Consider the following 60,948-nt stretch of genomic DNA (forward strand, 5'->3'; position numbering starts at 1 on the left):
AATGAAATGCCACTATACATAGCCTTCACTGACTTCGAAAAAGCCTTTGATTCTGTCAGCCACATTGCAATCATACAAGCACTGGCCGAGCAAGGGGTGGAAACAAAATATATAAACATATTGTGCAACATTTATGACACGTCTGTAGAATCTATGAACATAGGAAAAAACAAATTCGAATTTCCCATTGGAAAAGAAGTACAGCAGGGCGAACCTATATCCCCGAAGTTATTTACAGCAGTTCTCAAGACGGTTGTGTCCAAAATTATTTGGAACAACAGATGAATAAGGATAAATGGTAAAAGGCTCACCAACCTGAGATTTGCTGACAATATAGTGCTCCTAGCTAACAGTAAGATGGAAATACAGTCCTCTATAAAAGACTTAACAGATCGTTGTCAGGAAGTTGGACGTAAAATAAATCACTCTAAAACTAAGGCTATGCGTAATAAGTGGATAACAGTGTTTCATTCTGACAGTGTGTTAATTCTGTAAATATTAGCTGTCCCAGTTTACTGCATTGTATTAGCTTATTTTCGACTATCTCCTGACAAATGATCAGGGTAGTAAGTATTATATTCAAATGTTTTATGTTTTTATGTCATATTTTCTGACATGTTCCACACCCATGAGAATCATCTCATTTTTTGAGTCTATGGAACGAAAACTGAATGTAATCTAATCTCATCTAATCTAGCTGCAGGACAAGTAACACTGAACAGCAACATCCTAAACAATGTTACAGAATACATTTATCTGGAGCAATTAATTGACGATTATGTAATGAATGGATCTTTCAACGTGTCCAAGTAGGGGAAGTCCACGACTTGTTAGCTTCTTCACCACTGCAAACACCCTTTTCAACACACTGCTCCAGTACATCTTTTCTACCTCAACATATGAGTCGAAATGGTTATCTGTTGTCCAAAGAGACTTTTTCTTGTTAAGAATGATAACTCAGAATTTTTGTGTTCAAGTGAATTCTCATGATGAGATAAAATAGTAGAAATATTTTTCCAATCTGCAATACCATTACTAATAATCGCAACCTTACCTCTGAATAATTTACATGGTGCACAAAAAACAGCATCGATGCTACAGGAGTATACTAGAAAATCACTCAGAGTTGATTCATCATTTAAAAGTTCATAGTAAAATACATTTTTATTCAAATATCTGGTTTTATCGCCCATTGATCTTCTTGAATTAGAAAAATCACCGTTACAATTTTGATTAATGCCACGTTGTAAGAGAATGTCGATTGTTGATTTATTGACACGCCATTCTGCAGGATCATCACTAACGAGGTTATTTCTTTTTGTAAAGTCTGACTCGACACTTAGTTTTTCGTGAAACTCAAAATCAGGAACAATTTGCTTTTCTTCATTTTTAGCTTTTGTTTCGTCTGTCTTTATTTCTTTTACAACAGCTGCAGTGCCAGAAATATCATCCGTACCACGTGAACTCGAAGTCGAACCAGCAACATTTTTTACGATGAATTTATCTACTCTTCGAAGCGTTTTTAGAACATTGGCTTCTCGTTCTCGCCGTTCCTTCGATCATTTCAGAAATTCCGCCCTATTTAATTTTGTACGTTTGATTTTTTCGCTGCTATTCATGTTAAGTCACTTACAAAATTGTCAACCAACAGTCAAAACAAAAGAAAAAAATTTGTAAAAGGAAAGAAAGAAAGACTATATCCAGTTCCAATCGTACTACATCACACATGAGCACAGAGCTTTTTACTTTAAACAAGCCACACGAACGCAAGGATTTTTCCTTTAAACACGGAGCGAGGAACTGCCCAACTCGGATTACTCGACATATCTGCACTCTGACAATGCAGAATAATTTAATTTCATTGTCACCTGTTTCTCTGTTGTCAGTGAACAGCAGAAGCACACCTGCCAGCTGGAATTCGTCTCATAAAGAAAGCAGGCTTCTGTTTTCCGCGTCGCCGAAATTTTAGCTGGGACGCAAATATGTTCTGAATATTCTTGACACTGTCTTTGTAATTTAAAAAGCAAATAATTTTTCCAATTTCTTGTTGTGAGGTGTGCTGGATCGACTCTTATCCCACTTATTCTTATAATGTTTTAGCGGTTTCTGTGGGCAGAGAAGACAGACTACAAAGTTTAAGTAGTCATGTTGGCAGTTGTGAGGTGTTTTCATTTGTGTGAACACTGCTGTTATGTCTACACACAAATGCACCTTTTGTTCCAACGTAAAATAAAAATAACCTTTCCTCGAAGAAAAAAAGCTTAGTTAAGAAGTTTAAGTTAAGAAGTTTAATATAAAATTTGCAATAGCACCTACAATTCGATTGCACAGAGTGGGAACTTTGATATCGTGCAGGCTGCAGCACAATAAATGAGACAAACGAAAGTTGGTTTCTTCTTCTTTTTTCACAAAAAAAGTACCTATCTAAATAAATAAATAAACTTTTTAAACTGTTGTGAAGTGTATTTCACCTATTGTTAGATATTCTGCTTATGTTCTTTTCGTATAAACATGTGTTTAAAAATGTAAAACATTCCCAGTATCAACATGTTTTGTTAAATGGGTGTCATTAAATCAAAGCTCAGATACTGAAGACCACAGAGCTTTCACATTAATCACAGTAATGGAGTGTTGACTTGACACTTCCCCAAAATGTCTGCAAGAAATTTAAGTAAATTCAGATTTTAAATACTGAGGCCCACATATGTAGTAGTGTTTAAGAAACTGCTCATTAGTTTGACACAGCTTTTTAGGGGTCTTGGTAATTTCACTGGGAAAATATGGTACGGTTAAGTAGAAGCCGACACCATTCCCGGAATAATAATGTTATAAACAGTGTATTGTAGATTGCCATACTAACAGCTTACTTCAAAATATTTCGAACAGTCATGAAGATGATACCAGACAGAAATCCAACATTAAATTTCCATTCAGTCACCAAGTAAACTATGTATATTACCAAGCTTGTATTGTCGAATTTCGTTCTTAAGGCTTATTTAAACTAGCAAGTTGTTTAACAATATTAAAAGTTTTTGTCGTTTGTAAGCGCAGTTATTTTAAAACGTAAAAGTTTCAAATGAGTACAGAGCAAAAAATGCCACCCCCCTTAAGATGCCTCCCATAGGCCCATGCCTGTTGGGCCTGTATGTAAATCTGTCACTGCTCCTGGGTTCCACTGTGCACTACCGGTTATGAATTTTGGCATGATGATTGAACAGAAAGTCTAGCACTAAGATTGCACAGTACCCTTCACCCACATTATGTACAACTTCCACACATTCATTAAATTGCTCAGCTCCAACCTGAAAACTCAATACTGCTGAGCCTAGTGATCTCACATCACTATCCCCTACTCCTCGAAACGTCTAGCTTGGTGAGTTTAATTGTTTCCTACCTATGAGCTCCAGATTTGCCACCATCACATGTTCCCAATGGATAACAAAAATTCTGTTTCTTACCCCTTACAACTTCCTACCACATCACACTCCATATGTCTTTGTAGCACTGAAATTTACTCAGAACACCACCTGCTGGATTTGAAGTTCATGTTTGCGTTTAACGTCCGAGTATTTTGCGTTGTCCATTCTGTCACTTACTTCTACAATCAGTCTGACAGTGCCCAACCACAACATTCTTCTCACATTGTAGTTGGTGACACTGCTCCTGTAAGTGACCCAAACATCCACACTGACATCCTGTATGGCCTTTAATATTGACTACACTGTAATGGTAGTAAAAGATCAACTTGAAGTTGCTAATATATTCAATGAATATTTTTCTCCAGTAGGGGAAGCTATCAATGACAAACATGATAACCTGCAGTATAATTTTAAAGGCAATCCATCTTAGCATAGCATGCATCTAGCCCTCACAAATTGCAAAGGAATAATGAACATCATTAACTCTCTCAAATCTTCCAGTTCTGCAGGGATGATGGCCTCAGTATTGATGTATTAAAAGTGTGCAGACAAAATTGTACCTCTGTCTGTAGCAGTAAAAAATATAATAGAATCAGGCACCTTTCCAGATAAACTAAAAATAGCGCAGGTAAGCCCAACCTTTAAAAAAGGAGACAAACTCAAAATTCGAAACTACAGACTAGTCTGAGTATTTCCTGTCTATTCCAAAATAGTTGAAAAAGTCATATACAACAGAATTATAAACATTCTCCAGATGCACAACCTACAGTTTGAAAATCAAAATGGATTCTTAAAATGTAAATCAACTAGTACAGCAGCTGTTCAGTTAATTGAAGAGATAATAAGTGGCATTGAGAACAAGCAACATGTTGCAGATATATACCTAAACCTTGAGAAAGCTTTTGACTGTGTGAACGCCACAATCCTATTAGAAAAGCTATGGAAAATTAGCATCAGAGCCGGCCACTGTAGCCAAGCAGTTCTAGGCGATTCAGTCTGGAACCGCGCTGCTGCTACGGTGGCAGGTTCGAATCCTGCCTCGGGCATGGATGTGTCTGATGTCCTTAGGTTAGTTAGGTTTAAGTAGTTCTTAGCTGTAGGGGACTGATGACCTCAGATGTTAAGTCCCATAGTGCTCAGAGCCATTAGCATCAGAGGCACTGCTCCTTACCTAATAAAATCTTGCATGAGTAACCAAAAACAGTTTGTACTGCTTACAACTGAAAGTGGTATTCATAAAACCAAAATCAGTAACATAAAATATGGAGTGCTGCAGGACTCAGTACTGGAGCCTCTTCTGTTTTTGATTTATGCAAATGGCATGATATATTCCACTCAGAGTTCCAAAATAAATGTGTCTGAAGATGATACATTCATTGTCTGCAAAAAGGGATCATTTAACGAACTAGAGACCCACTGTAAAAACGTGAAAAATGAAATTGTCCAGTACTTTAATGAAAGCCACTTAAATGTAAGCAGTAGTAAACATGCCTCATGGACTTTAAAAACAATAGTTTTAATGATGAAATTAAACTTACTTAGGTGATGAATAGGTAAAAAAAGAGTTTATTCTAAAATTCCTCGGTTTAACAATTCAAAGCAATCTAAAATGGGACACACATGTTAACACTCTAGGAAGTAAGTGGTCTAAGAATATATTTGCAGTTAATATGATTAGCAAGTTCTGCAAAGACATTGTTGTCCTAAAGACTGCATATCATGCTCTATTTTCCTCTCACCTGAATTATGCAATACAAATTTGGGTAGCAACAACCAAAGCAAATCTAAATAAGCTATTGCTACTTCAAAAAAGTGCTATAAAAATCATCTGTGGAGCAAAATATAAGGAATCATGCTGTGGCTTGTTTCCAAAAACTAGTGTATTAACTGTAGCAGACATGTACATTCTAAATGACACATTACTTGTTAAAAGACTGCAGCCCAACGTTTGTTGCAATTTTTGTCAGTACAATACCAGAAATAAACAAAAATTTTACATTAGCAACCACAGAACACTACTCTATGAAAAGGGTCCACAATATGCAGTTTTAAATTTAACCAATGCACTGCCCAGTAAAGTTATGACCCTACCCACAATGAAGCTTCAATTTCATCTAAAGAAATTCCTGTTACAAAATCCATTTTACACATTAGAAGAATATCATACTTACATGCAGAACAGGAAATGCTTCGAAAAACTATGTAAATAGTGCTAAGCAAACCATTTATTTTATGGTACTCGTGTAAACCTGTTGAATTTTCACTCACTCCTTCCCCAATGTTCGCAATTTCACTCTAAAAAGTTATCAGCTGATTTTGTGCGTAAGTTGGGCCAATATCCCTTTTTTGTTGCTGGTTATACAAAATATCCACATGGATCATGATTTTATGAGAAAATGAAAGCCAAAAAATGAACTTTTCATCCTTCAAAATTGTTACTAAGCCACAGGCTTGCAGGAACGTGCTCTCATTACACAGTTTTTCCCCCTGGCTCATATTACTCATGCACGTGATAATATCTTCCCTATATTCGAAAACGGTATTCACGCTCCTTGACTGAAAATTCCAATGAGTAGGCACTCAACGTGGAAGTCGTTTTCGTACTGTTTCATCGAGAACTGCTGTTCTTTGAGGAGATGCTGAAAAGAAGCTGCAACGTCCCTGAGGTTTAGTGAAGAATATTCGCACATTTTTATTGATAGAAGCAGCTTTAAGGATAATGAGATTCAACTGGTGGGCATAACAATGAACGTATGAAGCATTGGGAAACTTTTCCTTAACAAGAGCCAACACCCCACGTGACGAACCACTCGTGACTGCTGCACCATCATATGTTTGTGCTATTAGCTTATGTGGACAATTCCCCAAATGATTATTTATCTGTTTGATGATGGACATTGCCAAAAACTGGGCATCATGCTCTTCTGGTGCTGTGAAGTCCCAAAACCTTTCAACTGGTATTCCGTTAATGATGTTCCTGTATACTATAACCATCTGGAAACCACAGGCTACATCACAGCTTTCATCAGCTGTTATGGCCAAAAACTCAGCACCCTTAAATTCCTTTCTAATTTCCTCTTGGCAGACTTGAAGCATGCACTGGAGGAGTTCATTCTGGATGGTTTTTGAGGTTCCTTTGAAAACTGTCGCTTTCTCTAAATGCGATTTTAATACAGAGTCTAATTCTGCACTAAATCTAATCAAGGAACAAAGAACATCACGATTGGAAGGTGATTCCGTCTCATCAGTCCTGTAAGGGCAAGTTCCAACGCACCACAGAAACGAATACAGTTAATAATTAGATTCAATATGTACCTATTATCGGTAACTTTTTGGTTGTGTAATGCCACCGACCTTCTGTACCCACTGTCTAATTGGGTAGCTATATTTACATTGCCTAGAATTGCCATATTCAAAACGTTATTTACATGGACTGAAGAAAGTTCGTGTTTTCTAATTTTGTTATGGAGGTGTTGAATGTCACAGACTCCGTGTTTAGACTATATAAGATCTCTGCCAAATAATAAACAAGGAAAACAAAATAAGACATTTTTCATGTCACAACCACACAGCCATTCATGCTTCTTGAACAATTCAGAGTTAAATTTCCTGTTGAATTGGCGACTTTTCGTTTAAACGGTCTGCAAAATTGTTAAAGCAGGAGTCGGCCTACCTAGCCTCTTGATTTCTAATTTTTCTTCAAACTTCCGTGAACTGAAGGGTTCAGAGAGCAATCAGATTACTTGATTCATTATTTTTCGTATTCCCTTGTCACTTGAGCCTCAACATATACTGTAGCAAACGCTAAAATAACTAACGCAACGCACGGGAAATGTTCTCTCGCAGCTACACCTGAACTGGCAAGGTGGCGCGAGAATCCCGCTTTGTTGGAGGATCCGACAGTTCCGTTCCCCTTCCAAAGAGTTCAGGCCCTCTTCCTGAGGCTGTCAGGGTGCCCCAGGCGAAGTGTTTATACACACAAGGCCCACATGCGAGTACAATGTTGCCAAGCGTTGCCCCTGCACCCCGCAAACCCCCTTAGACACCCAGGTCCGCGTTTGCAGCCGCAGTGCAACCCCCTGCCTCTGTCAGCACGTTGCATCCAACTCTGCTGCGTTCGGCATTTGGAGCCTGGACATTTCAAAAGAGATAAACGGCGCGCTACTTCTCCACTAGTATAGAACGCTCAGAAGGCAAACACAGTTGCACAAAATTATTCCTTGGGGGTAGCACAAACCTGCAAACCTATAGAGGAGCTGCCCCTGATTTTTAGACATCTGTAATCCCTTTCACCTGTTTAATTTGCTGCATTTTCATATTTTGTCTTCTCATTAGTTAAATTCAGCATCTCCTAAGTCAACCAAGAATTTCCAGTAGGTCTTGTTTTTTTGTTATGTGACCTTCTGCTGCCTTCCCTATTTCATCTCTCAAAGCCTCCTATTCTTCTTTTACTGTATTCCTTTCCTGTGTCTCAGTCCAACATTGTTTAATACTCCCTCTGAAATTCTCAACAACCTCTGGTTGCTTCAGTTTATCCAGGTCTCATTTCTTTAATTTCCTACCTTTATTTACAAATTTCTTCGGTTTTAGTCTGCATAACCAATAAATTATTGTCAGAGTCCAGACCTGCCACTGGAAATGTCTGACAGGTGAAAATCTGTTGCGAAATCTCTGACTTACCGTTATATACTCAATATGAAATCTTTCAGTGTCCCCAAGTCGCTTCCACATATACAGTCGTCTTTCATAATACTTAAACCAAGTGTTAGTGAGGATCAAATTACACTCTGTATCAAATTCTACCGGCTGCCTTCCTTTCATTTCTTTCCCACAGCCAGTGTACTCCTTCATCCATGTTCTTCCTTCCCTTCCTCTTCTTGTTATCGTATTCCAGTCACCCATCACAATTAAATTTTCGTCTGCTTTAACTGTCCAAAAAATTTCCTTTATCTTGTTACACATTCTTTCAGTCTCTTCATCATCTACAGAACTAGTTGGCATATGAACTTGTACTACTATGTTGGGTGGGGCTTCATGTCTATCTGGGCTATGATAATGCTTTCACTATACTGTTCACAGTAGAGTCCCCACATTCCTTTTTTCTTATTGATTGCACCTGACATGTTATACCATATTACACTAAATATTATACTTTATATTATACCTTTCCACTATATTTAAACTTTTAATAAGTGTGACAACAAGATGAGTGATTTTCAGACCACAGTGTAGTGATAATGAATCTCTGGAAGAAAAGAAAAGTGTGATTGACTTATTTCACAGTATTCAAATTATGTAATTAGTAGCAAGGTCATGAATAAGGATGCATTAAAACTTACGTTGTCTGCTACTCAGTGGCAGTTAGTAAAACAAAAAATCATCAACTACTTGTTACACACTCTCAGAACCAAAAAGGATTAGAATTACCAGCCAACAAGGAAGGAAAACTGTATATGTAAGTCAACAGACAAACAAACTATCATCAAAGAACTGAGTGTATAAAAAAAATTGAACCTTTTTGCGGATGTTGAATAATCATGTTTAAACAGTAAGAGATACTGGCGCCAAGTATTGCTTTACTTCAGTTATCTAGTCAGTCCTCAGCTTAGATTTTATAAATGAAAGTTTTGATGGTCGTTATGTTGTTTTGGGACAAAATAAGACAAAACAAAACCGAAAATACTAAATTTGAAACATTGATGTGGTTCACCAAAATCTTAGGACATGTTCAAAGTGAATACTACTTATGTTACAAAATAACTGAAGTATTTCCAATACTCAGAAAACGCAATATTAAAACGTACAAATTATGAAAATATTGCCACTGGAATGTTAATGTGTAGGACGTTGCCAAATGCAGACCCAGTACTGCAATATATAGCTGTGTTTTCGTGATCGTTACTTATTCACTAGAGTATGGTATATTGGCATATTAGAGCATATTCTAAAGACATTCTAGTCCGAAATTACTAAAAAGCAAACGGCCATTACTTTTACTTCTTGAAGCCATGCTGGCAGCACGATAACCAACTATCTTCAAGCAGACACTGCCACCTACTGGGAATATGCAGAAACAAAAAGAAGTGATTCACAGAAAGCATATGGCGCTACATGTATGCTACAATCAGGCACAGTGAGCTTAATTTAAGCCTAAGTTCGACAAAAATAAAAGCCGCATATAGCATATATGCTACCTAAGACTTAGGGTGGTTACTCACATACCAATCTCTTTTGAAGAATGGACATGGAAGAAAAACGTAAAAAGCATTAGATTATCATTTGTTATCAGTCATGGAAAATTGCTAATCAACGTATGAAAAGTTCATAGTCATTATGCTTTTAAAAGTTTTCATAAGGATTTTACGAAGGAATTACTTTTAATTTTGACATGGGAGTAGAGAGCACAATAGTTACAACACATCAGGTGGAACTGAAAGACTGTGTACTGTGATAGCTTACCAATATTTGTGTGGTTCTGGAAAGCTGCTTAGAACTCTCTGTGCTGTACTAGAGAATATAATTTATGAAATTACTGTAGCATAAATTCAGTACTGAAGTAAATAATTCTCTTCTAATGATTTCAATACATCTTAAATTAGGGCTTACATTACCTGTCTGTATGAGAGGTGAACCAGAGGAAGTCTTCAGCTACAGGCTTGTCTTTGTAATTAACTTATGATGAATTAACAGGTTGCTTTATAGACAACAGTCTGTTTTATAGTGTGCAACTTGGTTGTAGTAAGAGAAATTCCTTCAAATCTGCGTACTTTCCACAAAAAAATATAAGTAAGACTACAGAGGCAAAATAATTTAATCTCACATTGTGTCTTGCATGGCAAATTAAATCCTTGTGCTTCTGAGAAAATTGCCATGAGTAATTTCAAATTCTATGCCTTTCTAGATAGTATATTATGTCAGCACAAAGGCCATCTCATGTAAACAGAAGTTGCAACATCTATCTACACTAACCCTCTTAATGCTTTGATTTTGTTTAAGTTTTAAGCTCTTATGGACATGTTTTACGGTTGATACAGCCTTTCTCCCCAAAGGAAAATATGCTCATCAGGTAGTACAGAAAGCTGATGTCTGTTGGTGTCAAGGAGTGTTTTAAGTTCAACAAATTGAAAACAAAATGAAATAGATGATACATTGTGTTGTGTCGGTATCTGGGCCGACACCGTGAAGTTGAGATGGCTGAAAAGGCAAGCTAGACTAACGCAGACGGGCGTGAAGTACTGGAACGGGATACGTAATTAATGTTAGGAAGAAAAGTACTGAGCAGGATTAATACTTATCTTTAATATCATTGTGGTACATCGATCTTGACGATACACAGGAGACTTTAATTACAATCACTGTAAGGCTAATGGCGCCTTGCTAGTTCGTAGCCATTAACTTAGCTGAAGGCTATTCTGTCTCTCGGCTAATGAGAGAAAGGCTTCGTACATCTGGTCGGTAGCTAGGTTCTCGTACAACTGGGCGGTAGCTAGGTTCTCGTACAACTGGGGCGAGTGCTCTCTCGTATCACGAGACCTGCCTTGGTGGTGGCGCTAGGTCTGCGATTACACAGTGGCGACACGCGGGTCCGACATGTACTAATTGGACCGCGGCCGATTTAAGCTACCACCTAGCAAGTGTGGTGTCTGGCGGTGACACCACACATTGTGTCACTGCCATTGAGTGGGCGACCTAGTATCCATTAAAACTCTGAGTTCTACAATGCAAAATATTTTATTTGCAAGAATACAACAAAAATTTAAGTAGAAAACTCTCATGAATCTTGACAGCAGAACAGCCATAATAACAAAATAGTATCAGGTAACAGTATTCTATAATACCTTGCACAGATCTGTTGATTATAGACTGCTTCTGCTATGGACCTGCAGGATGCAGGAACTTATTGTTAATGCATAAAAAGTGATGACACTCACCACATCAGTCAAGAAAATAAACTGCATGGAAGCAGTTTTCCCATACTGTGTATGTTGCCTAGATCATTTCATATATGTTTGAACAGCTGGAGTCAGCTGAACTGTGACTCAATGCCAGGACACTGTAAACAGCATCCCCCATGATTAAAATATGGAGATTAGTGGTATGCAGTGTACTGATAGATTAACATTCCAACCTGAAATTGTAATCTTGTCATGGTCTGTCCAGTCATCTCCGCTAAACGACATAGATTTAAAAATAAAACTATTCCCTGATCAGGTTAAGTGTATGCTTGAGGTAACGAAATGAATCTATATATATTCAAATCATGTCATTTTTCAGTTGCCATGAGTAGATAGATGATTCACATGTATAGAAATAAACTCTTTTCTCTTTTTCTCATATTTTATTATAAGTGCACTGTTTGATTTTATGATGACAAAATAATAATAATTACTTTATATCCACTTGCAGAGTCGGCGAATTACATACAAAATGCTTGGCGGAATACAGTTTCTGATACGTATTTTAAATTATGTCAACATTAAGTTAGTCAGACTAATAATGTGATTAATGTGTCAGTTTTCATGGTCCACTTTCATTTCATGTGCTTTTAGTGATGTTACTGTATTTTCCTACTTCATTCCATTTCAGTTTACACATCAGGAACATAGCAAAATACTTCCACCTTAATAGACATATCCAGAACATGCAAATTTGTCTTCCTTGCGAACCCTAAACGGCGGGTTGGAATTTGCCATCAGCTAGTGTGTAAATTTGATTCTGTGATGAGCACCTACGTCCATTAGTTTTAAAGCAAGCACCAGCAGAAGTATTTCCACAAAAATACTAAGAGCATCAGAAACAATCACAGCAGCAACAACAACAACAAAAGCAGCAACAGCAACTACATCAACAGCAGAGCCACCTCTGATACCAGCAGCGGCAGCAGAAACAATGGTAGCAGGACCAACTCCACCACAAGTAATAAAAACATCAAGAACAGTTACACCAAAAACAAATTCAGTAACGGCTTCATCAACTACGAAAAATGGCTCTGAGCACTATGCGACTTAACTTCTGAGGTCATCAGTCGCCTAGAACTTAGAACTAATTAAACCTAACTAACCTAAGGACATCACACACATCCATGCCCGAGGCAGGATTCGAACTTGCGACCGTAGCGGTCACGCGGTTCCAGACTGAAGCGCCTTTAACCGCACGGCCACACTGGCCGGCTCATCAACTACAGAGCCAGCCCTAATACCAGCAGGAAAATCGAGAGTGAAAGCAAGAGAACCATCTTTAGCAATAACAGAACCATCCACAATAGTAGAACCAGTACTGTCAACTAAAAAAACTTCAGGCAGCAGACGGAAGCCAGTGCCTCCATCCCATCTAAATTATTTTTTTAGTGGAAACCAGAAAGAGGAGGAAGCCCACAAGAGAAACAAAGATATGCCTTATTTAAGTTGGAAAAACAGAGAAATCTACAACAAGGTGTTTACAACTTTAAAACAATCCATCAGAATGTACAGGGTTTGAGCAAGAAATATGAACAATTAGACATATTTGTAATTGAAACTATGCCTGATATGCTTGCTATTAATGAACACTGGTTATCTGATGCCAAATTAGGACTTTTTAAACCTCTAAACATGGTACTAGCTAATACGTTTTGCAGATCTTCTGTCAGAGGTGGGGGTGTGTCATTGTATGTAAAAAGCACATTTGATTATAATTCTGTAAATGTAAGTAAATATTCATTAGAAGGGACAGCTGAATTATGTGCAGCACTTATAAAGATACCAAATGATGAAATTTATGTTACATGTTTATATAGACCACCAGGTGGAAACTTCGAAGTTTTCTTAACAAAGTTTTGTGACATGATAGAGAATGTTTTTATATCACACCTGAACAATTTAGCAATTATAAGAGATTTCTACATAAATGTATTAGCAGATAAGTTACACACTAGACTATTCAAGTATACTCTGCTTGAATATAATGTAAGATACCTGATAAACACTGCGACCAGGGAGACTGAAACATGCCATTCTGCGATAGATAACATAATCACTGGTATTCATCTTTACAATCCTACATCTTCTATTATTATAAGTGCTTTGTCAGACCACCATGCAGTAGAACTAAGTGTGCACACAAAAGAGGTTCCTACACATAGTTGTTATAGGCATATCAGGATGAATACAGACCAAAAAATAACTCATTTGAATAACATGGTAAGGAATGTCGCTTGGAACTGTATTCTGATGACACATTATAGTTATGGCAAATTCTCAAGTGAACTATACTACATTATCAACCAAGCCTGCCCATTAATACAAATGAGAATTCAGTGACATGCTGTAACCTGAAACTGGATATAAAGTTCAGTGACTGAGGCTAAAGAAAAACTAAGATGGTATGAGTATGATATGTTAAATGACTTGAGGAATAAAAATTAAAAGAAGAGTTCAAAAAGTATCAGAAATACTATGTAGACCTCCTAATTTCAGAAAAACAGAAACATTTTGAAAGTGTCATTCAACACTCAACTAATATTTCCAAAATATCATGGTCACTACTAGATAGAGAAATAGGTAAATTTGGGAAACATAAAACTGAAAATCACTTGCTGATAAATGGCACAATAGAAACTGATCAGAATAAGATAGCACTTCTATTCAACAATTACTTTGCTTCTGTTGGCTCCAGTGTAAACAATCAGCTTAAAAATCATAATTAAAAATTCAGAGGAACACCAGTGTAAGGAAATGTATTTTTGATGCCAACATCTAAAGAAGAAATAATTAACAGAGCATAAAGAATTCCCATGCAGCAGGATATGATGGTCTTAGTCTGGACGCTCTTAAGACATGTATACATAAAATTGCATCAACTTTATCAACAGTTACCAACTTTCATATGGAAAATGGTCTGTTTCCAGATGAGTTGAAAATTGCAGGAGTTTGTGCCTATTTTTTAAAAAGGAAACAGAAATCTAGTAGAAAATTTTCGATCCATTTCTGTTCTTCCAATAATATCCAAAAACTTCGTGAAATTAATATACATAAAAATCTGGAACTTCCTGGTATCGAAAAAAGTGATTTCTAAGGGGCAGTATGGGTTTGTCAAGGAGTCATACACAATTACAGCAGCATCCAACTTAATCGAAGGTGTCACTCGAGCAATAGATAATAAAGAACATGTATGTGGCATCTTTCTAGGCTTACAAAAAGCATTTGACTGTGTTGATATGACCATATTGCTGGACTAACTGTGGAACTATGGCATTTGGGGCACAGCCCATAATCTGATGATATCCTACTTGACAAATAGGAAGCAGTTTGTGTCTATTAGCACTACAGAGGGAGCATACAAATCAAACACCACTGACATAAATTGTGGTATTCCACGGGGGTCAATATTAGGACCACTTCTTTTTATTATTTATGTTAATGATATTCAGTCCATAACAAACCATGCTACAGCTATCTCATATGCAGATGATACCACGTTAATATGTCGCAATCCAAGCTATTCGCAGCTCGAAGTGGAATCCAGTACTGCAGCAGGTTTAGTTATGCAGTATTGTAATGAAATCAAACTAAAATTAAACACAAATAAATCTGTCTATATTGAATTTGATCTTGAGAGGCAAAAAACTCATGAAAACGAAATTTTTATGGGTGACAAATACATTAAAAAACCAATACCCGACCAAATTTCTTGGCCTGACACTTGATGCAGAGTTAAACTGGTGTGATCATGTAACTGATATTTGCAAAAAGCTATGTACTACCAAATATGTCCTAAGAAAACTGACACCTTTTTGCAACATCACCACTCTGAGGCAAATACATTTTGCACTATTTGAATCCCATCTAAGCTATGGGATAGAGGTATGGGGATCCAGCAGTGAAGGTAATATGAAAAGTCTACTTATGTTACAAAAGAAGGCACTTAGATTTATGGGAAAGAAATGTGCCAGGGAGTTCTGCGGAAATTTGTTTAAAGAATTTAAAATACTAACTGTTCATAACCTGGATGTACTGAAGATAGTCATTATGGCAGTAAACAGTAACAAAACACCTAATAAAGAAATACACGATCACAACACTAGAGGTAGAGAGAGACCCCACAACATTTCCCATAGAACAACACTTTATGAGAAAAGCCCTCACTATGCAGGCATAAAACTACTGAATTGCTTCCATCCTAATGTCTCCAAATTGCCCATTACAAAACTAAAAAAGAAATTAAAATTAGGGCTTCTAAACAAACAAGTATATTCAATAGATGAGTTCCTAGATTTAGTACACTCGTATGATGGAAGACCATCTGTCTAAAAATATATGTAATCTCAGATCTTAAACTGTGTCACAGACTGTAGATTCCTTAATCTAAGTATTGCAATAACAAATTGTTTTTATGTATAGTCCATATATGTAACATTGTTCTCTCAACCAAATTTAGGAAAAGTTGTGTAGATAAAAATGCCAGGCAATAGTAGATAACTCTTGTAAGTAAGGCTCTGACTTATCCAGAACACTGGAACAAAAGAAACCTTTTTTTTAATCAGTTGATTTTCGATCAAAATAAATAAATAAATTCACCCGAAAACTTATCCACATTTGTAATCCATTTATACAAGTAAACAAATTCGTTTGTCGACTCCCAAATGGTTCATTTTTATTGTTACATCTGTCACGTAATCGGTAAATTATGTATCGATACCGATTGTGGAACGTAGAACCACAACTGTCTCAGCAAATTGTATTACCTCCATGGTCTTTAAGCTGGACCGAAATTTGTTTATTAAATAAAGTCTTTGAATCTTCTGTCACTGACAGAGATCGATCGATATGTGTGTATATCGACATCTATTGAGTCGTCAACACATTATGAGAGGAACGCCCAGTCGTAACTGTGAAGAAAGTTGTGAATCTGAGGTGGAGCTTAGTTGCGCTTGCGCAGAGGTTGCAGTGTGTTGAGTGAGTGCCAAGTGAGGGAAACAGGCTCCTAGAAATCTAAAAATGTTTAGTTGGTTGAGCAAAGATGAAAACAAGAAGGGACCAGAACTTTTTGAAAGTGTTGTGGAAGGTCTTAAAAAAATATACAAAACAAAGTTATTGCCACTAGAGGAATTCTACGATTTTCATGAGTTCCATTCGCCGAAATTAGAAGATCCAGATTTTGATGCGAAGCCCATGATTTTATTGGTGGGCCAGTATTCTACCGGTAAGACAACATTTATTCGATATTTATTGGAACAGGATTTTCCAGGTATTCGGATAGGCCCTGAACCAACAACTGACAGGTTTATAGCTGTCATGTATGCTGATAATGACGGAGTCATACCTGGAAATGCATTAGTTGTCGACCCGAAAAAACAGTTTAAACCTCTAACAAAATTTGGAAATATGTTCCTAAACCGGTTCCAGTGTTCACTGGTAAATACGCCTGTGCTTAAAGGAATATCCATTGTTGACACGCCAGGAATATTATCCGGTGAGAAACAACGTGTGGATAGAGGCTACGATTTTACTGGCGTGTTAGAATGGTTTGCAGAAAGAGTTGACAGAATCATATTGTTGTTTGATGCCCATAAGCTTGATATATCTGATGAATTCAGAAGATCGATTGAAGCCCTTAGAGGACATGACGATAAAATTCGTATCGTTCTTAATAAGGCAGACATGATAGATCATCAACAGCTTATGAGAGTTTATGGAGCGTTAATGTGGTCTTTAGGTAAAGTACTCCAAACACCGGAAGTAGCAAGAGTCTATATCGGATCTTTCTGGGATCAGCCATTGCGGTACGACGTAAATAGAAGGTAAGTTAGTTATGTTGTGCTTTTGTTTTGCTATTGATAAAACTATTCTTGCGATAAGATGCTTTCACAATCGTATTTGTGTAGGCTCTGGAGCCACGCCCCCCTCATAGTTCTACAATGACCACAGTTTATTGGCGTGAATATTTCATATTGTATATTGCATTTCACTCTTCTCCCTCCCCCCTCCAGACAGATTAACGGAAGTATTTGATACCATTTTACCAGCACCCAAACAAAATTGCGCATGTCAACGTTACCTAGGTGTCGTGCTGTACTGAAGATTAGTGCCTCATGACAGATATTTCTTATTCACATTAGTTGGCTTCACCAACTAACAACCAAATTGTCAACTTCCAACTTAATTTCGACATCAGGCTGTGCTACATATCAGTCTGTCGGCATATCCTACATTCCAAAAAGTAAAACAGGTGTGAATTAAATATTGTAACCGTTGTGTTTTATTGCTATGTGCCCACACCACTTCATCATTGTTAGCGTACGAAACTGACATAAGATATCGGTGGATTCGGTTGACCTCTCCAAACTAATACCTTCAAAAAAGACTTCCCTACCACTACATCTAGTGGAATCATAGACGTTTACTACATAACTCTTACTGAATAATGCAGAATCTCCAGTGGATGACATGTCTTACTGGCAATAGCAACAAAATATCAAATTTGTAGTGGTGAAATTAGCTGATTGCTAAGAGTGTTTACAAATAAAATGAAGTGTACACTGAAAAATATTGTCCTCCTAGGAGTGTTTAAAGATATTAACACATTATTAATCACCTGCTTAGTGTGCCTTTTACAGTTTCTGAGTGATTGAATCCCCATATTTCTGCACACAATTAGAAAAACTGAAGAACACACTTACATAACTAATATTCTTTAACATCTTGATGAATCACACATAATGCAACATTTTGAGCCTGTAAGGAAATGAAGATAAATAGTGAAGACCCAGTAATGAATTAAAGGTTTTAGCAAGGAGTACTTCTTGACAAAGTTGCCACAGCTACCCTACTTAGCCACTCTGTCCTAAAAGCATCTAAAATTCTCATGTTAAATACATGTTCCATGGATATTTACAATAAATTTTATGTGGGATGTGTAAGCTAAACATATATGAAAAATATATTTATGTGGGTACAAGTGGGCCATTTACAGGGTTTTCTTATGTTAAAAGGACTAATTATTTCTACTTGGGAATTTTTCTTTGGCACTGTAGATTTATATAAGGAGCTTCTAAGGAGAAATATCCTTAATCTACATTTGAAAACGCTTCTGCTATCTGCCAGACATTTTATTTTCGTGGGTATGTTGTCAGTCTTACAGCTTCATATTTCACCCTTTTCTATGTCAAAGTTTGTGGATAATATTCTGAGCTGCATAGAGATTTTACCTGTGAAGTGGACATGTGTTAACCCCACACACAATTATTTTGTGCAATGAATATATTTTTCCTTAGTGGGTAGTTGTCCCAGAGTATTATACCAAAAGCTATCAGTGAATCAAAATATGTTGACTTACTGATTCCAATGTCTGCAAAGTTGCCAATTATTCTTTTGCTAGCCGAACTTAAAAAGGTAAGTAGGTCTACTATATGGTTTTTCCTGTAGTAGTTTTCATCAGTAGGCTATGTGTGCAAGTAAGAACTTGAGAACTTCTTGCTGTATTTATTATTTCTTGTTCGTATACTGTTATAGGAGGTGAGATATTTATGACTGTACAAAACTAGATTAGCTGGGTTGCTTTGGATTTGAAAGCTAGCCCCGAACAGTCAGTAATTTTCATGAAAAGCACTGTTAACTGTTTTCTCTGTAGATGTTTTTTGCTCAGCTTCACTGCAGTGCTTATTGAAAAGCTACCACCAAAGCACTGATAGTCTTTGTACAGAGTGAAACTTATCTCTGGATGTTACAGCTAAAGATACTTTCATACATTTACCATCTTCTTCCACTATCTTGCAATGTGACCAACTGCTGGTACATATGAGTGCCATGCAGCTAGAAATGCTGAGACTTAGTTCCGTTTTGTAAGAAAGGAGGTGAAGGTGGAATGATTATATGGTCCTCATAAGTAAACATGGGCGTACTCAGCAAGGCGCCCGGGGGGAGGGGGGGGGAGCTGCCCCTCCTCCTCCCAGACGATATTCACAGTTTGTCACTAGTTTACTGTTTTATTTAATAAGAATTGCTGCATGTTTTCTCGGATTGTACAAGTGCATTCTTTTATTTAAAATGTTTATTAAAAGCAGTTTTTCACTGGGTTTACTGTTTTATTCAATAAGAAGTGCTGTATGTTGTCTCGAGTCCTTGTTTCCTGAGACTAGTATGACCTGCCCCCCCCCCCCCCCCCCCCAGTTCAGATCCTGGGTACGCCCATGTAAGTAAAGGAAAGGAAGGTGATTTAAAACAATCAGCAGTGGTATAGACTGAAAAGTGGTACAAGAACGAACCAAAAGCTAGAAGGAAAAACAGTAGTGAAAAGACCAGAGGAAAATATTTACAATTTGAGTTTCATTTTTACTTCCTCATTTCCATTTAGGCTTCTTGTGGTGGCATCCTTGTGTAAAATCCTCTCTGCGTACATACTGTCAGTCTAAGATCTTTATTTAAATGAGTGCAGTTTCCACCATCCAGCTTCAAAGTGTTTTGTCATTAGCATTTTGTTATACAGAGCACAGACAACTTCAGGCTATGGTCATCTGTTATCTGAATTAGAACACCTTAAGAATGTTTTCAGAGAAACCAGATTATAAGTGCTTTCAGTGCTAAACTTGGGCGCAAACCCATCCAGACAATAGAAGAATGTAAATCTACAGCACATTTTCGATTTGTTTAGTGACCTGGAGCAGTATTGGGCTTATATTAAGTCAATATGGATTAGACTAGTATTCCAACCTCCACAGAAATTGAGAGCTTGCTGTAGCCAGTAAAAACAGCCTTGATCTGAGAGTACCTGTTTACAATATGCCATGTGAATGTGGCAAAAATTAATGCATGTAAACAATCCTTACTATAACTGTGTGTTGTGCTGAACATAGATGACATATCTAGTACAGAAACGTTGGAGACTTGGTGACAGCAGAACACAGCCTTATGGAAGTGCAGAAGGCCAGCTTTAAGAATAGTAAGACCCTCTTTCACTCATAGGCTTACTGGCACTCAGTAGTAAAAGCACCAGTAGAACTTTGTATATACACCAACATTTTAACAACCCATGGTTATAATTTTTGGAGGTGAGAGCTTAAGTCAGGGCATCTTCAAATAAATAAGACCAAAAATGTAATTTTTAATGGAATAGGTGACGCTGGAGGGTGGTTTACACTCCCCTTCCACCTCTGAGTCGTGGCGTGGAGGCAACAACTAGGCCTACTACCAAATTGCCGCACCCTGCATTTGCTCATTCAAATTCCTCCCTCCAGGTGACTTCACCCTGGCAATACAAATTAGAATACGGAGTGATGTCACCTGACCAGTGACAAGTTTGGAAACTACCATAAAGGGGGCATACTTTGTTCCTGACAGTCATCCCCTGACTAAGAAGATTATGATTATTTTTGAATGCTTTAGTTTTAATCCAGATTTGTCTAGGCTGTACGCCAAGAAGATAGTATAAAAACTTTCTCAGTGTTAATTGTATTCCATTTTCAATACCTAGATTGCAATACATACCTAAAATAGTAAAATCTTTAAACTGAAAATTGAAGTAAGATATTGAATCAAAAAGTGTGTGTCCATTTTCAGCCATGACAGTACGTGTAAAAAGCAATCAAAATACAGGCGGTATTCACCACCACCCTTGCTGGTTTTTTTTTTTTTTTTTTTTTTTTTTTATTTTTTTTTAGTGTGGTGGTGTAGACAGTGGTTTCATATCACCATTGGAAATGATCAGAAACATTTCAGTGGATTAAACTTGGGGTAACCACTGAGAGTCATGGCTGAACTACGTGGTGCATGCTTAATCATTTCATGTGTGTGTGGCTGGCTGGTCAATAGTGTTGTGTGGCTGGCTGTGTCATGGAGGAGAAATGCATTCTCCTGGGGAATTGTCAGCATTGATAGTGACACTGTGTTATGAAACAAGGCAGGCGTGGTGATTGTTAATCGAAGGTCATAAGAATAAAATTACACGTGTAATGGCATTTGATGGGTTTTCCTTATGGCAAGTGAATAGACACTACTGCAGTGGAATCTGGTTGCCATGATGTCATTTCTGGCAACAATACTATACAAGAACGTTTTACTCTCCTTGGTGGAAGCAGCAAATGTTGCCTTGATGTCACTATACTTCTGGCTGTATGTGCACGTCATCAAGGTTGAGAATACCGGCCCCATTCATGGAGTTTGAATGAAGCTCACAATGTGCAGTATTGCCCCGAGAACAGATAGTGGTTCTTAGTTGAGTGAAAGGCTTGAACCAGAGACTCTAAAGCTTCTGTAACAATCTATGCAATGACTTCTTAGACTTGTGCCATACGGTTGAGAGTTGTAGAGGCCCCACAAGTGAGTTAGGTGTGCACTATACATCAGAGGCAGCTACCCAGGTAGCTGCTTGTGTGTGGGATCCATACAAGGCTTTTTAGATTAGGGCAGTCTCCATCCAGTCCAGATGACGATGTCTATAGGAGACCCAGAAGAATAAACATAAGACCCAAAGAAATGCTCCACACTTGTGGAAGTTTTAAAATCCTAGATTACTGGAAACCTTTGGTCAAATGAGTCCCAATCTCGGGTAGTAAGAACAGATGGTAAGGTTAGTGTGTGGTACACACCCCATGAAGCCATGTACCCAAATTGCCAACAAGGCAGTGTGCAAGCTGGTGGTGTCTCCATAATAGTTACGCTGTGTTTACGTGGAATGGGCTGGGTCCTATGGCCTAACTGAACTGATCATGAACTGGAAATGCTTATGTTCGGTTACTTACAGACCATGTGCAGCCATTATAGACTTCGTGTTCCCAAATGACAAAGGAATTTTTGTGGATGATAGTGCACCAGGCCACAATTGTTCAAAAATGGTTTGAAGACCAGTGTGGACAATTTGAGCAAAATGGTTTGGCCACTCAGATTGCCCGACATGAATCCCATCAAACATTTATGGGACATAATTGAGATTTAAGTTCATACAAAGGCCTGCACCAACAACTCTTTTTGCAATTATGGAAGGCTGTAGAGGCAACATGGCTCAGTATTTGTGCAGGGGACTTCTGATAACTTGTTGAGCCTTTGCAACATCGTTGCTACAGTTCACTGGGCAAAAAGGTGGACCAACCTGTTGTTAGAAGGTATTCCGTGACTTTGTCACCTCATTGTAATACTAGACACAGAAAACTGGCTAAAACCTGAAGTTGACAGTAGTGAGATCTTGGGGAACATTTAAGCATATACTGAAAAGATAAGGAAATGGAGGTAATATATTTGTCACAGCAGACAAAAAAACTGAAATCCACTTAGGTAGATATTGAAGCTGCATGTGAGACTGTTCAAGTAAGACTCAGTATAAAGGGTTGGCATGAAATTATAATATGATTAACCACCAGACTCGCCTCCTGATGTAACTGAAAACTGTAAAGGAAACCTGTGGTTGATCATGTATGAATAGAGAAGTATGTAGTAGAAGGGTTCATGATGGGAGAAATCCTTCATGGTATACAGTCACTGTAAAACAAAACTAAGGGCTACAGGTGGAGAGATGCTGAATGAAACATGTTTGGCAATAAAGAGAGCAATGATTGGAGTCTTCAGTGACTACCATAGCAGAATAGTGTTGAAAGATCTTTCACAAAATCCAAAGAAAATTTGGTTGTATGTAAAGTATGTTAGTGTAACCAAAGTTAATGTCCAGTCACTCATGGACAAGACAGGAACTAAAACAGAAAGTAGCAGAGAAAAAGTAGAAATGCTTAACTTTGTTTTCAAATGTCCTTCTACAAAGAAAAACGCAGGAGTATTGCTCCAGTTTAATCATCATACCACTGGAAAGATGAGTGAAATATACAAGGTGGTCCATTGATAGTGATGGGCCAAATATCTTGCGAAATAAGCATCAAACGAAAAAACTACAAAGAACAAAACTCTTCTAGCTTGAAGGGGGAAACCAGACGGTGCTATGGTTGACCCGCTAGATGGCACTGCCATAGGTCAAAAGGATTTCAACTGTTTTTTAAAATGGGAACCCCCATTTTTTTATTACATATTCGTGTAGTACGTAAAGAAATATGAATGTTTTAGTTGGACCACTTTTGGCTTTGTGATAGATGGAGCTGTAATAGTCACAAACGTATAAGTACATGGTATCACGTAACATTCCGCCAGTGCGGACGGTATTTGCTTCGTGATACATTACCCATGTTAAAATGGACTGTTTACCAATTGTGGAAAAGGTCAATATCGTGTTGATGTATGGTTGTTCTGATCAAAATGTCCAAAGGAGGTGTGCTATGTATGCTGCTCGGTATCCTGGACGACATCATCCAAGTGTCCGGACTGTTCGCCTGATAGTTACATTAATTAAGGAAACAGGAAGTGTTCAGCCACATGTCAAACGTCAACCACGACCTGCAACAAATGATGATGCCCAAGTAGGTGTTTTAGCTGCTGTCGCTGCTAATCCAAACATCAGTAGCAGACAAATTGCGCGAGAATCAGGAATCTCAAAAACGTCGGTGTTGAGAATGCTACATCAACATCGATTGCACCCATACCATATTTCTATACACCAGGAATTGCATGGTGATGACTTTGAATGTCATGTACAGTTCTGCCACTGGGCACAAGAGAAATTACGGGATGATGACAGATTTTTTGCACGCATTCTATTTAGCGACGAAGCATCATTCACCAATGGTAACATAAACTGGCATAATATGCACTATTGGACAACGGAAAATCCACGATGGCTGCGACAAGTGGAACATCAGCGACCTTGGTGGGTTAATGTATGGTGTGGCATTATGGGAGGAAGGATAATTGGCCCCCATTTTATCGATGGCAATCTAAATGGTGCAATGTATGCTGATTTCCTACATAATGTTCTACCGATGTTTCACTGCATGACAGAATGGCGATGTACTTCCAACATGATGGATGTCCGGCACATAGTTCGCGTGTGGTTGAAGCAGTATGGAATAACATATTTCATGACAAGTGGATTGGTCGTTGAAGCACCATACCATGGCCTGCACGTTCACCGGATCTGATGTCCCTGGATTTCTTTCTGTGGGGAAAGTTGAAGAATATTTGCTGTCGTGATCCACCGACAATGCCTGACAACATGCGTCAGCGCATTGTCAATGCATGTGCAAACATTACGGAAGGCGAACTACTCACTGTTGAGGTTGACGGACATCATTTTGAGCATTTATTGCATTAATGTGGTATTTACAGGTAATCACGCTGTAACAGCATGCATTCTCAGAAATGATAAGTTCACAAAGGTACATGTATCACATTGGAAGAACCGAAATAAAATTTTCAAACGTACCTACATTCTGTATTTTAATTTAAAAAACCTACATGTTACCAACTGTTCGTCTAAAATTGTGAGCCATATGTTTGTGACTATTACAGCACCATCTATCACAAGGCAAAAAAAGTGGTCCGACTAAAACATTCACATTTCTTTACGTACTACACGAATATGTAATAAAAAATGGGGGTTCCTATTTTTTAAAAACGCAGTTGATACACGTTTACCTATGGCAGCACCATCTAGCAGGCCAACCGTAGTGCCGTCTGGTTTCCCCTTCAAGCTAGAAAAGTTTCGTTCTTTGTAGTTTTTTCGTTTGACACTTATTTCGTGAGATATTTGGCCCAGTCACGATCAGTGGACCACCCTGTATACTAGTGTCAGTGGCATGGAGAAACAGCTGAAATACTTAAAATTGGACAAAGCTGCACGGCTGATAGAATCTGTCAGGTTCTATACCCAAGTTGTGACTGAGTTAGTCCCTCTGTTAACTATAATTTATCACAACTATCTCAAGCAAAAAACCATGCCCAGTAGCTGTAATAAAGAACAGGTGACACCAGTCTATAATAAGGATAGCAGAAGTGCTCCACAAAACTATCATCCAACATCTCTTTCTCTTAGAACATATTCTGAGTTCAAACATCATAAGGTATCTTAAGCAGAATCTCCTCCTTCATGCCAACCACCATGGATTTTGAAAATGTAAAGCATGTGAAATCCAACTCTCATTTTTCTCACATGACATCCTGAAGCTCAAGGCAATCAGGTAGATGCAGTAGTTTTTGACTCAGTGCCACACCTACACTTATTATCTGAAGTATGACCGTATGGGGTGTCAGGTGAAATTTGTGACTGGTTTGAGGATTTCTGGTAGGGAGGACACAGCATGTTACCATGGATTGGAGAGTCATTGGACGATGTAGAACTAACTTCAGGTGTACCCCAGGAAAGTGCGTTTGATCCCATGCTGTTCATGTTGTATATTAATGACCTCGTGAACAATATTAATAGTAACCTCTGATTTTTCGCAGATGATGCAGTTATCTTCAGTGAAGTACACACTAAATGAAGCTGCACAAATATTCAGTCAGACCTTTATAATATTTAAAAATGGTGCAAAAATTGGCAACTTGCTTTAAATATTCAAAAATGTAAAATTATGCACTACAAAAAAAACATAATATCTTATTAATATAATACCAGTGAGTCACAGCTGGAACTGAAAAACTCAAATACCTGAGTGTAACACTTAGTAGGGACATGAATGGAACAATCACATAGGCTCAGTCATGGGTAAAGCATGTAGCAGACTGTAGTTTATTGGCAGAATACTTGGGAAATGCAGTCATTCTACAAAGGAGATAGCTTAAAAGTCACTTGTGCAAATCATCCTAAAATATTCCTCAAGTGTGTGGAATCCGTACCAAATAGAACTAACTAGGGCATATGGAACATACACAGAGAATGGCAGCACGGATGGTCATAGATTTGTTTGATCCATGGGAGAGTGTCGCAGAGGTGTTGAAAGAACTGGACTGGCAGGCTCTTGAAGACAGACAGAAACTGTCCCAAAAAAGTCTACTGGTAAAGTTTGAAGAACTGGCTTTAAATGAGGAGTCTAGAAATATACAACCATCCCCTACATATTGCTCCCATAGAGATCATGAGAACAAGATTCCAGTAATTACAACACACAAGGAGGCATTTAAACAATCATTCTTCCTGTTCTCCATATGTGAATGAAACAGGAAAACGTCTTAATAACTGGTACAGTGGGACACATCCTGTGTTGTGCACATCAGTGGTTCACATTGTGTAGGTGTAGATGGAATAAAAAATCTGACTTGAAACCTCCCTGTACATAAAGGAATTATAAACAATGTCATATGAAATGATCCATCAAATGTATATACAGACTGCTTTTACCATTATATGCACCAAAGCATTGTTATTTCATGTCAACAGCGTACACTGTCACCTTAACCTCTTATTGTAATTAATTTTTCCTTAGCATTAGTGAACTCTCAGAACCACCACTGTTCACTTGTAAAAGGTGCACTTGTTTGTATGGTGGCTACGTATCCCAAAAGATTTTGTTTGGCTGCTTGAGTAATAGAAAATGAATTAGATTTTGCTGCTCATACAAAGTGTACATATTAAGCACACAACCACTAACAGTGCTGCCATACAACAGAATCAGCTAAACTTTACTGCTGGGCTTTCCAGGACTTTTCTTACATTGAAAGTATTACCATGCTACTCAATCATACAAATCATTTTGATGGAAATAAATGTAGGTGCAACTTTATTTCCCTTTGTATAAATTTCTTCGCTGTCTGTCAATATGCTGACAATATTTGACTTTGTGATTCATGAAAATTTCAGATTGTTTGAAGATGAAGAACAAGATTTATTCCGGGATTTACAGTCTTTGCCAAGAAATGCTGCACTGAGAAAGCTGAATGATCTTATCAAGAGAGCTCGTTTGGCCAAGGTAGTTCTTCGACTTGTATCATTCTGTTTTTGTACCGTTCTTTGCAGTTTTTGCTGTATTGTAATTTTTTATTTTTTAGGTACATGCTTATATTATAAGTGCTTTAAAAAGAGAGATGCCAGCTATGTTTGGTAAAGATACAAAGAAGAAGGAACTGATCAAGAATTTGGGCCATATTTATGATCAGATCCAACGTGAACATCAAATTTCACCTGGAGATTTTCCAGATCTGAAGCGTATGCAGGTTTGTAAATAAGTTTTTTCTCCCCCATGAACTTGACTGGAAAACCTTTTTAGAAATTGCAAAAGATAGTTTTGTGGCAGAAGTTGCCTTAATAGTGGACAGAAAATTATTCCCTATTGAATCAAAATCAGTTGTCAGAGACAATCATTGTCTGCCCTTACTTGTGTAGAGTTTGTCATCTTTTGTTGTCTGTCCATTATATGTTTAGAATTCTCTTAGAACACCATATCTTATTATTTCTGGCTCCCCCTGATGCCCATGTCCCCAATGACAATACTCCAAACAAAACTAGTGTTGCTTTGTTTTCAAACTAATATTGTTCAGTTTTAGTTCTTATTATTAAATGCTGCTTTAGCTTGGGTAAGTCTATGTTCAATGTAACAGCCGAAATTGTTACCTGCATCCTTGAAGCTGATGATTTGTTTCATATTCTCTTCCTCCAGATTTCTGTTCAGTGCTATTGGCACTTCATTAAACTAAAAGATTTCAGTTTTCTTGTGATTTATTCTCATATTACAACATTCGGAGAAGACCTTGTTCATGCCTTCTGTGATTGTTTTGAAGACTGTGTTCAGATTTGGCTGATACTGATATGTTGTGTGTAATCCTACACATTTTTGTTTTGTTCATGTGAAATCAATCTGTCAGTGTCATTATTTGGGATTTATTTCTACCAATAATAAGTTCTGAAATAGTCTTCCTGTTTGGAACTGTATAGAAAATTGCTTGCAGGTCATAACAAAACGCCTAGTCCTAATACAGAACACAATAGCATCTTGTGACAACTCATGTGGAATGCCTATTTTATCTTAAATTACTTTTAAAATAGCTATAACTGAAATTGGGCAATTTCCCTGTTGTTCTTAAAGCCATGTCAGACCTTAACTGTCACAAGTAGTTATTCACAGAGTAGTGCAGTGCATAGAGGACTAAGCTCCAGCTTGCTAAAGGAGATGAATGGAGTTAGTGTTTTGTCATTCATTCAGACAGAACACCTGCAGAAATTACAACATATAGAGAATGGATGAACACTAAGATTTTCATTTAATTGCAATAGAAATTGTCTTGTAAATTGATAAATGCACATAATAGTGCATATTGCTGCAATTATTTCCTCAAAACCAGAAAATAGTATATAGAAATTTAGGGATGTTTGACAATGGCTGCTGCTGTTAATGTATTGTTCAACTTCTAAGTTTATCAGTTGCTTAAACTTCCAAGAATTTGGTACTGAGGAGCCTAGAGGCAAAGAAAAAGTGCATAAATAATTGGGTGAATGGTCACTTGATCCAGTTAGAGAAATTCAATCATGTCACTTAGTCACTCCTTGTGCATGTGCAGAAGTTCACTCCTTTATTGATACTTGATCTTGGTGGAGGCATCTACAAAACAGTATTTCCTGTGCAGACAGCATCTTTTTATATCTCAAAGGCATAGCACACCACTTTACAGCATTTTGCTGCTTCTCATTTAATCTTCTCACTAATCATTTGCTACATATTACTTTAAGGAAGAAGTGGACAAAGGACACTGATTTTGAAGTTTTGAATAATAGTAAAGTTTGTGTCTATTTTAATAAAGGTTTTGTTTCAGTGTTATCAAATTTATGGATATGGGGCTCTGCAGTTACTTTTAAAAATATTTTATGGGCATTGTTTCCAATGGAAAGCCTCCCAGGTGGATCACAACTCTTTAGTGAGCACACACATGGTGAGTGTGGGTCCCCAAGCCTTCTTTTCCCTGTGCCACAATTATTCTATTTTCTGATCGTTTCTCAGTTTCTTTCTTTTTGACCTGACCTTAAGCAAATGCCTTATGTGACATTAATTCGACCATACCTTGCTCTCCATCTGTACTGCCCGTCCCCAGGGGGCTCAATACTCTCTTGTGAGTAAGTGCTTGGCTACCACGGGGCTCCAACCTTTTTGGCACTACTTCCCTTTCTGTGCTGCATGTCTATTATCGTGCTTTTCTTTTCCCCTCCCATGGGTAAAACTGTGTATGGAATCATGCTGCCTGCCTATCTTTATTTCCCTATCTTTCCTTTTCTTACCCTTCCTCTGCTTTGGCGTTTGAGATCTCTCCTTTTCCTTTTCTTCTCCTTCTTCTTCCACCCTGTGAATTCCTGAAGGCTGGCCCACACATTTCACATGTAAAAGTTGACAAGTAGGGCTTGTATGTACTCCAGGCCTCTCCCAACCTCCCTCTGAGCCCCCCCCCCCCCTTCCCCTCCCTTGCAGGTTGGAGTGCACCATCAGAGATGCTGGCCATCATGGAAGATTTATCTGCAATAAGTTTCTCATCTCAGAAACATAAATGGGTTGAGATGAAAGAATCAACACTTCTCCTGACTGCACCTCAACATCTCATGGTGTCGCACATGGGAGATGGTCACAATTTCACAACAGTTAATCCATTTGTTATTCAGAAGGGTGTAGATGTCATTGCCAGTCATGTGAAGTCCTGCTCTCGGTTGCATAATGGGAGCTTGCTTTTGGAGGCTGACAGTGCTTTTGAAGCACGGGAACTGCTTAATGCAACACTTCTCCACCGTTGTCCTGTTAAAGTAGAGGCCCACCGCACTCTGAATTCCTCCCATGGTGTTGTATGCACTCGGCTGCTTGATGGCCTGACCAAGGCTGAAATAAGTGTATCTCTCAGACCAGGGAGTGACTGCAGTTCACTGCATCATGAAAAGGGTTGATAAAGAATTAGTGCCAACCCGAACTCTGTTCCTCACATTTGACTGTGTGTACTCCCGTAAAAAATTAAGACTGCCTACGGAGCCATTACTGTTGGACCATATACTCCGAATCCCATGCATTGCTTTAAGTGTCAACGCTACAACCACACTTGTGAATTTTGTGAAAATGGAGCGAAATACATAACCGGCGGCAGGGACGCTCGTGAGAGTCTGTGTCCACCTCCTTCCCTTCACTGTATCAACTGCAAGGGTGATCGTGCTGCTTCCTCCTGTAACTGTTCAATCTACCTCAATGAGAGAGCCATTCAGGAGATACGAGGAAAATGTTTCTGCTCACATTGCTCAAAAAATGTTGGCTAGCTGCAAACCTTGTACACTACCCTCTGGCAATTATACTACAGTTCTCGCTACACCCCAACCTATGAGGGACATGGCTATGCAGATCTAAGACTTACAGTTTAGTGCATGGTTGTGAAAATGTCCATCTCCAGGGTCACAGCCTCATCTTTATCTGCCATGGGTGCACACCAACTAACCTTTGCCTGTGCCAGTGAAATCGCATGCCTCATAAACAGAAGCACGGAAATCCAAAAAGGAGTACTCCCATGATGACTTTCTCCTCACATCTAGTCAGCCAACATCTGGGTCTGCACCTTTCAAATGCCAAGGTTCTAGGCATTCAAACAAAGGCAAATGAACTTCCCCTTCTCCACCTCGGCATTCTTCTCAAATAGTGTCACCGCGCGATCCCCTCACCCAGCTGACCTCTGTTTCACCGGGACACACCTCCAATGACCAGTCCGCTGGCCAAACGAAGGCAAATACAAACACCTCTGTCAGACTAATGGACCAGCATCCTTCAGCCTCTGAATGTGGTCATGATGCACGTTCAAATTCTGGCACTTGGCAGCTATCGCATTGACTGCCCCCCTTATTTGACCCATCTCCTGTCTATCATCAGATATGGTTATTCTCCAACGGAACATTTGCGGCATCAGATCCAATAGGGTTGAATTACAGCTCCTCTTGAAATCATATTGTCAAGTTGTTTCCTGCCATCAGGAAAGAAAATTGCACCCTCACAGTCGCTCTCACCTCCCACACTTCACTTCAGTCAGTTTTGACCTTTACCCTGAGGCAGGGACTCTGGCTCATGGGGAAGTCATATTGCTCATTCGAGATGTTACAAATGCCTATTCCAACTGTGCGTCCAACCAACTGGCAACTTTCCAAAGTTGATAGGCAGCTCTACTCCTCACTGGCCACTTTTGACGAGTAGCATTTCCCCTTCATTGATGACTATGTAGGGTACCTCACAAATGCTATCCTTACTTCCACAGAATGTTTCATACCTCTTCCTCACTGAGACATGCCCCCATCCCCTAGTGGACTGAGGCCTGCCACGACGCAATCCACATGCGGAGATGAGCTCTCCGCATTTTTAAATGCCGTGTCACGATGACAGACTGTATCCATTATAAACAACTAAGGGCGCAAGGTCGCCACACTTTTAGGAATAGCAAAGAAGCTGGTTGACTTTTCTTTATTTATTTATTTTTCAAAGCTCTTTCAACAGTTTTCCTCCGTCTTCTGTTGTTTGAGGTAATCTCTGTCGGCTTTCAGGAACTGTTGTTCATTCCCCAGTTTCCAGTCTGACGCTAGTGAACAATGTCATTGTAGACCCTCTCGATATCTCCAACACCTTGGGCTGATATTTTGCAGACATTTCCCGTTCCACCTACTACCATCCTGCCTTCCTCCCTCTGAAATGGGTGGCAGAGGCAATGGCAATATCGTTCTCCTCCCAGAATCATGAATGTTACAATACTGCTTTTACTGTGAGGGAGCTTAAACATGCACTCCCTTTGTCCTGGTCATCTGCTCCAGGACTGGATGGCATTCACATTCTGATGTCGCAGCACCTATTTCCTGAGAGCCTATGCTTTCTCTTTCATACATACAACCACATTTGGACAGAGGGTACATTTACCAGTCGCTGGCCTGAAGCAGCTGGTAAGTACAAATATCTTCCTTCCAGCTATTGCCCAATTTCCCTCACCAGTAGTGTGTGCAAGGTGATGGAACATATGATTAATGGTTGGTTGGTGTGGTGGCTCAAGTCTCAGAATCTCTTCACTAATGCTCAATGTGAATTCCATAGGCACCCTCTGCAGCTGATCATCTCGTCACCTTGTCAACTCATATTATGAACAATTTTTTGTGCAAGCACCAAACTGTTGCTGTGCTTTTTGATTTGGAGAAGGCGTATGACACCTGCTGGTGGACAGGTATCCTCTGTATTATGTGCAAGTGGGGCTTCCAGGATCACCAGCTTTTTGTTATCCGGGAATTTTTAAGAATGTATTTTTAGGATACGTGTGGAGTTGGCTGTGTTGGGCACTTTTAAGAAAGAGAACGGTGTGCCTCAGGATTCTCTGAGCATCAGTGTCTTATTTGCCCTGGCCATTAACCCTGTTATGAATTCTCTCCTAGGTATCTCGAGCTCTCTCTTTGTTGATGTCTCTAATATCTATTGCAGCTCTCAGTTGAACCTGTCTACTTGAACGATGTCTTCAGTGAATCTTTACTTGTAGAGCATCAACAATGGCTTCCACTTTTCTGGTGACAAGACTGTCTGTGTGAACTTCTGGCTGCGCCAAGAGTTTCTTCCGCCCATCCCTACATCTCATCCCATTCCATTTTCCATTCGTTGACACAACAAAATTCTTGGGACTCATGTTTGATAGGAAATTCTGTTGTGTCTTACCTGGCAGCTCATTTTACTCACTCCCTCAGTGTTCTACATTTCTTATGTGGTATCTCATGGGGAGCGGATTGGACCAATCTCCTCCATTTATACCAGTCCCATGTCCATTCGAAAGTGGATTATGAGTGTATTGTATATTCATCACTACATCCATCTATCTTACATCATCCACCATTGCGGAATATGTTTAGCCACTGGTGCCTTTTATACTAGTCCCGTTGAGTGTTTATGCTGAAGCTGCTGACTTACTGTTGTTCTACTGGTGGGATGTTCTGCTCGGTCATTATGCAAGTTGTCTGTGTTCTATTCCCAGCCACCCATACTATGCTCCCATTTTTTATGATTCCCTTGACCACCAGTGTGGGTTGCGCCCATCTTCTCTGTTGCCCCCAGAGTTCGCTTTCATTTGCTCTTTGACAGCTTTGATTTACGTTCCCTGTCACATTCCCCATGGGTGTGAGCTCTTCACCACCCTGTCTTCGTGCCGAGATCCATGTTCATTTTGAACTCCTTTCACTTCCTAAGGACACTACTCCTTCCCTGGTGTATTGCAATGAGTTTCTCGGACTTCGCACACAGATAGGGGTCAGTTTCTTCATCCACACTGACAGTTCCAAGACTAACCATGGTGTTGGGTGTGCCTTTGTACTTGGTGATGATCCTTTCCAATATCGGCTTCTTGACCAGCACTTTTTTTTTTTTTACCACGGAGCTTGTACGCCTTTTATCAGGTCATCCAGTACATCTGGCCACGAGGGCTTCCAAATCGACATCTGTTCAGATTCTCTCTGTGCTCTTCAGCACCTTCTCACGGCTGTACTCAGTCCACCCTTTAGTACAATGGATGCAAGAATGCCCGCACTCGCTTACTGTGGGTTCCAGGGAATGAGGCTACTGATGCTGCAGCAAAACCTGCAGCTCTCCTCCATCTGCCTGCTTGTCATTCAGTTCCTTCAGATGATCTTCATATCTCTGTCATTTGGCATGTGCTAGCACTTTGGAGTGCGCAATGGTCTTCTCACCAGGGGAACAAAGTCTGGGTCATTAAACCTCTCCCAGTAGCATAATCAACTTCCTCTCGGCCCTCACAACATGAGGTGGTCATTTTAGCCCAGTTGCATGCAGGACATTTTCATTTTAGTCACAACCATTTATTAAGTGGCGACCCTGCTCCACTCTGTGCCTACTGCTCTCAACCCTTGACGTGCACCACTTTCCGATCCAGTGCCCATTTTTTAACTGTTTAAATTACGTCTATGTTTTCAGACTACTTTTTCAGATGTTTTAGCGGATTACACGCATTCTGTGAATCGTGTCCTGCTTTTTATTCACCACAGCGGCACGGTGAAGCTAATTTGATCTCCCCCCCCCCATGGGGACCTCCACCATCTCAATGATGTTTTGAGAAATTTTCCATAGGGACGTCCTTGTCCTCAGCTGCTCCTCTTTTAAAGTTGCCTGACTGTGTTTTTACCTTTTTTGCCTCATGTTTTTATTTAGTACCTGTTTTTTTTCTTGTTATATGATACAGGTGATTATGACCTTAGCAGTTTTGCACCCTATAGCACCTACCAACGAGATCTCCATCTGTACCAGCCTCATATCTGGTTACTCTTCATATCAAATCTAAATCCCATAAGGAGAAAAGAAGGAAGAAAAGAGGAAACCTATGGTGAAGGCAGACAGGGCAGATCTTACTGCCTTGGTTTCCCCTTTCACTGCTATCGAAATCGTGCAACAAGATGACAAGCAACAGGTGGTGCTAACACAAAATCAAATTGTTTTTAATGATTCTATCCTTTCCTCACTGCCATTGGACTCATGTGCAAGCATAATCCAATAGAATTTTAATGCCCATTGTCCTCACCTTGCTGAACTGAAATACTTGCTTTCACTGTACTCAGTGGTTCGCATAGCTCTTCAGGAAATCTAATTTCACCCAATGTATTCACCAGTTTTGTGTAGTTATTGAGTCTATTATTACAGTAGCACTTGTGATAACTTCTGTTGACTGAACACCACTAAGGAAACGGTGGGCATACACTTACGAACAAATACTGAATTTGCCATTTGCAACGTTTTCAATACCACAAAAATGTGATTATATTGTTATTGTCAGCCATCTGGTGATGCACTTTGCCTGAGCATTGCATCCACCATTTTCTCATCACCTTACATGTGTGGATTTTCTATGGCTCCCTCCCAGTCTTCACCCAGAATTTTCTATCTGGGCAATCTGTCAGAGTCTGTCTGTAATTCATACAGGGTAAAGGTATCCCAGAAGGCTGTCGTGAATGTGACCCTCTTATTAATAGCAAATTAACAGATTCGTGGAAGCAATGGGATCTAGTCTCACCACTCTTATATACTGATGACTTCTGCATCTGCTATAGTTCTTCTAACATGAGTCACCAAGTGATAGTGTTATGAGGAAACCAGAATGTTGGGCACATACACATGCTTCCAATTTACCACTACCAAAGCTTGTATTGTTAATTTTTGCTAACTTAAAACTGTTCGTCCACAGTTAACTTTACCTACATAATGATATGTTTAATGTGGTAGAAACATGTATCTTCTTAGAACTCGTATTTTATGACAGGTAAACATGGTTACAGTTTAAGCAGATGTGTCAGTTAAAACTAAATGTCTTCTGCTGCCTCAGTAATACCACCAGGGGTGTGAGTCATCCCACTATTTTCCTGCTTTACAAAGCTCTCGTTTTACCATATTTAGATCACAGATGCCTGCTTAATGGATCAACACTGCAGTCAGCACTGAGACTCCTAGATCTGATTCACCATTGTGGGATCAGACTTGCATTTGGTGCCTTCTGAATGAGCCTTGTGGGCAGCCTACTGGTAGACACATGGATTTCCTCTGCATGGGTCAGGTGCCACCAATTACTCCTCAGGTTGCTACACTCATCCATAACCAGCCAGAACATCTGCACTGACACCTTCTGATGCCTGACACAAAATAAGATGTTGAGAAAAGTGGCCTCAGTAGGGACTCTTGCTATTGAATTGGTTGCAGTCAATCAGTTCAGATTTTTGCTTACCCTTAGTCAATCCTCTCACTATTTCACATTCAGAAACACTCCCATGGTGCATGCCTTACCCACAAATTTGGGATCATTATATGGCCCAAATGACTTGATAGAATGCTTGGTTTTTCACCAGTTGCTGTTCATTGTACTTGCAGAGTATCCCTATTCAAATATAATATATATATATGGGTGACTCAAGAGTTTGAAGACTGGACAGGCTAGTCCTTCACATGCACCAGGACCAGTGAGCAACACTCCCTTCCTAGTGGATGCATTGCTTTTATGACAGTGTTCTTCACTAAGGCTGCACCCAATCAAATGACTCTTTCCTCATCTGCAGTGTGTCCATGAATAACCAACAATCTATAGCCCACTGTTATTCTCAGCATCTATTAGTAATGCAGATACAAAATCCCATCTTCTTCCTTTATGACAGTGGAATTTCTTTTGTCCCCCCGTCACATTAGGATACCAGGCAGTTGACCTGTGGATCAGCTCGCCTAGGATTCACTGGAAATAATGATATTGGGATTCAACATGTGTAAAAAATCACTTCAGACTCTTAGTGGCACGGAACAGTTAACAGACTGTCACGGCAACAATCAATATGTTACTGACTGTAAAGAGAGTATGTGATGGTCTTCTCTTTGGCCATCTCATCAGGAATCCACAGTTGTCTGCTGCCTTTGTATTGGTCACACCAGTCTGACCCATACAGTGTACAACAAACTGCCCCACTTTGTTGTAGCTGTGACGTTCTGTCCTTCACCCATATCCTTACCTTTGAGCAGACAGCATAGCTTTACCTGGAACTTTGTGATGTGGTCCTTCTGGTTGCCAGACAGGGGAAGAGGGTCACCTACCACTGATATTTTTGGCCCCGGATTTTCCAGCTGCCCTCACATAAAGGGCTGGTCCAACTCATGACATGACATCCCAACTCAGTTTTGATATTACTTTGAGTCTTAATGTCTTCTTTAAAAAGTTTTAGTACTCTTCATATTAGATAGCCTACCAGTTGACTCAGTAGACATTGTACAATTGGTGGGGCAAGCCTAGTTGGGTGGTGGTGCGCCGTCCTCTGCGTGTGACAAGCCACAGTGTTTGTTGGTTGTCTTTAACAACTTCCCCCCCACCCCCCCACCCCCTGTGACTCATAATTTATTGTTTTGCAAATTTTCTTCTATCTCCCTTTGATTGTGATTTAAAATTAAATGATTTTCTACTATGTTTCTGACATACCCAGCATAGGTTGAGCAGATTTCGATCTTTGAGCTTTTTTTCATTTTGGATGATATTTATAGAGATAGGCTGTTCTATGGGTCAACCAAGAAGTGTGCCAAGATAGGCTGCGCAGTTGTGATAAGCACTTTGTCCGGATGGCACAGTGGTTAATGTAACTCCCTAGTAAGCAGGAGATCACAGGTTTGAATCTCATTCCGGCATGCATTTTCACTAGTCGCTACTGATTCTGCACAAAGTCTCGGTGCAGCTGACTTCAGTAGTTCCTACCCTTGCCCCTTGCCCCTTCCCTTACTCTCCTCTCTACCTTCAATTTACATGACTTCCTACAACTACAATTGAACTGCTCTTCAGCGATAACAACACTAAGTGTGAAGCCTGATCACATCAAGAGCTGAAGAAGTTATCAGAATTCCACTTCTCGTGACATTAAAAATTGTGAATTTCTTTCTTTCATGTTAAAAACAAATCACAACATAAACTAAACCTTGTCTACTTTTTCTTGATCTGTATACTCTTAATAATAATGGAATAGCGATCTATGTTTAAATATATTGTATTCCATGCTTTCTGAACAAAAGTTGAAAATACAACAATCTTTTTTTAAAAAAGTAGTCAATGTTTTTAGAAATCATTTATTTAAAACTAAGAAATGTGCTTTTGAGTGGCTCGAAATCTGTGCAGCAAATGAGGTACCAATTGAGAATTTTAGAGAGTACTAGAGGTTATTTGTCTGATGGATTATGTAAACTGTACAGTCTGCTGTTGTGCGGCATGGAGGGACTGATGATCATTGCAGTTTGCTCCCTTAAAACCCCATAATTCATCCATCCATCCACTGGGAAACTAATTAAGCTGTCACACCAATAGGATATGCAGAGAAATGAACGTGTCACTTAGTGTAAAAGAGCTTGAGTGAACAAATGATGTCTCCTTGGGGTTCTTAAAGTCATCAGATACCATCTTTGTTACTGATGTGCTATGTATGGTTCAACAAAGCATTGACATTTGCAAATGTTGGAATTTTCACACAATGTGGTCGAAGTACAAGCCCCAGTCCCTACATCTTTGCAGAAGGTTGTGGGCTGGTACTTCAAGTGCATAAGCAGATCTTTCTGGATTATCATGTTTAATAATTTGTGTGTTCCTCAGTTATTACCATATTTCTTTGCTATTGGAATGACTTTCTGAACTGTATATCAAAAGACCATTAGGGATTTTGTCAGAGATTAACCTTGCTGAACTAAATGTGGTAAAATGTCTCATTTCTCTAAAGGACTGTTCTAGATGAAAATGACCGCTGAAGAGACCCATATAAGTTGTGGATGGAAATAGTACACCAGAATACATTTTTAAATGTAGACCATACTATATTTTATTGGAGCAAAGTTATTAAACACTGATCTCACTGGTGAGTTGAAACAAGGGGCCTGATCAGTTGCACATATGTTTCCCATGAAAGCATCTTCAGAAAATGACCTCCTAATGAAGTCTTATCTGTTTGCGAACCACATGCAGTCCTGTAAATATCTGAGCAAATGTCTTGACAGACATTATTTTACTGTCATCTTTTCTTACCTAAGTGTCCTTCAGGCTATTGGGCAGATGTATCCAACAGAGGATATGCTTTAGGATGTGAGATAAACTTGTTACGCAACAAAGACATGAAGAAATGGGTCTCCGTACCCTCTATGCCAGAGTCCATCATTTGGAAAAGAGCGCAAAAACATTAGCCCAATATGAAGGCCCCTTCCATTATATTTCAACACTGAATGTTGAAGTAGAGTATGAAGGAAAATATGAAGCTAAAAGTGGCAAGCAAATAGTTGCAATTTCGCAGTTCTGTGTGGTGAACTTCCATACAGCCACTGCAGTAGGAAGAAGTATCCTGTGTGCAGTTGGAAGGCACTACTAGTTTTCACTGCTTGTGACACTGCATTTAAATATCACACACTGAGACCTTGTCTACTTTTGACATTAACAAGACAGAATGTTATATTTTTCAAGGCTGTGCTCACTGCTTTACATAATGACCAGATGTGTTGATACAAATTTAGAAATATGACTTGTTGTCCATACTTCTCTCTGGATTGGTGGGAGAGGGCAGGGGGTGATTTTAATGTGTTTTTAAGAATGGGTAGTTCTTCCAATTTTTCTCTGTAATCTGCTTCAGTTTAGATATTTTAAAAACACTTTTTTGGCCGAAAATGTTTAAGTGTAACAAGAACGTGACATCCCTATAAATTAGACAATGGGTTTTTCATAGTCAAACGAAGAGTGAGATATGGACAAATAGGGTATAAAATTGAACCGCATGATGTCTAGTTTTACAAAAAAAGAGTTTGTTGCCTTTAAGGTAATCAGGGCAATTAAAAAACACATAGTGATTTGAGGGAAAATTGAAATATTCTAAGAACAGCCTCTGCTACCTGTGTGTATGAAGTGTCAAAAACTTCATCTCTTCAAGGCCTAGCCATTTCACGTGCAGAAAGTTGTATTGGTGTGATATTTAACTGTCAAAATGGCTTCCTTCAATCCAAGTACTAACTTCAGGACATTTCGAAGGGAGATGATGGTAGGAAAGTGGTTTTGTAAATGTGTCTATGATAAAACCTCAGTATTGTTCCAGTATTGGAAGGTTGTCCAGCATTGTTGAAGGCAGAGGACCAACAATAGGAGAGGTCACCCAGAGTGCTGAATGACCTGAAAAAGTAGTTTGAAAATTATTGGCAGACATTGACCTTCCCCTGACTCAGTCTCGCTGTGTTTGCAACCGCCAAATGTTTTCAAATCTTTTGGTATGGTGTGCAGATAACAGCAGGATTTGTGAGCTGCTGGCAGATAACAATATGTCTGTCGATGACTGTGGAAAACTGTGTGTAAGATGCTATCAATCAGTGATTGGTCATCGTGTTCCTACTCAAGCGAAGTGCAACAGAATGGAATTGGAACAAATTCTGTCTGCCTTTACTGACTTGTAATGTGTAGAAAAGCATCTTCTTATGTTATTCCATGAGTTTACCAAGCTCATGAAGTAATCCAAACAAAGCAATAAGAGATAATTTGTGACTTCCGACAAATTTTTGAAGTATTCAAGCAGCTGCCAAGCAATCTTATGGATGCTGTCGTCATCATCATGGTCGCAAAAAAGTTGCTGTTGATTAATGTCAAACTTCTGCTTGATATTTGAACACAAATCCTGGAAGTTGCTTCTAATTTTCTCAAGAAGAACACCTATCCAACAAGTACACAATGTGTTGTGTGAAACTAGCAGAGGCTTGCAGAAGTGGCTGCAAAAGTTTCTAAAGTTTGCACCAGTACAGACAATATTATGCAAAGGGTAGGTTGCTACTCACTATATTGTGGAAATGTTGAGTTGCAGACAGGAACAACAAAAAGACTGCTAAACAATTAAGCTTTCAGCCAAAATGTCTTCTTCTGAATGAGACTCTATCGATACGTACTCTGAAATGTCAGGATGCATGAAAAAGCATCATAAACAAAGCACCAATAACTATGGTGGACTTCCTGTTGCGATCAGTAGTGCATTCGCCACTTAAGTTATGTTGTGAACAAAACTTGAAAATAAAAAGTAAAAAAATCGAAAAATGGTCAAATGTATCATGAAAGTAACAAATAAAATAGAAAACATTTGAAGCACCTTTGACAGATGCTTGAAGTAATGTATAGAAGATGAGATGCCGATTGAGAATTTTAAGTTAGTGTTTAACCTATAATCTTAGCAGTTTAAAGAGTAGTAGAGGATGTTTGTCTGATGGATTATGTAGTCCATGCAGTCTGCTGTTGTGTGGCCTTGACATATTTCTGTCATCTGTGTCCAAAGATGTAAAAAAGTTCCAACAAGTTTTCAGTCTAGAAAATGTGTAGATAGTGAATCCTTCAAATATCGGGAAAGAGGGGGCACAAGAAATAATGTTTACTTTACAAGTGCTGTAGTTGTCACTGTGCTTGCTCCACTCACTTTTCCTGATAGAAAGAAATGTGATTTTGAGCATAATTCAAAGGCACATCAAATGTTTCTCTAATCTGTTTTATTTCGTAGTTTTAGACAAATGAGTTCACAAAAAGTTTGACTACTTTGTTTCCAAAAAAAATAAATTTAATAATCCTGATATCCACATAGTTAGGAACTCTAATATAGAGATATTTAGAAGACTGTGGATAACAGCTGTCAGACTGATGAAGTGGTCCTGGACTTCAGGAACACAGTTTTACTCTACTGTTTCATATGGTACACAATTACAGAATCTCTGATTGTGTATGTGGCAGTACCAAGAATTTCTTGTAAAGTAGAACCCAGTATTTCTTTATTGACAGAAAAGCCATTATCAAAAAAGACAATGAGATGGATTGTACTTTGTATGAAGTGTAAAACCATTTACACACTTAACAGTGTGTGTAAATTACTGAATGGACAGTATTAGCAGTTTTAAGATCTTACACACACACACACACACACACACACACACACACACACACACACAGTGAGAGTGAGTTTTGAAACCTATAGTATTAAGATTTAAGATGTGAATTTAGTAGCAGTTATTTTTTAAAGAATGTTTGTCTTCTTTAACAGGAAGCTCTCTCACACCATGATTTCACTAAATTTCATCCATTAAAACCACGTCTCTTAGAAGTGGTCGACAAAATGTTGGCTGAAGACATTGCTAATTTGATGGCAATGATTCCTCATGAAGAAGTTACGCATCCAATTGAGCCACATGTGAAAGGTATTATTTGTCAAACATTATTTTACCTTTTAAAAACTTTTGATTGCTGAAGTGAAATGGGGGGAAAGAAGATTGTGCAAAGCTGAGAATTTTTTGATAAAATTGTACAAACTTTAGCATATTTCCTTCAGAAGCCTTAAAACTATTAATGGTATGGAGATTAATATTATTTTCTCATTTAGACTGACTCGGATTGGATTTGAGAGGAAAGAGAGAAGAGTATGTAGGACCTGCCATGGTAATAAAAGCAAAACTGGACTCTTGTTGGAGCCATTGTACAATAAAGGCGTTATGGAATATGTAAAGTTTCATTAGATTAACAGAAGTCTGCCTGGATGCCAAAATTGATTGTTCATTCGTCAATAAATCTCTATTTGCAGGAGTGCAAAGTACTGGTATAATGTCAAAGGTGTTGGTTGAGAGAAGCTGTGTACCATCCAGATTTGCTATTATAATTTTTTCTTAAGTAGGTCATCTACAGTTGCAAGCATAAAAGTGAATCTCTAAACTACAAGTCTCAAATATTTATAGAAACATCAAAGATTTCAGCTGTGTCGCCACAAGATAGTAGACAAGCGATGGCATGCAGTGGGGCAAGTGTTTATTTGTGTGAACAGTGTTAGGAAAAGGATAGATTGCTATTTGCCATAAAGATGACGTGTTTGGTTCATGATAGTGAAACAATTACTGTTATCAAAAATGGAAGTATGAATCTGTTTTTAAGCATTCAGAAGCCCTTGAAAAGTGGAAGGTATCACTTTTAAGTGGTCTGCAGTGAAATTTTTTGTAAAAATTGGCAGTGAATATGCTAAATATGAATTCAGACACATGAATCACATAGCAGGTTTTGCCACTTTATCCAATGATTCAACCAGAATGATAGTGGAAAATGCACCATGCTGACAATATATATTGAAAATTCCCCAACCACATTCATATTTATAATCTTTCACACCGCTCTTCACAGAAAGTGTCCCTGTAAACCACAACAGACATTGCGTCACTATATTCCTTGTTTCCAGGTATCTCAAATGCTGTTTAAAATTATGGTTTCATTTCTTTAAAAACTGTGGTAGCTTCAATATATTAGACAACAAAAAGTATCAGCATAGACCACATAACAATACCTGTGAGTTGAAATTTCACAGTATGACCTCTGTTTCTTAGACAGATGATTCTAACTCAATCAAATTGTGATACTGTATTGTACTCTTTAATACTGGCAAGGCCTACTGAAACTTACTTTCGTGTTTCTACATCATTCGTGGTAGCGTTTCAGTGAGGCATGTGAAGCAATAGTGAAGTCTCTTTTTCCCTCAAATCTTAATTTAGCAAATGTCCTGAAGTGGTACCTAATGGAGAAGGAGGGGTGCAGTGATCTTCTGCACACTGAGATCAGGGGTGACCTCTGTTCCAGTAAATATATTGAAATAGGCAGCACTTCTTCATTAGCAAAGGTAATGATCACTGTCTAGAAGTATTATTTACTGTTAAGAGTACTAATCATAATGCTCTGCAGAAATTACATTATTTTGATCTATTACAGTGCTCATCCAGATATGGATCTTGGTGATCGACAGGTCCCACTGGGGGGTAGCTCAGTATACTCTTTACAGTCCAGACCTCACAGTCTGATTTTTATTTTCCATGAAGGCAAAAGAACAGCATGTGCTTTGCAAGTCATAACTTGCAGGACACAGACAGACTAGTAGAATGATCAGTAATCATGTGATGTGCTCCAGTGTTTAAGATACTTACAGCACAAAGCTATGTATTGTCATGGTGATAGTGTTAATAATGGTGCGTGTAGGATGAAATACTCTTTGTATTCCAGTAACTATTATATTTAACTGTTCTCTCAATAGTAATAATCACAATCAAGAACAATGCTAGCAAATATGTACAAAAAATAATCACACGAATGAAGATTAACAAAAAAAAAAAAAAAAAAAAAGGATTTTGAATTGGTCTGCAACAGCAGGACCATACGGTGCCTAATAACTGTACTTATTAAAATGTTAACATGCAATTAAAAAATAAAATGCAGAACAGTATCTTCATTGTTAAATTTTGTTGTGTGGTGGTGCACTAGTCAACATCTGTTGGTAGCTACCCGCTTCTGTAACTTTCATTATATCAGTATGATTACGTATGCATTCAGTGGGTACTTACTTGTCCTGAAAATTTGTAAGATTCCTGTCATTTGTCCATGTTCTTGTTGACATGCATTTTCACCACCATTGTCATGAACAATACCTCATTTATTACTTACAGTGCGCAGTTTTGCCCTAGCTAAATTTCTTTTTTTTTATTTTTTTTCCCAGTTCAGTTCAGTGCCTCATCATTATAGTTTATACTTACTGTAATAATTATTGGTATTTTAGCATCTTTGAATCAGATGATTTTTATATATGCAATTAAAACACTAGAATACCTATTTAGAAAAAATTGTGTACAAAGAGTGGATTGCTTGATATTCAAATGAAATCATTAAATATCACTTGTTACACAGGTGGAATATTTGAAGGTGTTGAGGATAAAGTTAGTCCATTTGGATACAAGAAAGGAGAAGGAGTAGATGCAGGCTCAGGAGAACCAGAGTGGATTGTGAATAAGGAGAGAAGCAAGTATGATGAATTGTTCCGAAGTCTGGGACCAGTTGATGGAAAGCTTTCAGGTTCAGGTAAGTGAGAAATTTAAAATATTTCAATTGTCAATTCATTAGATTTTTCATCGGATGCTAAGAGATTTCATTGCTGAATTTATTCTTTACGCACTGTATGTGTTAGTGCGCAGATGATGATTAGTGATAGATGACAGGTGAGAGAAAAGTAAGGACAGACTGGGAGGTATGACATCAGGTAGACTTTTCCAATTATTACAATTTTGTATCTTAAGTAAAGATGAATAAATTAATTTGGCAAACCAGCCTTGTATATGCTGAGACAGAATAGCAACTGTGACCTCAATTTACAGAATTTATGTGGTGTGCTCTTCTCCTTAGGTGGACTTGTTTGTTACAGCTCTTACACTAGAACGTACCTCAACTTAATTTTAAAAAAATGTTCCATCACTAGAATAAGAATATTTCTTAGAATGTATCATAAGTTTGTTTGTTAACATTCCATTACTTATGGAGTGTTCCAGCAGTTTTTGCCCCATTTAGTAATTTAACTTATTAATTCAAATTCTCCAGCAGAATCTGTTCTAAGCTTTCATTTCTTTCAACAAAAAGGCTTTTTGCTTACTTTTGTTTCCTTCCAATTTAAAGTCTATGCAAAGTGTGCTTTTTCAAGGAATTTCAGGTAGCCTTCACAGTAAGTGCTTCATCCAGCAGTAATGCAATATGGGACACCCTCTCCGAGGAAATTAATATGCACTAGAAAAGATTCATCCATAGAACTTATAAAGCTTCACTTCAAAGTTTATTCTGAAAACATTGTACTCCCTTAGGCACATATTACATCAGCATTTAAACTTTACTTTTGCAAATACAGATGTGATCTGTTTGTTTGCTACATAGGAGCAATGGTTACTGAAATGTTCAGCAAACTCCACAGGGGGATACTTAAACCAATGTGTCATACAGCTCAAAAAGAGTAATATTAAAATTTTGAAAACGCAGTGTAGGATATGCTGTATGAAACCCCTAATCATTTCTATATAGTGTTGCATCGGAATTGTGATGCTAAAATTGCAGAAATGTTGGTGACGGAGGCAAATGAGCACCATTTGCAAGTGAAATGGTTCTGACAATTTAGTCACCATACTCATTACCACATACTTTATTTTAGAAGCAAGCATACATGAAGTACTCCATACCAAATAACAAATGTGAAATCTGTGCTTCAGACTCTTTGCTGTACCAAACAGCATATCCCACTCAGGGATGTATGAAGAGTCCAACACAGGTAATTCATGCCAGCAAACTACTGAATGGGACATGGTAGTCTTGCCAGTATTATGTGCTTGGCTATATTAAGTGTCCAGTATAAGACATGGATTCATTTGTGTGCCCCACATAGTAATTTATGCCTTGCAAGTGACTGAATCAAAATAGTTGACAGTGACCAGTCTTTGCCAGTGAAAGAATGCCATTGTTAAACAGTCACACACTCCTGTATGGAGAGCATAGAAATAGGCATCCCTGGCATTGAGAAGAAACTGAAAGAATTGAAAGCAGATAAGACACCAGGTCAAGACAGAATCCCAGTTACGTTTTACAGAGCATACTCTTTAGCACAGGCTGCTTACTTACCTCGCATTTATCGCAGATTGCTCGCCCAGTGCAAAGTCCCAAGCAACTGGAAAAAGCTTAGGCTGTTTCTAAGAAGGGTAAAAGAATAGACTCACAAAGTTACAGACCTGTGTCCTTAATATTGGTATGCTGCAGAATTGTTGAACATATTCTAAATTTGAAGATAATAAATTTCTTTGAGATAGAAAAGCTTCTGTCCACAGATTAGCATGGATTTAGAAAGTGTTACTCATGCAAGACTTTGCCTTGTTGTTGCATATCATCATGTGAACTATAGATGAATGGCAACAGGCAGATTCCATATTCCTACAGTTCTGGAAAGCATTTGACTGGAGCCTGTTAATGAAGGTCTGAGCATATGGAATAACTTCCCAGATATCTCAAAGCCTTCTTAAGTAATAGAACACACATGACCAGTTATGAGAACACTAGAAGACTGTTTTTGTCAGAGCAGTCCTATTCTTAATGAGTGTGTGCCTCTGACTATAGAGAGAGATTGTAGGTCTTTTGAAAGTGTCCTTATTTCACATCCAGGAAGAACAAGGGCATGCGTAGAGTCTGAAAACTGGTAAGACACTGCAAAATATAATCTTTTTTGTTGTTTCAACTAAGTCTTGGCAGACTACAGGTCTCCTGGAAAAGAGTACTGTAAACCACTACTAATTTAACAAGGGTTTGGTAATGAGCAAAAATTGAGTTCACATCCCAGTATAACTCCAGGAAATTCAGGGGCAAGAAGAATCGCACACTCATGGAACATCATACAAAGAGTAATTGGGGACTTTGCGAAAACAGTGGCTTTCATTCAGTCATTTAGCACTCCAGCAGTGAATGAAAACATTAGGGTGTTACCTATTGTGAATACCATGTATTACTATAATTGTCAAAACACTAAAACTGCATGAAAGCCAAAGAAAGATGCAGTAAATGGGTATTAGCTACTTAAGAGGTGAGACACAATGTACCTCCCCACATGCAGTTTGCCTAAATTGTGTTGGTGACCACTTGGTGTAGTGTTAGGAGTGTCTTGTGTTCACCAGTGAAAAAAAAAAAATTAAGGATTGAGAAACAGAAGCTCAGAAAATATCTTACTCAGAATCAAGGAAAGTAGCAACCTCCTCCCACTCCCCCCTTCCGCCTTCCACTGCAGCTCCATCCCTCATCTTGTGTGTGCTAAGTTATTTACTTCAATCATGAAGAAAACTGTCATTAAGGTGTGTAGTGTTGTACAAACGTAAGGTGATACTATCCCCAATATTATTTTTGTGAATGATTTAAACAATAAGAGAGTTAAGACATATGAGCAGTAAATAGTAATGGCAATTGAATGTCGAATAATTTCTCACTCAGGCAAGCTAGACAACCATTGCTGAAGAGAAAAGTAAGGAAACAGCAAAATGATTCATCAAAAAGAGACTAGGTACCAAGTAAAATTGGAAGTTGAGATGAGGAATAAGAAAGACAAAGAAAAAATTGAATTATTGTGGGTTCTGATCGTGTCACTTCCCCTAAGCACTGTGTAACCAATAGTTAATAATTAACCCACTTGTTGTTCTACATCTACATGATTACTCTGCAATTCACATTTAAGTGCTTGGCAGAGGGTTCATCGAACCACAATCATACTATCTCTACCATTCCACTCCCAAACAGCGCGCGGGAAAAACGAACACCTAAACCTTTCTGTTCGAGCTCTGATTTCTCTTATTTTATTTTGATGATCATTCCTACCTATGTAGGTTGGGCTCAACAAAATATTTTTGCATTCAGAAAAGAAAGTTGGTGACTGAAATTTCGTAAATAGATCTTGCCGTGACGAAAAACGTCTTCGCTTTAATGACTTCCATCCCAACTCGCGTATCATATCTGCCACTCTCTCTCCCCTATTACGTGATAATACAAAACGAGCTGCCCTTTTTTGCACCCTTTCGATGTCCTCTGTCAATCCCACCTGTTAAGGATCCCACACCGCGCAACAATATTCTAACAGAGGACGAATGAGTGTAGTGTAAGCGTCTATTTAGTGGACTTGTTGCATCTTCTAAGTGTCCTGCCAATGGAACGCAACCTTTGGCTCGCCTTCCCCACAATATTATCTATGTGGTCTTTCCAACTGAAGTTGTTTGTAATTTTAACACCCAGGTACTTAGTTGAATTGACAGCCTTGAGAATTGTACTATTTATCGAGTAATCGAATTCCAACGGATTTCTTTTGGAACTCATGTGGATCACCTCACACTTTTCGTTATTTAGGGTCAACTGCCACCTGCCACACCATACAGCAATCTTTTCTAAATCGCTTTGCAACTGATACTGGTCTTCGGATGACCTTACTAGACGGTAAATCACAGCATCATCTGTGAACAATCTAAGAGAACTGCTCAGATTGTCACCCAGGTCATTTATATAGATCAGGAACAGCAGAGGTCCCAGGATGCTTCCCTGGGGAGCACCTGATACCACTTCAATTTTACTCGATGACTTACAGTCTATTACTATGAGCTGCGACCTTCCTGACAGGAAATCACGAATCCAGTCGCACAACTGAGACGATACCCCATAGGCCCGCAGCTTGATTAGAAGTCGCTTGTAAGGAACAGTGTCAAAAGCTTTCCAGAAATCTAGAAATACGGAATCAACTTGAGATCCCCTGTCGATAGCGGCCATTACTTCGTGCGAATAAAGAGCTAGCTGCGTTGCACAAGAACGATGTTTTCTGAAACCATGCTGATTACATATCAATAGATCGTTCCCTTTGAGGTGATTCATAATGTTTGAATACAATATATGCTCCAAAACCCTACTGCAAACCGACGTCAATGATGTAGGTCTGTAGTTCGATGGATTACTCCTACTGCCCTTCTTAAACACTGGTGCGACCTGCGCAATTTTCCAATCTGTGGGTGCAGATCTATCGGTGAGCGAGCGGTTGTATATGATTGCTAAGTAGGGAGCTATTGTATAAGCGTAATCTGAAACGAACCTAATTGGTATACAATCTGGACCTGAAGACTTGCCCGTATCAAGCGATTTGAGTTGCTTTGCAACCCCTAAGGTATCTACTTCTAAGAAACGCATGCTAGCAGCTGTTCGTGTTTCAAATTCTGGAATATTCCATTCGTCTTCCCTGGTGAAGGAATTTCGGAAAACTGCGTTCAATAACTCCGCTTTAGCGGCACAGTCGTCGGTAACAGTACCATCGGCACTGTGCAGCGAAGGTATTGACTGCGTCTTGCCGCTTGTGAACTTACATATGACCAGAATTTCTTCGGATTTTCTACCAAATTTTGAGACAATGTTTCGTTGGGGAACCTATTAAAGGCATCTCGCACTGTAGTCCGTGCCAAATTTCACGTGTCTGTAAATTTTAGCCAATCTTCAGGATTTGACATTCTTCTGAACTTCGCATGCTTTTTCTGTTGCCTCTGCAACAGCGTTTGGACCTGTTTTGTGTACCATGGGGGATCCGTTCCATCTCTTACCAATTTATGAGGTATGAATCTCTCAATTGATGTTGCTACTATATCTTTGAATTTGAGCCACATCTCGTCTACAGTTGCATAGTCAGTTCGAAAGGAATGGAGATTGTTTCTTAGGAAGGCTTCTAGTGACACTTTATCTGCTTTTTTAAATAAAATTATTTTGCATTTGTTTCTGGTGGATTTGGAAGAAACGGTATTGAGCCTAACTACAGCGACCTTGTTATCACTAATCCCTGTATCAGTCATGATGCTCTCTATTAGCTCTGGATTGTTTGTGGCTAAGAGGTCAAGTGTGTTTTCGCAACCGTTTACAATTCACGTGGATTTGTGGACTAACTGCTCGAAATAATTTTCGGAGGAAGCATTTAGGACAATCTCGGAAGATGTTTTCTGCCTACCACCAGTTTTGAACAAGTATTTTTGCCAACATATCGAGGGAAGGTTGAAGTCCCCTCCAACTATAAGCGTATGAGTGGGGTATTTATATGTTACGAGACTCAAATTTTCTCTGAACTGTTCAGCAACTATATCATTGGAGTCTGGGGGTCAGTAGAAGGAGCCAATTATTGACTTAGTTCAGCTGTTAAGTATAACCTCCACCCATACCAATTCGCACGGAGTATCTACTTCAGCTTCACTACAAGATAAACCACTACTGACAGACACAAACACTCCACCACCAATTCTGCCTAATCTATCTTTCCTGAACACCGTCTGAGACTTCGTAAAAATTTCTGCAGAACTTATTTCAGACTTTAGCCAGCTTTCTGTACCTTGTTATAAAATTGTTGGAGGTTTCCCATAACAGTTTCGTGATGTATTGCCTGTTGGTGTGCGTTTGGGGATCTTAGACGAAAGGTTGTGTAGTTACACCGAAATGAGTGCCAACAGGCAACACATCACCTGTTATTGCTATAGGTCTACATTTGCACATATTTGTTGTATCTCTCGACTTTATGTTCTTAAATGATTTACCTTTTTTTTGCCCCAACTTTGTTCTGTTTCTATTTGTCTCCAGAGGAAAGAACTTAATAAATTCCAAAATTGTAATTTCCTATTTTTTTTTATATTACTGTCAGCTGTACCTCCACTTCTTCCCACTAGCCTAAGTGTAATTTGGCCTTTCATCCACAGTTTAAACTAATTCAAATCTATTTCTAATTCTGTTAATTTTTTTCACAGTGGCAAAGAAAGCTATGGTTGCATCCAAATTGCCAAATCAGGTATTGGGCAAGATCTGGAAGTTATCAGATATAGACAAGGATGGTTTCCTGGATGCAGATGAATTTGCATTGGCTATGCATCTGATTGATATCAAAGTTGACGGTCATAGTCTACCAACTGAACTTCCTGACCACTTGGTGCCTCCGTCAAAACGCAGCTCTTAGCATTATGGACAGAATCAAATTGAAGAAAGATAGTTACTGATTTTAAAGTACTGGTTAAAAGCTGGACAATATATTTATATACAAATCAGATGTTATTATTTTGCGTGTATACTTCGTGTATCATGAAACATATGCAAACCTATAATGCACAAAATTTGTATACTCTTTCGTAAAGAGTTTTGATGTGGATATTTCTGTCAAAAATACACACTGATTCAAAAACTAAAATTTTATAGACAGACAGAAATCAGAATGTGTGTTTATGATGTTTGTATGTATCATTCCATTCCATTCTGTTCCATTCCATTCCACCCAACACCACCACCAAAATAATGTGTGTGTGTGTGTGTGTGTGTGTGTGTGTGTGTGTGTGTGTGTGTGTGTTGATGATGATGGGTGGGTCAAGTTTAAATTATGTGCTCATTGTTGTAGTTACCTGTATGCTATAGACATTCAAGCCAAATGCCATGCCACTCAGACCAGATGCTACTGCCTGCATGCAGTTTTAAACAAAATTTCTGAAACAATACAAATTCAGAATAATTTGTTGTAAATACATGGATGCATTCAACATTATGCTCTGTTTGTTAGCTATTAAATCTTTAATGAGTGTAGAATATGATGTATATTTGTTTCATTGAAGCTTTTACTGATGTATTTCAGTAATAAGATTTTGTGATTCCTTTGTTTGTGAGTAAATTCATTGTTATTCCTAGTCAGTTGAATGAAAAACTATATTCCTATCAGTCCTGTGTATTTTAATCTTAAATGGCAGCTGTTTGTGTCAACTCATATTTTTCATAGTCAATATTTCTAAGAAATAGGTTTTTAAATATGAACCAAAAGTGTCAAATTATATGAAATTTCAAAAACGAATGTGATTACCTCTTCCTTTAATACATGAGCTTGAAGAGATATCTTAACCCATTTATGCCAGCAAAACTTTTTTTTCTTTTTTTTCCAAAAAATATTAAATATTTTGCACAAAATGGATGCAAATTAAGTTGTTGTAGATGGGAATTTAATAGAATATTGTATTTATTTTTTACTTCTTTTTAAAAGCAGATGAACAGAGTGCTTGTTCACAACTGATTATTTGATATTAACGCTCTATCCACCCTGCATACTTATGGCTAATGTGGGAAAGTTCCTCAACGTGGGAAACTGTATGGTAATGGATTGTTTTAGTAGGTTTCTGGTGAACCACCTTTACAAACAGATGCAGAGTGGGTAAGAAATAAAAGTAAATTAAGAAACAGACAGAAGTTCGGATATTCACCCTTAATATTTTTGTGGCTTTTGTGTGGGTACTGGATTAACAACAGGCATGAGTGTGTGAAAGTAATTGATGAGATAAACAGTTTAGTGTGAACGTTACTGTGATAGAAGAAAAACCAAAAGTTAGAAATAAAATAACTTGGGAGGGGAGTGGAGCTGGCTGTTGTTAACCTACCTTTGTGTGTTGTTTACTTGCCTATGAGATGAGGGTTTTTCCCCGAAGTTGTCACTCAAAAAAAAAATACAGGGTCAAAGCTTTGGGTGCTGAGGTCACACTTAGATTTAGTTTCATGATTCCGGAAAGTTGGAATGGGGTGCAGTGAAGACAGCATGGCCGAATGTGGGGAGGGTAGTGGCAAATGGGCAGCAAATTTCATTGTGCTACTGACTATGAGAACTCGTCTTGCTTTTTATGAACATCTACTGTGTTTAAACTGCAGTTTGTCTAAATCAAAAAGTATTTGGACCTGAACTGACTTTGCAAAAGGATAAATACTCACCAATAGTATACATTTGTGTAGGAGACAAATTAATTCCAACATAAATGTGTTCACACAGATCACCTAAAATGTGGCGTAATAAGTGAAATGAGGTTCAACAACTACTTGACAGTTTTTTTGATTTTCAATGTTGGCAACAAATGATGAAGTGCACTTTTAGCCCAAATTGGTCAGATTTTTGCCAATTTATCACTGAGGAACTGAAAGGATAACATTATTGTTGTTCAGTTTGCTTAATGCTTTAAGAACAGTAAATTGTAGTGGTTTATAGTGGATGTAAATCACATCTGTGACTCCATTGAAAAGCTATAGAACTAAAAGTATGCAGTTCACAGTTGGTTCACATAGGTAATACGAAACTAACTTTAACTTAAATGTTACTAGGATGCAAAGGCCACATACAACTGCCATGCAGGCAGAAAATTTGATGTCACAGAAGCGAGTGTTCGTAGGTAGGTAAAGTGAAGTATAAATTATAGATCACAATTTCTACACACCAAACTTTTACAGGACCAAGTTGGGAAAGGTTTCACGAATTGAAATAGTAGGTTGTTCAGTATGTGTGAAAGAAACTCAATTAAGGCTTCCCAGTTACTCAAGAAATTATCCGAATGAATCCACTGGAGATAAGGAGTTTTCCAACTACGTGTCATGGAATTCAAAGCAAGTAAGAGCTGGTGCAGGACAACAAAGAGTATGTGGCTTACATTACAACACAGCTATTAGCTTAGCAACTTTCCATAGTTTTTGACAAAAAACTGCTTGCATCTCTGCATCATATGATCTAAGAAAACACCATAGGTGTCTATAATAGGTAGTGTTCACTCTTTTAGGTATATTGTAAGATAATTTCTATCAATAAAACAGGTTGTTGCACGCGCGCGCGCGTGCGTGCCCCCACACACACACACACACACACACACACACACACACACACACACACACACACACACACCTTTTCCCCTGTAATATGCACTTGTATTTTAATTCTATTTGGTCATCAGTTTTTCATTGCACTTCAGATAACCTGTCCAGAAAATTCTGAGACTAATTTTATTCTGGGCATATGAATGATGTCACTGGAGTAACTACAGTGGCAGCTTGAACTAACAGCTGTAAACAACAGGCATGCATTCAGCCAGGCAAGTGTAAGCAGGCAGTGTCAAGTAGTGGACATTCAGCTTTGTTGGGTATCAACATTCTCATAAATTACAATGTAGCAATGTCTGTAAATCAAATTTCCAAGACATTCTTCAGAATCTTTCGACAAAGAGAAAAGTGTGTACAAAGTTTGTCCCCCACACCCCAGTTCCCAAACAAAAACAATGATTTGTAGACACCTGCCATGACCTGATTGAAATGAAAATGCAGACAATTCTTTGCTGGAAAAAATAATCACAGGAATTTAGACTTGTCGGCCCTTCACACACACGAAACAACCGATCAATTTTGTCTGCAGCCTCCACATGTCCTCACCGACTTAGTCAGCAGTTACTGTGCCCTTCTGTTCCTATTTCTGGTTGTGAACTGTTTACAGTAACTTCATTGAGGCTACATTTGATGAGACGATGTTTGATTTGACACAGAAATAAAAAATGGAATTTTAATGTACTGTTTGTTTAGAAGATCTCTGGTTTAAGTGTAAGAAACCATTTCAGCACTAAACCCTTAACAACGTAATCTAACAAACTAAATTTATTGAAAGCTTCTCAATTTCCAGCAAATATTCCCTCCACCCACCGGCGATATTAGAGGACTGTAAAGATGAGATGTGCCAAAGCATACTGAAAGTAAATATCGTAAAAACTTCTTGTGTCTACATTCGAGGGTAATATGGGCCATAATAATGGAATGATTTCAACAATTTCCCTTCTATTTTGATGTGGCTCTCGGAAGTCACAGTAGAGCCTCACACAGGACACTGTGTGGGTGTGCCTGCAGCCATATGATCCACTCTGTTTAGGACATTTCTGTGTCATGATTTTAATAAAATCAACCAAATTTAATGAGCATGTAGGTGCAATGTTGTGTTGATGAGATGATATCAGTTGAGCCTCGGCCACATTTGTGGCTTCTTACAGTTCTCCTTGTTGGAGACTTCTTGCTGCTCTGTGCATTGCTTTATAATGTTTTTAGTTGATTTGATGTTGGTGAAGAGAAAATCAGGTGCAGGATCTGGTTTAACAGTTTTAATTTCAATATTTTATTCTGTTGGATAATATAAATGATTTTAGCTCAAATGGATCCTGTACCCTCTACCAGTGAGACATAATGAAATTGTAAATGTCGAAAAACAGCTGGTTCCAATGATGAAGACGTACTGAGACGTTGGAATTTGGTTTGGCTGATCCAGAGTTGTTAGTTTTGTTCTCCAGAAGATGCATTTGTGGACACATCTGATGGGGACAGCAGTGGCATGGCAATGGTGATGGTAAGAAATTCAGTGATCCTGGTGAAGACATTAGTCAGTCTGCAGTTGCTGCAGAATGTCATGTCAGTGGTATTCATTTGAAAATTATTTACTTATGGACCAAGAAAAATAAAATTATAATTCCTAATATTTTATAATATGCTCTGAAACCACACAAAGTTTTCGGCATCTTTTTGATGAGGATGTATTTAATTTGACTGTGGATGAGACAGTGACTAGTGGCAAGAAACTGAATATCTCTAGATACTCAGAAGAGAAGTAAAAGAAACTTCACTGGTCACTTCTATAATTTATTAAAATGTATGGACTTCAAAACATGTCTAAAAATATATTATTAGTAACTTGTATCAATTGATGTGTCACAAAACTGAGGTACTTGCCTTCATGAATTCATCCTTATGGTCAGTGTGTATAGCTTGGTATGTGTCAAATATTATTTTGCTCAATGCTTGTTTGGACACCAGTGTCAAAAATTCTAAATCGTTTAAAGTCTTACATGTTGCGAGGAACTGTAATATCACTTGGGGTGAAATTATTCTCCTTCATGCAAATATTTTGCTATGTTATATGAAGAGTTACAAGTGTCAACAGATATTTGTTTCTACCCATGTCCATTTGCAAACAGTTCTGCCATTCATTGGGTTTGAGGTGTATCACATGAAGTAAATCAGTATATGAAAACCACAATTGTTTATCATGTATACTGTTGTGTGGCTGCTGGCAGATACAGCAGAACCACATACCTGAAACCATGTGGCCACCGCTGGCCACAGCATAGTCTCATGCCCTGAGCCTGGCCTGATGGTGAAACAGCCATCACTATAAACACATAGCAGTCAGCATGTCAGTGAACCATTGTCTCTAGCATTTAGATCATTCTTCCCACTTACAGCACTTTTTTAACATTTTAAAGGCTAGTTGCATACACAGACCACAGTATAACTTCCTGCATTATGAGCTAATGTTCTGAACTGTAATCCTTTGTGAAATGGAAGCCATTTGCCACTGACAGATGGTAGGACAGCAATAGATTTAAACTGTGTTGTGTGGACTGACAAGATTTGTGGCAGTTTATTGTAAGCACAGACAACTGCATAGACAGACTGTTGCATGGACCAACCTTTTGCTGATCGGCTGTACTTAGTGTGTCATAAATCAGAATGACAAATATCAGTAATTCTATGCTTTTGTGATGTCTGCCAAAGATTGTACAGTACAAACTTAACTCTAGGTTCTCCTATAGAAGTATAACACACAACAGGAGGGAATGTAATGAACTTACGTGCACAAAAAAGATTGTTGTTGTTGGTGGTGGTGGTGGTGGTGGTGGTGGTGGTGGTGCTGCTGCTGCTGATGATGATGATGATGATGGTGATGCCTAGATTGGGCAAATGTAACTTCAGCTCTGATCTTAAAAAAGTGCTAAATATTTTTCCTCTAGAAACTTCAGTGGCTGTATCCAACAATATAAAAAATGATAATACAGTCACAAGTGGCATTGGAGGCATCAGCAATTTTTTACACTTATTGCTAAATGATGGCACTGAATTTTTAAAAGAAAATTCAGGTTAACCTACTTATTGCAAGATAATGAAAGTTAGGATGTTGAAAGTGGAGATAAGTATTTTATGGTGAGATAATCAATGACCGGCAACAAAGTCTAATGACTAAGAAAAATGCCACTTGTACATTGGACATTCAAGAAACTGAAGTGGCAAAATTACTCATAACACCCCAAGAGAGCTTAGAAAATTAGGTCCAACATGTACTTCAAAGATAGCAGAAATGTGTTCAAAGAAAGATCATGAGTTTTCTGCTGATGATAGGCAATGCTGTATTCTGTAAAATGATTGATGTGATCGGAGGAAGATGTATATAATTAGTTTTGTGGACAATCGGAAGAAATGTGCTGGGAAGACAGCCAGTGAATCCAGAAGAAAATGCATGGTTGGCTGTCATTTGAGAAATCAAATGCGAAAACAGTGTGTGGAGAAATGTTTCTCAAGGTATTTGACATCAAAGTATGAATTGTGTGATATTGCCTAATTCCATGTGTGCGATGACCCCTGCTTCGGGAACATCACTTTCCCGAACAAAACGAATGAAGAAAATTTGCAAGGCCTTCATGGAAGAGCTCTTGAACACCCTTCAAAAACCACCATCACATTACTGATGAAAATCCTCCTGCATGCTTTATGTAGGGCACACTGTACAATCATAGCTACAGCTTTACAGATGCCGCAAAGAAAAAATGCGTGGTGGAGAGTGTTTCATCTCTATGACAGACAACCTTTAACTTGCTATTCAAAGAGAATAATCTTAGCTTATCTTTCAAGAAGAAAGATCAGTGTGGATTGAGTTACAATTACAGGCTTGGGAACTTCACCTAGAAAGAAAAGATCAGATATTGTTGCAAAAAGAAGATAATATAGACGGAAGCTCTGTTCAGTTTACACATTAAACTTGCAGGTCATAAATTTAGCTCCTTATTTAGAGGAAAACACAGTAATACAAAGCTTGTCCAGAAAGTAAGTTCCGATCAGTCGCGAAATGGAAACTACATTGAAAATCAGAAATGTTTTATTTGTGACAGTTGGCTCTACCTTCCAGCTACTTCTCTACATTGTCGTCGCTCCATCTAGGACATTTGTCACTCTGTTATACCAACTTTCCAATACCCGCGTCATAGAAGGCAGCCGCATGTGCTTCCCACCAATTCTCTACACTCATCTATAGCTCGGTGTCTGTGCAAAAATGTTGTCTTCATAGCCAGTAGTTAATGTGAGCAGAAATGAAACACAGAGGGAGCCAATTACTGGCTGCAGTTTGGGTGATCAAACACTTCCCATCGAAAATGCTGCAGGAGCATTTTCATTGCCCCTGCAGATTGCAATCAACAATTGTCATGAAGTAGGAGCTGTATGACAGTTCTGTAATGTGGGCTGCATAACATCAGGCGAAATATCTCACCAGGACCTCATACTTGGTGGGAGACACTATTTTCTCTGCATCTTTATGTGCTCACCATGCGTTCAGAACTGAAAAGAGCAAAGTGATGCAACCGACAGGGATAGTAGAAATACTGTCGAACACATATGTGCAAAGCTGTATTAGATTTTCACAGTGGTTTCCGTTTCTTGACCGATCAGAACTTACTTTTCAAATATCCCTTGTACAACAAAATGAGTTGTCCATAACTTTACAGTGTACAGTTTAGAAAATGATGCTGCAGTGTGTCACTGGTTTGATGGGAGTCAAGGGGAACTGTTTGCAAGGTGTTTTGCCTTGTGAGGGTATGTTGCAATCCACCTGTCCAGATGATAAAGGAAAATCCTGTCAAAATCATTTTGCATTCTGCCTATTGTATGTATAAGAATAGGCATGTGATAACTGACTCGGCAATTTGAAGAACGGAACAAGTGCAAAAAATAAATAAATATAAAAAATATTTACTTTTTTCTTTCTATTTTTCTTTTCCATCAACTTTGTGTGTCAGCACATAGATGCACATTGTGAGCTACAAAACAGGAATGAAAACCACTCATGTGCTAGATTAATTGCGCTTGCAGTTATTCGTCAGTCTGAAGAAGGGAAAATATCTCAGTTTCGAGCTCATCCACCTTCAGCACTGCTCTAAAAACTGGTTTTTGTATCTGCCGTTCAGTTGCCTAAAACCTCATGTTTGCAGTGTAGCAGAGTATTGTTTTGTGTTTGATGTCTGATGTTTGATGTCTGATGTCTAGATATTCTTCAGTAAAGGTAAATGAATGACAGATATTCATATAGTAACTATTATAGATGGATTAAAAGCATGTTGATTTGACAGCAGCATCAACAACAAAATCTCTGGAATGTCCTCATATTAGATTTCCAGATACAGGCAGTTAGAATACTTCTTCAATAACGATTATGTAACCACATCTCAGTTCTTTGATGATTTGGTGAAAACAATTCCTTGCTGCAAAAGAACAAGAGTGCCCCACATTCCAACAGAAAAGGAGGTGTTTAGTGGAAAAATCCAGTCAAGAAAAGATGATCAAGGATGTATTCAAGATAATTACATACAGTCCATATGGGTATGAATCATTTTATGTGGAGGTGTTGATAAGACCAACAGCAGCTACTGCAGAGGAGGATAAAAATGAAGGACAGTAATGATTTTCAGCATAATTTTCATAGATAATACTTTCAAAACCTGTGTGTAGTATAGAGATTTCCTGCGTGTTCTGTTGTCAAAGTATAATTATTTTTGATGCTGTAATAAGATATTTTAATGCCTAATTCATGTCACTTTGAAGATTGGAACAAATTTTCAGTTTTTAATTTTGTGATGTGTCCTTCAGGACAATTCAGTTCATTCTCCAAGATACTAAGACAGGAGGTTAATGTAAATAATCTCGTACAAATGTTTGGTTAAGAAAAAATTAAAAATAATAACAGGAGGAAGGTTTTCCTATTTCTTCACAAAAGGAGGTTTTGAATTTGTTCCCTTCTTCAAACTGCCACTTCAGTTGTAGTTGATACAATGGTTACATTAATTATTCAGTATGACCTGATATCCAAATGAATGAAAAAATTAAACCATGAATTTATAAAGTCTACTATTGGTGCCTACATTACTACATGTGACTTTATGATTGGGCGACTTTAAGAATTATAGAAAAAGAAAGAGAGCCAAATGAGGTGATTTACTAGTACCTAGAGCTGTTCTTCATATTGTCTGTCATGGCTATTAAGACAGCATCCCTAATGAGTGAACCTCTTCTTGGAGAGTACTGACTCGCTCATCCCAGTGCAGTGCCACCTTATATTGGTACTTAATGGAACAGAATGTATATTTGATTTATATTTTTTTTCTCTGCAGCTGTTCAATAACAAATAATTTATATTTTCGTCACAAAAACACCCTAAAGGCAGTAAGTTGGGTAGTACAGTTTGACAAACGCACATAATGTAAGTGGCATAACCTACCACAAACACCAAGACAGGACCACATATTTGACACTATTAAGTCTTATAAAGAGTATTTTCTCTAGTTAACTTTTTGACATCATCTGAAATTTCATTTTAGTGGTATAATGCAAGTTTTGTCTCTCTATGAAAAGTTTCACACATTACAGACAAGCCACATCAAACAGGAAAAATCGGATTTTAATTGTTCTGAAACCAAAAACTGCATAAAAAGCAACAATTAAGTCAGTTTTTAATTGTTGTGAGACTGGCACAAGACATGGGCAGTATGCTGTCCACCGTTTTCTGCCACAAGTTGAAATCAATAAGCAGCATGTTTGACAAGAGAGCAGAGTGTCTCAGGGGACACATTCAGAATGCGGTTTGATCTGATTTGATTTGATTTTTTATTTGGTCTTGTTGATTAAATATTGTAATATGGGACAAGTTGAGTGAAATAATACAAAATTATGTGAGCATTTTATATATCATATAAATAATTATTTTCTATGAATGATTGACTGCGCACAATATTACAACCTACATTTTACTGGTATAAGTTCAAGTGGATGCTTAAAATAGCAGAATGAATGGAAGTATACATTGTTATCCCAGTGCCACAAATAATAATGAAATTTACATTTTGTTGTTATGATTTAAATTAAAATACAAAATTTTTATCTTCATCACATAAGTAAGTTCAAGTGAATAGTTAATAGTGTAGAATAATAGT

The 60,948-nt window shown here is 38.3% G+C and overlaps 1 protein-coding gene across 1 annotated transcript; it reads left to right on the forward strand.

Moving 5' to 3' along the window:
- The first annotated feature begins 16,251 nt into the window (after positions 1-16,251).
- LOC126470555 (EH domain-containing protein 3-like) lies at positions 16,252-51,771 on the forward strand. Its single transcript, XM_050098493.1, has 6 exons — positions 16,252-17,196; positions 27,063-27,171; positions 27,251-27,415; positions 41,775-41,928; positions 44,441-44,611; positions 50,851-51,771. The coding sequence occupies exons 1-6, from the start codon at positions 16,394-16,396 to the stop codon at positions 51,054-51,056; spliced, it is 1,608 nt and encodes a 535-aa protein (XP_049954450.1). The 5' UTR covers positions 16,252-16,393; the 3' UTR covers positions 51,057-51,771.
- The last annotated feature ends 9,177 nt before the right edge of the window (positions 51,772-60,948 follow it).

Source organism: Schistocerca serialis, chromosome 3 (genome assembly GCF_023864345.2).
Source record: "Schistocerca serialis cubense isolate TAMUIC-IGC-003099 chromosome 3, iqSchSeri2.2, whole genome shotgun sequence".
Lineage (NCBI taxonomy): Eukaryota > Metazoa > Arthropoda > Insecta > Orthoptera > Acrididae > Schistocerca > Schistocerca serialis.

Bases quoted from the DNA above. Each gene is read 5' to 3' on its own strand.
- LOC126470555 (XM_050098493.1), top strand. From the start codon at position 16,394: ATGTTTAGTTGGTTGAGCAAAGATGAAAACAAGAAGGGACCAGAACTT. The intron at 41,929-44,440 runs GTATTATTTGTC...CTTGTTACACAG, and splicing joins AATTGAGCCACATGTGAAAG to GTGGAATATTTGAAGGTGTT. The intron at 44,612-50,850 runs GTAAGTGAGAAA...TTTTTTTCACAG, and splicing joins TGGAAAGCTTTCAGGTTCAG to TGGCAAAGAAAGCTATGGTT.